This window comes from Lissotriton helveticus, chromosome 3_1, assembly GCF_964261635.1.
Source record: "Lissotriton helveticus chromosome 3_1, aLisHel1.1, whole genome shotgun sequence".
In the NCBI taxonomy this organism is placed as follows: domain Eukaryota; kingdom Metazoa; phylum Chordata; class Amphibia; order Caudata; family Salamandridae; genus Lissotriton; species Lissotriton helveticus.
In genome coordinates this window covers 1,605,625,045-1,605,697,133 of record NC_136061.1, presented here as the reverse complement: position 1 = coordinate 1,605,697,133, position 72,089 = coordinate 1,605,625,045, and positions in this window count along the sequence as shown.

Here is a 72,089-nt window from a genome sequence, read left to right as displayed (position 1 = left end):
TAATAGAGTGCCTTACACGGTAAAAGGCAAGCATACAGTCAACGAGTGATAGAAGAGGTCAATGGATATGGGATTCCACGAGGGTCAGTGGAAACGTTGTGTTCAGGAGCGGGGACTCGGAAATACCTGGCGATAACCATTCTGGTCTTGTCCCATGCTTGGGAAGTGAATCCAAAATGTTATCTTGAGGTAGCATGCAGAGGGCGAGAGGCGGGTCTATTACAAGTGTAACAGCGCAGGATAATTCCAGGTTCCCCACTTGATTGAACATGATATGTTACATACCGACTTGAACAATTACGTGGAACTGATTTGAGGGGGCACGACAGCAACAAGCGTCTGAGCAGGCCTTCATCAAACTGTATAAAACTACAAGCAACATGCCAGACGTTGACAACCCAAACCCTAGATAGAGTCAAATTAATGGATCTATAGAACTTCAACTTATTCTTTTGGCGCGCGAACCGCCATTCAAACAAAATGGAAATAAAATAAAATAAAATAATCTTTCTATCTTTCTATGACTATCAACTAATAAGTTGATAGTCATGATGTCCCTGTGATGGTACATGGTGGCCACACTGGCGGTTGTGGCATCGCCGTGAATATCGTGCATGATTAAGAAAAACAATTTTGGATACACAAATTGTAAACCGCTCTGATATCCTTAGAGATCAAGTTCGCGCTATATAAAACTTTACAAATAAATAAATAAATAAAATAATCTGCTCTCGAATGCAGTTGGTACCTTGCTCTTAGCAGCACCTTATCTAATCAGCCTCATGAATGCGGTTCGACACCCCTGCACCGACCTCCCCTCGCCGCCATCTCTCCTTACACCATGAATACGCCTCGTGCCGGGCGGCTTTGGTCCACATTCCGCGCAGCTCCGGTTGCACGGGGTTCAGTAAAAGGGCCATGAATAATGCACTTATGGGAGCAGCAGCGATGCAGGAGTCACCGTGGGAGCTCTTTGACCCTGGGCACATGGACTGGCGCCGGGCACCCATGTGCTGCTGGGCGAGAGGTGGCACAACAGAAGGTGTGCGCAGGGAAAGGGTTGGGAGGAAGGGAGGATGCAGAAGACAAATATATATGTACTCCTGCGCCGGAAACGGCACCACCCACATTATTTGGTGTATACCAAACACAAAACCAGCGTCACCAATTCTATGGGGTACTGGGCCAGTTCACCATTTTCAAGGGGGGACAGTGTTTCTTTGGCATAGATAGTAAACACTCAGCGCTGGTCACCCGTTTAATATTTGCTAAAAGCAAAATGATGGCGACCTGGGATTCCTGGCACCGGAGGGGTAATACAAACGTAACACTGAGCACTCACCCCCACCCTCCCCCCAACACACACATACACACCAGCAGATGCATTTGAGTTATTTTTGAGTTTTTTTATTCCCTCACTCCAACACAACAGATAGCGCTGGGAGCCCTGTGTCAGGTAGCCTAACCATGCACTTTACAATAGAATAGAGAACAGTTCGGACAGGGTCGCCTTCAGGGAGAGGTTGTAGTTGCCCATGTGACAATCCCGGCCCCCTGGTTTGAGGGAATATATGCGGGATAGAAAACGTGCTTTGAATAATTTCCTGAAACTCAGAGGCCATTGTGTCCGGGGGCCTTGGCGCTACAGAGGGACAGTGTGCCACAACTGCACTTAACCCAGAAAGCGCTATTTATTGATGGTCCCCATGAAAAGCATCAACTAGTCAATTCTGTCAACAGCCAACAGAGAGTTTCAATGAAGCTCTTCTAATAGAGGATTTCCAGTGCTAAGTCAGAGCGGCTTTGACTGTCCGTCACATAAGGCCCAGCACGACTAATTCAAAAAGCAAACAAGCAAGCACGCTTCGCGCCGCAGCAGGGGGAGGCACGCGTGCCTCGTGTCGCCGCAGGGGTGAGAAGGGGGGCCAGCACGATTCCCTTGCGGGAGCGACAATTGCTACCATATGGCGGCGCTAGCTCCCGCAAGGGAATCGCCACACGTGCACGCGTTGCCATTGAAGGCAAAGAAACGCGTGTACGTTTTAGCCTGAAAAAGGCAATCGATGGCTACAGGTCTCTTTCCTATGCAGCGCATGGGCACTGCGTAGGAAAGAGACCTAAAAATGGCTGTTACCTGCTGCCCAAGCCATTCTTATACCTTAGAAGGCCTCTATTAGTCCAAATTGTCACACTTGTAGGACTGTGATGGTTAGTTTTTGTGTTATTACTATTATTGGCAGCATGGCAGGGATATAGTGTGGCAATTATTTTTTTAACAAATTGAGTACTGCCCACTATTAGTATTCAATTTACAAGCCCTGGGTACTTGCAGCACCACTTTAATAGGGACTTAAAAGAAAATAAAAAATACTAATTGGGTGTAAGCTAAATCTATCATGTTTAAACGAGAGAGCACAAACACCTTACCAGTGGTTAGCAGTAGTAAAGTGTACAGAGCTGTATGGCCAACAGCCGTTTGGGGGAAGACCACCCTGTGGATGACAGGTTTAACGCTCACCCTTTTACTGCATTTATGAATTCTGAAAATTTGAGGTCCTGACACGGTTTCCATATGTATAATATCTGCCTGTGTCTGCAAATATCTGTGATTCTGTGATAAAGATAAGTCATGAACATATACACAACACACGTCCTGCATTTTTTAAGTATTCACCTAAATGCTCAAAACTTTGAATTTGGCTTCTATATTTCTGTGACTCTTTGGAATTGTTATACCACATTTTATCATGAGTTTTCTACTGGGATAGTTCCGATACAGTGAACACATTTGGCACATCTTTCTTAAAAATGTCAAAAAAGAATCTGAAGACCCCCTCCTTACAGGCAATCCCTCTGAAAACTGTAAATATCAAAATTGGCCAAATGCGAAAAACTGCAGCAATATGCAGGCTATTTGAAAAGAACCTAGCAACCAATATGTCATACCTACTAAAAAAATCTTCCTGTTACAAGTAGAATTTAGAGGAGCAGCATTTCAGTTATTCTGCTCTGCAAAAACGGTTTGGTCACTATTGTTAATACTTACATGTTTAATTGCTTACAACATAAATCAGTGACAAAATATGTTTAGAGATATATTTTGGTTGGCTATTATGACAGATACCTTGAGTTGCTACTTGGGTTGCAGCTAAAATATGAATTTGGTTATGCTTCTTCCATCTGAAAGGTGTTCAAACCATTCCTATGAACCATAAAGCACAAGGGCAGATCCTCAAGGACTTCTCGCCGAGTTAGCAGCACTCTATCGCAGCCAAATTCGTGATAAATGTATCGCCCTATTCACAAGCTGGTGCTACCAGCCGATATCACCAGTTTTCCTGCAAAAGCAGCCGCAAAAGACATCGCCACATATGACCCCGGCAACTAACGCTAATGAGATGCAGAGTATGCGTTCCAGTGCAAAAAGCAGCGAAAACACCACTTTGCAACATTCTCAACGACCATCCAGATTGGCGATAAGATCACAATACATGCGATAAGGTGCGTTAGCAGCAGGGATTTATCACCTGCTGGTGTAAAGTCGGACGAAAACCTGCACCATAAAAGAGAGCCCAGCCCAGAGCTACACCTGAAAGATAACAGATGCCATGGAGCTACTGATCATGCAGCTCGGAGCCCCACGAGGGCCACACCACCCACTGCCACCACCTCCAGTCACACCACCCCCCGGATCCCTGCCGCCACCCCAGTACTGCCACAGAGGCAGCGCAGACAAAGACAGCGGACCTTTAGAAAACACACCACCCTCACAGACTTAACACCAGAGGATGTCATTGCCCAATTCAGGCTCAAAAGGACAACCATCCTCTGCATTCTGAATATCATTGCCCACAGGCTGATGTACCAACACAGCGGACAACCAACATCCCTCCGCTGACAAAGCTGCTGGCTGTGCTGCATCTGTTGGCCTCTAGTACCTTCCAACCAATAACTGCCAGAGTCGGAGGAGTCTCACAGCCAGCACTATCAACGTTCCTCACATCTGTCTTGGATGCCATCATCAGCTTGGTACCTCAGCACCTTCACTTCCCCTACACTGCGCAGGAAGACCAAGCAAGCTGGAGACCAAGCAAGGCTTCTATGCCATAGCTGGCTTCCCGCACTTGTTGGGGGCAATTGACTGCACACATGTCCTACTTTTGCCCTCTGCTAACACTGCACACAATTACCAAAACAGAAAGCACGCACATTCTATTAATGTGCAGGCAATAGTGGAACACAGGGGACTCTTCACCAATGTTGTCGCCAACTACCCAGGCAGTGTGCATGATTCCTACATCTTCCGACAGTCCATCATCAACAAACGCTTTCAGGATGGCACCTACGGAAATGCATTGCTCGTTGGTGAGTACCAAATGAACACACCACACACCTAAATGCCACAACCATTCAACTCACAACTCTGGGAATGCTGAGGAAAATGAAATTTTGCCTAACCAAGATGCCCCCTGCGTGTACCCCATGTTACATGAATGTGCATGTCACCCATGCATATTTTCCCTTAAGTGGCCTGAACAAAGAGGCCTCTGCATTTACGTCCTGTTTTAGGATGCCAGTAATTAAGTCTCCCATGCAAGAAATATTAAGCTAACATGAAGGCCCATGTATTTACATTGTACACTTTTAAATAAATCACGATGAAACCTTTTTTTGTGGTTCAGCTGAGCCACTTTCTGAAATAAGGGTTTTTCATGACTCGAACTGCAATTACGTATCTCTGACCTCGCATGCTTCAAGCTCAGCCGAAAGAAACCCAGCGAGGTCTGCCAAGACAGTATATTTTGCTTAACAGTTATCTGCATGCCCGGTGAAAAGGGTAAACAGAACCCGTCTGCTGAGATAGGGCCCAGCTTTTCTGTCTCTGGTTAAATGAAATCACAGTGCTTGCATTTGCAAAAAGCTCACAGCCCCATGTAATGAACGAAGAAATATATGCCCTTTATGATTCTTAGTGATGCATTACCCTTTGCTTCAGATAATACATCCCGGACTCAAGATATCAGATAGTACCAGATGTGCTGGTCGCCTTGACACTAAAGATCTCTCTACTAGACTCTCCCCAGTTGCACGTCAATTGCACGTCATTACAAGTTGCACACAAGTAGGGCAAAGTTCCAGCTGGTCATGCAAACTCCTCCTCTGTGTACCACCCACCTATAACACCTACCTATCACCTACCTATGACTCATAAAGTGTACACCCTCATGTACGCCCACATGCTCTTATCTGCTTTCTTTCTCTGCTCTGCTTCGAGCGCTCCTATGTACAAGGAGAAAAACATATATATGTTGTTCATTGTTATTAAATGTTAGAAGACCCTTCCTGAACCTCAGTGGTGATGGAACAGATTCTCCCTAACTCGAGTTAATGGAATAAAGCCCTTTTAACTTGGACACCACGGACTCTCTGCCTCTCATTTGATACATGCTAATTGTTAATGCCTAGAAATTATGCCAGGGTAATATTTTATTTACCACATTATTTTGGCGCCCGAACAGGACTGTCCCTTTCCCCACACGCCGGCGACGTGGGTCCAGCCTTTTGCCCCCTTCCACAGCCATGACGGACTTTAAAGTGTACACGCCATCGGGATTTCCCGCTACTCCCTCAGGCCCAGGAGGAGGACTGACTGCGACCAGGCGTCCACACGAGGCGGTGAGGATCGCGGATCGTCTCAACCAGAGCCCAATCCGTGAGAGAGCAAGGTCCGAGGTCTCCAGAGGTCCACCTGTTCCGAGGCGCATGCGTAGAAGTCCGAGGCCTTCAAGTTTCAAGTTCTGCTTCCCGGTGAGTACCACTATGGGGAATGCATAAAGTTTCAAGACGGGTTCATTTTATATGAAAACGGTCAAGACGGGTCCACGTTATTCGTGGAAACGGTCAAGACGGATCCACGGTTAAACGTGGAAACGGTAAAGACGGGTTCACGTTATTCGTGAAAACGGTCAAGACGTGTCTCATTTTTGAGACCGGTATGGTTGTACTGTATTCCAGTGCATAAAGTTTCTCAAGTACATGTTTAGCTCTCTGTATCAGTTTAGGTTGTAACTGTTTTAGTGTTTAATATTTGTTTGTGTGTGAATGATTGTTGATCGTTTCAGTCTATTTTGTGAATATTGGTTTCAAACATGCCACTGTTTTCAAAGTTGCGTCAGATAGGGACCAGAAAAGGCATACTAGAAGAGTCAGTTAACATCCCGCCTAGAGACACACCTGGTCATTATATGTATAATAAGCATGGATTAGACGCCATTTTGTTTTGAATTGAATAAAGCAGATAGAACTAGACAAGCAGGGGAAAAAGCCAAAGAAAAAGAACTACAGGAGGAGGGGGAACGGGTCAAAACAGAACAGACTGATAGGGAAAGAAATGCCGTCGTTAATGGTATTTATCCCGTCCTGGCTGAAGAACTAGCTAGAGTGACCACCTCAGAGAGACCCAGTAGGTCGCGAACGCCACCACCTGTACCATTTAGAGTATGTAGAAAGATGCCGACAGCATCAGAGGCTTTTATTTCCTCCTATCTAGAAGAGCCCGCACCGGACTACGTTAATGCAGGTTTCCCTCCGCCCCCATCAGCAGATCAGCTCCAGCAACTTCAGCAGCAGCTAGTAAAAGATGACGTAGGTCCCGGGGCAGTGGGAGGGGTGCCTACTGTAGATGTAGCAATTCCACAGTGTATATATGATCCAGAACCAGGAAAGGGTTCAATGCTTGTGATTTCACTTAGGCTAAGACAAGCCGTTGCATATCTAGAGACATTACCAGACATGAAAGAACACCTAGATAAAATGTACCGTTTTATTAGAACGGGGGAGGGACCAGATAGTATAGCACAAGCCATGGCACAAAGAAAGGTAGGGGTTAAGAACCATATCCTACGTTTTATTATTAACTGCCTGATCAGGGAACAAGACGAAGGAGACGGAGATGTAAAACAAGGCTTGATAGAATGGAGCGAGCACATAGATGCCGGTAGACATGATAAACAGGGACAGATAGATGCCATGTGCAAGAAAATACGTAAGGAAATAATAGAGAGAAACAGAAAAGAGTCTGATGAGAATGGTGAGTTAACAACAGAAGAAGTAGATGAGCCAAAAGACAAAATGAATTATGTAGGAAAAGCGCGACGATTTGACAGACCCAAATGTCTTGACTACCATAAACAAGGGCCAGCTATAAAAGAAAGATATTCCCTTGAAAATCTGTTCCAAGCTACTGAACAAGCCCTGAAAAAACGGATAGGGAGTGAGAGACCTCCCACCTCACACGAAATTGAATTGGCCCGGTCAGCCACCCAGTGGGTGTCTAATTCTGATATATATAACAGTGATATAGTGGCTCAGACTTTCTTAAGCCTTCCACCGAACGAACAGCGTTTGGCTGGTATTTACATGGTCCAACACTTGATAACGTTGTATGAAAGTCAATATTCTGATCCTGGTCACTTGCATAAATTACTAGACGACATTTTACTAGACAGATGGTCAGGTTTAGGTACCGAATTAATTAATGTTATTCTGGATCAACGACATAAATACATAGATTCTCTGACTACATGTATGCCTCCAGTCTCACACCACGACAGACATAACTTACATATAGACAGACAGAACCCCCTACGAGAGGTACATCCCGTCAAAGACGCGGACAATGTGTTGCAACGGGTGTATGTTTACACCCCCTTAACAAAAATAGAAATCTTAGAAATGAAAAAGATGCTGCCTTGTCATGATAAAGACCCAGGGGGGTTTCACAGAGAATTAAAAGACATCCTCCGCATAGGAGATTATACGTACGATGACATTCTGAAGTTATTGAAAGTACTGTTACCTGCAGGGATTTATGAAAAGCTAAAGGAAAAAGACTGGGAAATAGGCGAGAAAAAGTTAAGCTGGGATGCACTGGAAACGGAAGAAAAAGGTAGGCTCCCAGGGGTTGGTCTTGGGGAAAAAGCTAGAGAACTGCCTGAACTCCTGATACAAGTTTTACCGAGATTATTGATTACGAAAAAGGAAGACTGGGATGCTATTTCAGCCTGTAAACAAAAGCAAGACGAGGACACAAGTGATTTCTATTCTAGATTTGAGAAATGTTTTACTATTAATAGTGGCCTTAAGCCAGGTAGTGAATCATATCCACATCTTTTTGTGAGCAAATTAGTAGAGAATTCCTTACCCCAGATCAAGAATAGAGTACTGAAGGTTGAGAGTACTTGGCAAGCAAACAGCCCTTCACAAATGTTACAGATGTTACAGTATCACCAGAACAGGATTAGAGAAGAGCAGGATCAGGAAAAGAGACGCATGAAAGAAACAAAAATGAAAGTGCTGGTTGCCCAGACGGTACCAGCAAATAAGAACAGAAATAACACGACACCTGTCAAAGGGAACTGTAATTATTGCAAACAACCAGGTCACTATGTAAATGAATGTACTGTCCTGAAACACAATATAGCTACAGGCAAGACAAAAGAACGACAGTACACTCCTAGACAGAATAGCACGCCACAGAACACGCAACAGGCAGTAGCGAATTATCCTCCACCACCGCCTGTTAATGCCACACCACAAATGTATCAGTACACACAGTCTGACTATCCAGAATATCAACAGTTCTCATGAAACAGCCTCGAGAGGGAAGTAGGCTTGCCCCTTATTGAGGTACCTGTAGATCAAGAGGGTCCTTATGTGCATAGTCGTGTATTAGGACAAGACAGAAAATTTCTGATTGACACAGGGGCGAGCAGGACTACCATCAGTCATGACGAGGTTCCAGGGGCACCTCTCTCAGGCTCACAGAATGTTTCCCTGGGATTTTCAGGAAAGCCTATTGTTAATGAAGTATCAAAACCAGTTTCCCTAGGGGTTGGTCCACTGTCACGTACCACTGACTTGCTACTTACTAAGTCATGTCCAGAAAACTTACTTGGTATGAAGACATTAAAAGACCTAGGAGCAGTTATCTGCTGCTCTCCAGAAGGAGTACGCCTGTTCTTACGTGATTTTAAGGGACATTATGTACTGACTGATTTTGACCACAGACTCAAGAATGTACCACAGACTCTATGGACACAAGGACCGACTGACGTGGGTTACATGGACATTACGCCACACCATGTCACACTCAAAGCAGGAGTAGTACTTCCACGTATTAGACAATACAAGTTACCACCTGACGCCGAAACAGCCTTATTGAAATTAGTTGACGAACTTATTGCACGAGGAGTAGTGGTAGAGACAGACTCGAATGTATGTAACTCGCCTGTCATTCCTATCCTTAAACGATCTGACCCTAGTGTACTGCCAGTGTACCGACTAATTATTGACCTACGAGAATTGAACAAATGTGTAGTACCACAATATCCAGTGGTGCCAGACATTTCTTCATTACTGACTGCCATTGATTCTGAGGCCACGTTCTTCACTGTCATAGACTTGAAGAATGCTTTCTTTAGTGTTCCCATCCATCCCGACAGCCAGTACCTGTTCGGATTTTCATTAAAAGGTCGTAGCTTTGTCTTTACAAGAGCTCCTCAAGGCTTTACAGAAAGCCCTAGTATTTACAGTCAAGCATTAAAAAGACAACTAGACAGTGTTCACATGCCTCCCAACACTGCCCTACTCCAGTACGTAGACGACATCCTGATTACTGCACGTTCAGAAAAAGAATGTGAAAATGCATCACTGACAGTCTTACATTTTCTGGCTGACAAGGGGCACAAGGTGTCCCCTTCCAAGCTGCAATTCTGTGAAAAGCAAGTGGTGTATCTTGGACACTTGCTTTCCAAAGAGGGGAGACAGCTAACACAAGACCGTATACAGCTCATTGCTAACCTTTCACAGCCCAAGACACAAAAGGAGGTTTGTGCATTTATTGGCCTTACTTCTTACTGTAGGCAATGGATTTCCCAGTATGCATATCTAGCCAAACCACTCATACAGTTAACTACACAGGAGGCAGCCACTCCGACTGTCCTCCCTTGGACACAAGAACACACCTTGGCATTTGAGGAGTTAAAAAGAGCATTATGTCAAGCGCCAGTTTTAGCGACTCCAAGTTACAGCAAACCTTTTATGCTTTTCGTAACTGAACGGGACGGAACAGCGTTATCTGTCCTCACACAAGATCAAGCAGGAAAACACAAGCCTTGCGCTTATTTTTCTAGTACACTAGATCCAGTGGCCCAGGCTCTGCCTGCATGCCTGAAATCAGTTGCAGCAACAGCCCTAGCCATAAGACAAAGTGACTCTATAGTGCTGGGACACCCTCTGACAGTACAGGTTCCACATGCAGTGGAGGTTCTCTTAAACAGGACACAGACACAACATTTGACTGTAGCGAGACTGACAGGATATGAACTGACATTATTTCAACCACACATAGAGATCAGACGTTGTAATATTCTGAATCCTGCAACACTTTTGCCCTCAAGTACAGTAAATGCACCACCACATGACTGTGTGGAAGTAATGAATATAGTGACGAAACCAAGACAAGATCTGACAGATATTGCACTCCCAGACCCAGACTTAACGCTCTATGTAGATGGATCATGCATGAGAACAAGTGCAGGAGAATTAGTAGCAGCCTATGCTGTGACCACTGCTACTAAAGTCATAGAGACACAGAAAATAGACACACTATCAGCACAAGCAGCAGAGCTCATCGCTCTGACACAAGCCTGCATAAGAGCTAAGCACTTGAAAGTAAACATTTATACTGACTCACAATATGCCTTTGGCGTAGTTTATGATTTCGGGGTACTTTGGAGGGAAAGAGGTTTCTTGACCTCCCATGGGTCCAAGATCCAGCACGGCCAGCTCATTCAAGCCCTGTTGGAAGCAATACATTTACCAACAGCCATTTCTATCCTGAAGTGCAAAGCTCACACCAAAGTTACAGACACCATTTCCCAGGGTAATGACCTGGCAGACCGAACAGCTAAACTTACAGCCCAGACAGCCCAGACACCAACAGACACGACAAGGACAGAGGTACCATTACTGACAACATGTATGACAGTCAGGGATCCCACTCAAGATGTACTCGACATACAGACACATGCCACTGCAGATGAGATAAAGAAATGGACTGAACAAGGAGGGGTCCAGACTGACCAAGGTTGGATGACTAAGGGAAAAGGCACATGGTTTCTCCCAGATTCTATGGTACAAGTAATCATAAATACAGCCCATAGTCCAGCACACTTAGGAGAAAAAGCAATGTTAGACAGCTTACAGAACATCTGGTTTAACAAGCACATGCGTGCAGCAGCGAAGCAGAAAGTACGAACATGTATGATCTGTTGTCAGTTCAATCCAGGTAAAGGCATTCCAGTGGAACAAGGCGGATTTCATCCTCCTGACCACCCTTTTGAGGTCGTCCAGATGGATTATATCCAAATGACCAGATGTAGAGGTTACAAATATGTCTTGGTAATTGTGTGTGCACTATCTAGATGGACAGAAGCATATCCAGTTCCAGATTATACTGCTGTGACAACAGCCAGATAATTAGTGCGCGAGTACTTCCCCAGGTATGGATTACCTCGGGTCGTATATTCTGATAACGGTCAGCCATTCTCCTCTGAATTAATGAAACAAGTGTCTCTTCTGTTAGGATATACTTGGAAATTCCATTGTGTAAGACAGCCAGAAGCAGCAGGCCTTGTAGAAAGACATAATCAGACAATTAAAACGAAATTGGCAAAAATATGTGCAGAAAAAGGCGTGGATTGGATGGTAGCCTTACCGGTTGCCCTCTTTTACATGCGTATGGTAGCTCATACCAGAACAGGCCTATCTCCGTACGAAGTGGTTTTCGGTAGACCACCAAATATGTGGGGTACGCCTATGCCTAAAAGAATTACTGATGTTGACTGTAACATGCTGACAGATTACCTGGCTTCCTTGATGTCTGCACTACTCTCTTGTCGTTCACAGGTTGCTGCCGCCTTCCCTGACAACACCCAGGTCAAGGAACACGCCATTGTCCCTGGTGATTTCATTCTTGTGAGGAACTTTGACCGATCAAGCCCCCTTGAGCCACGTTGGAAGACGCCGAAGTTGGTGCTACTAACCACGAGGACAGCAGTGAAGGTGGAGGGACGCAAGGGGTGGATTCATCTTCAGCATTGCAAAAAGTACATTGGAAAATTTGGAACTTTGATAGACAATAAAGAAAATACAAACTTTGCGCCGCCTTTGCTAGAAAAGACTCCACAGCAGGAGTATAAATCTAAGTTAAGATCTAGTAAGTCAGACGTAGTTTAATTGTCTAAGTCCACTCGGTGGTGAATCGGTTAGACTAAGATTTCTGACATGTATAAGATCACATACGAGAATAGTAAGAAAAGAAACATGAGAGAAAAATACTGCAAGTTATTACGCAGTAGATGTATAGTTAATTTGATCATTCTTTTTATTCTGTGCATTGATATCATCTGTGTCAGTTTATTACTACATGTTTTCTTTCCTATTTCCCCACATATACACTCTTCCAGTAACAGCACCATAGAGCATACATTTAGCCAACTGCCACCTTATCAAAAGGTAAAGGGAGTTCTGCCCTTCTATCCTCTACCGTTCTCACACAATGGTTCATGTGGAGCATGGTTTGCCTTAATGACCTCAATAGATAGAAAGTACATAGCTTATCCAGATGGCTGGATATATGGAAACCTGAATATAGTAATGAATGAAGCATGCTTTCCAGACAAAGACGGATTCCCCCAAAGGAAGGGAACCGATCTAGAGAATGAAGAGTACGAGCAGGGAAATGCATCAGTTAATTTTATAATGTCAAATGTGCAGCCCAAGCAAAATACAGGTCCACCGTTTATTTCAGTTCTACCAGCAAAAGGTGATTTATGTGTTAATAAGAAAGGCTCAGTACATATGGGACACAGCGAGTGTAAAGTTGTAGTAGTGTGTGTTTAATGATGAAGGACTTTCTTCTTTCAAAACATCACGCCATACCTATTTCATTTGCGGTCAGACAGCCTATGTACATCTGCCCTTAGACTGGGGTGGGACTTGTTATATAGCATTCTTATTACCACCTGTATTCTTGGCCCCATCCCATTATCATAGAGATTCACGACTGGAACATGTTAGAGTGAAGAGAGAGACAGATGCCTCAGGGATTGATCAGACTGAAACAGCATGGGAGCAATATACAGATTTCAACAAAGGATTCTTTTTCTTCATAGGTCCCGTCCAAAACAGTAAACTGATATGCAGCGATAACAAGGCTCCACAAGATTGCTCAAGGCATACATCAAGACCCAGGCACATGGACTTGGTCCAGTTGGCTCTGGGGTGTGATATCTGCTTGGGGATGGAAAGTGTTGTTCTTCCTAGGAATGATCCTACTCCTGATATTTGGTTGCTGTCACTGTCTGCAGTGTGGCCCGGCCATTTGCGGCCTGTGTGTAACTGCCTGTATTCCACATCCAAGTATACAAAGGGTTAAGGACTAAGCATGGGCGTAAAATCCGCTCCGCTCGCGGATTTTTCGGATTTTCGGCAAATCCGCAATCCGCGAACGCTCGCGAATTTGTCGAAAATCCGTGAATCCGCTCGCGGCGGATTTTTTGCTTGGTTGCGGCGCGCGGCGTGGTGCACGGCGTTCACTTTCCGTCATTTTAGCGTTTGCCGAGTTGTTTTTCTTTGCGAGTGACGCGCCATTTTAGATCTTGCTGCGTGTTCCCGCGGGAGTTTGTCGCCCGCGAATACGTACTCGCGGCTTGCCACCTTGCACAGCACACCTCGCGAGAGTTCGCAATTGCGAACATGTAGTTGCGGCGGAAAGGAACAATCTCGCACTTGCGAAATAGAGATTTTGCAATTTCGCACAAGAAAATCACCAGCAAACAGGATAAACCTTCAGAAAATTATGATTTTTATCAGAATCACTCCTCAGGTTGACATTTGCATGGCCTTTTTTTTTGCAAGGAGTCCATTTTGGGGGGGGGGGGAGGAAGGAAGTGCCCCACAGTCTCCAACTTCCTGTTCCTGTCCAGCAGGCTCCTCCCAGTGCTTTGTCCATCTCCTGGTCACTTTCATTTGGATCTGGAGCTGGAAGGATTACTTTTTGTGGGTGCTGCTGGATATTTGGATTTGAGGCCTTTTTGACTGTCTTTGGATCACTTTTGGATTAGAAATCAACTTTCACAAGTAAGTTTGTTTGGGGCATTACAGTTGCTGCAAGTACAATTTTGGAACTTTTTCAGAAAATTAAATAAATTATATTGTGGGTAGCCACAGTATCCAGTAGGACCAGGGTTGGTTATGGGTGCATGATACAACTGTTTTGTTGAATTTAAACACCATTGAGGCCATGGATGGGCTGGGATTGTGCAGATTTTATTGTTTTTTGTCGTTTTTTTGGGCCTGCTGGTGTGGCCCTTTGCCCAGGGGTGGTGAGTGTTGCATGGGCCTAGTCTTTCTGTGGGGTGTCTTCTTGAATTTAAACATAATTGAGGCCATGGATGGGCTGGGATTGTGCTTATTTTATTGTTTTTTGTCGTTTTTGGGGGGCTGCTGGTGTGGCCTTTTGCTTGCCCAGGGGTGGTGGTGGTGCATGGACTGAGTGTGCCTGTGGTGTTGTCTCACTCTCTTTGATGTAAACATCATGGATGGCATTGGATTGTGGTGATTTCTGGCTGTTTTTCTGTTTTTTGGGGGTGTACTGTTGATGTGGTCTGGCCATGTGGGTGGTGGTGGTGGCCATCTTGAGTGCTGGCTGGTACAGGCAACATGTGCTTGGGGTGTAAGGGGGCCATTTTGAGGAGAGGCAGTGTCTGAGGCCTGCACTTATTTTGCCTACTTTTCATCCCTTATGCCCAGGGGTAGTGAGTGTTGCATGGGCCTAGTGTTTCTGTGGGGTGTCTTCTTGAATTTAAACATAATTGAGGCCATGGATGGGCTGGGATTGTGCTTATTTTATTGTTTTTTGTCGTTTTTGGGGGGCTGCTGGTGTGGCCTTTTGCTTGCCCAGGGGTGGTGGTGGTGCATGGACTGAGTGTGCCTGTGGTGTTGTCTCACTCTCTTTGATGTAAACATCATGGATGGCATTGGATTGTGGTGATTTCTGGCTGTTTTTCTGTTTTTTGGGGGTGTACTGTTGATGTGGACTGGCCATGTGGGTGGTGGTGGTGGCCATCTTGAGTGCTGGCTGGTACAGGCAACATGTGCTTGGGGTGTAAGGGGGCCATTTTGAGGAGAGGCAGTGTCTGAGGCCTGCACTTATTTTGCCTACTTTTCATCCCTTATGCCCAGGGGTAGTGAGTGTTGCATGGGCCTAGTGTTTCTGTGGGGTGTCTTCTTGAATTTAAACATAATTGAGGCCATGGATGGGCTGGGATTGTGCTTATTTTATTGTTTTTTGTCGTTTTTGGGGGGCTGCTGGTGTGGCCTTTTGCTTGCCCAGGGGTGGTGGTGGTGCATGGACTGAGTGTGCCTGTGGTGTTGTCTCACTCTCTTTGATGTAAACATCATGGATGGCATTGGATTGTGGTGATTTCTGGCTGTTTTTCTGTTTTTTGGGGGTGTACTGTTGATGTGGACTGGCCATGTGGGTGGTGGTGGTGGCCATCTTGAGTGCTGGCTGGTACAGGCAACATGTGCTTGGGGTGTAAGGGGGCCATTTTGAGGAGAGGCAGTGTCTGAGGCCTGCACTTATTTTGCCTACTTTTCATCCCTTATGCCCAGGGGTAGTGAGTGTTGCATGTGCCTAGTGTTTCTGAGGGGTGTCTTCTTGAATTTAAACACCATTGAGGCCATGGATGGGCTGGGATTGTGCAGATTTTATTGTTTTTTGTCGTTTTTTTGGGCCTGCTGGTGTGGCCCTTTGCCCAGGGGTGGTGAGTGTTGCATGGGCCTAGTCTTTCTGTGGGGTGTCTTCTTGAATTTAAACACCATTGAGGCCATGGATGGGCTGGGATTGTGCAGATTTTATTGTTTTTTGTCGTTTTTTTGGGCCTGCTGGTGTGGCCCTTTGCCCAGGGGTGGTGAGTGTTGCATGGGCCTAGTCTTTCTGTGGGGTGTCTTCTTGAATTTAAACATAATTGAGGCCATGGATGGGCTGGGATTGTGCTTATTTTATTGTTTTTTGTCGTTTTTGGGGGGCTGCTGGTGTGGCCTTTTGCTTGCCCAGGGGTGGTGGTGGTGCATGGACTGAGTGTGCCTGTGGTGTTGTCTCACTCTTTTTGATGTAAACATCATGGATGGCATTGGATTGTGGTGATTTCTGGCTGTTTTTCTGTTTTTTGGGGGTGTACTGTTGATGTGGACTGGCCATGTGGGTGGTGGTGGTGGCCATCTTGAGTGCTGGCTGGTACAGGCAGCAACATGTGCTTGGGGTGTAAGGGGGCCATTTTGAGGAGAGGCAGTGTCTGAGGCCTGCACTTATTTTGCCTACTTTTCATCCCTTATGCCCAGGGGTAGTGAGTGTTGCATGGGCCTAGTGTTTCTGAGGGGTGTCTTCTTGAATTTAAACACCATTGAGGCCATGGATGGGCTGGGATTGTGCAGATTTTATTGTTTTTTGTCGTTTTTTTGGGCCTGCTGGTGTGGCCCTTTGCCCAGGGGTGGTGAGTGTTGCATGGGCCTAGTCTTTCTGTGGGGTGTCTTCTTGAATTTAAACATAATTGAGGCCATGGATGGGCTGGGATTGTGCTTATTTTATTGTTTTTTGTCGTTTTTGGGGGGCTGCTGGTGTGGCCTTTTGCTTGCCCAGGGGTGGTGGTGGTGCATGGACTGAGTGTGCCTGTGGTGTTGTCTCACTCTTTTTGATGTAAACATCATGGATGGCATTGGATTGTGGTGATTTCTGGCTGTTTTTCTGTTTTTTGGGGGTGTACTGTTGATGTGGACTGGCCATGTGGGTGGTGGTGGTGGCCATCTTGAGTGCTGGCTGGTACAGGCAGCAACATGTGCTTGGGGTGTAAGGGGGCCATTTTGAGGAGAGGCAGTGTCTGAGGCCTGCACTTATTTTGCCTACTTTTCATCCCTTATGCCCAGGGGTAGTGAGTGTTGCATACTTGCATGTCCCTAGTCTTTCTGTGGGGTGTCTTCAATGTAAACATCATGGATGGCATGGGATTGTGCTCATTTTTCTGTGTTTTGTCGATTTTTTGGGGTGTATAACTGAACTGATGTTCCTCTGTCTTCCATTGCTTTTAGGTGCACAAGAAGACTCAATAGAACCACCAGTGCCAGGAAGAAGTCCTGCAGCGGTGTGTGCAGCATAACGTCACGCGACGTCACGTCTGGACACAGAACCCTCTGCAACTCGTGCAACTGCTGCCTGCTGACCTGCTCTGAAGAAGATGGCCCCAAAAAAAGTAACCCGTAGCTCCTCTAGCAAGAAAGGTGCCAGTAAGGAGCAGAAGAAGCAAGTTACCAAGGACACTGGTGTGCCGCCCGCCCCTTTTTTTGTGAGTAAAAAAAAAAGTATGCCTGCAGCAGCTGCAGCGGGATCTGCTGGGGACCAAGCTGGCAGCAGCACCCCCGCTCCATTGGGCTCAGTGCCACCACCACCACCACGCCAACTTAAGTCCAAGCCCTTGAGTGCTGCAGAGGCAGCCAGTATACTTCTTCAATCACCATCGACCAGTGATGTTGGCTCATCGCAAGAAAGCAGCAGCAATGTCCCTCAATCAACACAGGTTGTTGTAGCTCATCTGACGAGTGTTGAACAACCACAGCGGCAACAACAATCACATGTGCAAGTACAAGCCCAAGTACATGTGGAAGGAGAGGCAGCGCAAGGAGATGCGCATGCAGAGGTGCATGGAGGGTCACAACAAGTGCCCACAATAGTTGTTCCTCCCGAAGTAGGGGCACATCAGGAAATCGACAATCAAGGCGAGGTATCATTTGAGGAAGCCACTCCTCCTGATGATCCTTCATTGTCTTCCACAACCCTAGCAAGGAAGAGATCAAGGGTGGTGTCTACATCCTCTTCAAGCACACCTCCTTCTGATGATACGGATCAAACTTGGGAACCAGCACCACAGCCGTCTGAGAGTGAGGCACACCATGATCCAACAAAGGTACTTAAGCGTAAAAGGAAGCTCGTCCAAAGTCTCAGACTTATGGAGTGTGATGAGGCTCAACAAGAAGTGGCGGATACTGCTGCTGATGAAGACTCTGCCAACGACGACCCAGTCATCATAAAGGTCACTGCAGCCCCAGCGGGCATGCAGCAAACAGACATTTTGACCCTAGCCCGAAGAGCTGCTGAGCGTGATGATGATGATGATGTTGTCGATGAGGAGGCAGTGGAAACACCACAATCATTGGAGTTAAGTAGTACACCAACTCGTCCCGCTTCCATATTTCTTTCTGGCAAGAAGAGACCTCCGTCAACCTCGACCTTAATTAGTGGCGGTGAAAGTGCAAAACGTACAAAAGTTGGGCAATCCAGATCCTCCACTTCATCTGGCATTAGCTTCATGACCACCACCACCAGTATCGCCGCCTCCTCCATGTCCCACAGACACTTCAAGTCCCCCGTTTGGGACTTCTTTACTGTTTGTCCAAAAAATCCAAAGTTTGCCATTTGTACCATTTGTAAGCAAGCAGTTAGTCGTGGTAAGCCAGGTACCAACTATGGTACCGGAGGCCAGAGAGGTCATCTTAGGAGACAGCACACTGTCAAATGGTTTGCGCACCTAGATGCGATCAAGAAAGGCCAAATTCAAGGAAACGTTGATGTTTCATCTGATGATGACGAGCAGGAAGAAGACGTGTCAAACACTTCCCTTACACCCAGTACCCCTGTCAGCAGCACACCCAATGTGAGGCACACTAAGAGTGTTGGAGCGAGTGAGACACCAACGCACAAAAGTTCACCAGCGAGCAAAATTGGGTCAACGAAGTCATTATCAGCCCGTAAATGCTTGGTCCAGGGCAACATTAGAACAATGCTTACTTCAGACGTGCCATATGAACGCAACCACCCACTGACGCGTCTGTATAACACTAAGCTGGCTAAAATGCTAGCTGTGGACCTTCTACCTTTTTCTTTTGTAGAAGCGGTAGGTTTTCTTGAATTAGTTGCAACGCTCTGCCCTAAATGGAAGGTTCCGAGCCGGTTCTATTTTGCCAGAGTTGCGGTTCCAGCACTACATGAAGATGTGCTGCAGGCGATTGGGGCAGCTTTGCAGAAGAGTGCTGTTCACACAATACATCTGACAACAGACATGTGGACCAGTGGCCCAGGCGATGATTACATGTGCATCACTGCACACTGGGTCTCTTTTTCAGGTGTTATAGCAAAGCTAAACGCAGGTGTTGACCCGGACCAAGTTTTCAAAGCTGCTCGGAAACATGCAACACTAGCCATGTTTGCCTTGGAGAAAAGTCACACAGCAGAAAACCTTTTGGAAGAGTTTGACAAAAAGGTGTTGTCAATGCTATCCCCCCTAAAACGCAAGATTGGTTATGTTTCCACGGATAATGGCGCCAATGTAGTTAAGGCCATGTCACAGGGTCACCATGTTAGAGTGCCGTGTTTGGCGCACTGTATCAACCTGGTAGTTCAAAAATTCTTGAGTGATAAAGAGAGTCCAGCGTTCGAGGTAATGGCCACCTGCCGCAAAATGTGCAACCATTTCAGCCATTCTTTTAAGGCCCGGAAGCATCTGCGGAGACTGCTACTTCAACGTGGAATGCCAGTGAAAGCACTCATCCAGGAGGTGGCAACACGTTGGAACTCAACCTTCTACATGCTTGAGCGTCTGCATGAGCAGTATACGGTACTCGATCACTATTTCTTGACAGAGGCTACATCTCAGAAGGAGGACCTGCGGATGAGTAAGGCGCAATGGGCCATAGTTAAAAGCCTGACAGACATGCTTCGTCCTTTTGAGTTCTTCACGCGTGCAGTCAGCCAGGAGGACTGTAATTTGGGAAAAGCTATCCCATTGTTGTGCATACTGGAGCACCAACTGATGGCGGTTTCTTCTGAGTTTGAAAAAGATGAAAAAAAAAAAAACCATTTCATTTTGTCTGAGAAATTATTACATCGCCTACGTGGTGATGAACGTCTTAAAAACATCAACTCAGATCAGCATTACATTTGTGCTACTATTCTGGATCCACGCTACAAAAAGGCGCTGGCAGACAACGCATTCTTTCCTTTCGCTGATGCAGATGTTCAAAAGTACAAACATTGGTTAGCCTGGTCAGCCAAGAGGTTTGAAAAAGAACGGCAGGTTATTGAAGGAGAAGCCAGTACATCAGCATCAGCATCAGCAGGCCATCCGCAGTCACAAGAATCCACTTCTGCACCTGTGGCTGGGGCACAAGTGACCTCTCAGCCGTTAAAGACACCGGCAACTGGATCATCTGCACCACACACAATGACAACACTAACAGTGGCTGGGGAGGAGGATTGGCTAAGTTTGATGGGGTATGGTTCTCTAAAAAATGTCACAGGCACAGCAAAAAGTAAGCAAAGTGGAGGAACAGTTGATGACCTTGAGTCGATGGTGCAGGACTATCTGAATGACTCAACAGTGGTCTTTCTTAATGAGGAGCCATTGCAGTATTGGCATGGCAAAAAACAATTGTGGCCACAGCTCTACAACCTGGCTATAAACTATTTGTCTTGCCCACTCGCAAGTGTGTCTTCTGAACGTGTTTTCAGTGCTGCTGGTGGCATTGTAACTGCCAAACGGAGCCGCCTATCGCCCAAAAATGTGGAGCGGCTGACAATGATCAAGATGAATCAGCACCTCATACCACCAGATTACAAAGTGCGAGAAAGCACGCCACATGAAGACGATGAGGACAGCAACGTAGATGAGGGGATTTTTTCTCTGTTCGGTGCCACTGACCTCATCCAGCCTGAATTCGCAGAGTATGATGACGAAATCTTGTTCTTATTCCCTGACACCGAGCCCTGAAAATGAGACAATCAATCAAGAACTTTCTTTTTCGTCCTTATTCACTTTTATTCCTGTGTGCTTTGTGTCTCTCTTTCTTTGTTTTGCACAGTTAATTTAATTCAAACTTTAATCACCTAATCCCAAAAAGAAGACCATCATCAGTACTGTCTTCACTTGTTTGCTTATTGATTTGAAGGTGCCGCAGTCTACATTCCTCAGGTTCACAAGTTCTGAAGAACATGCTCCTCTATCCTCCTCCTCCAGACTGCGATTTCCCTCCAAGCAGAGTGCTGGATTACGCACAATGAAGAAAGACTCAGCACTTGTGGGGGTGTTGTACTTCTTTGCGGGTGAGTTGACGGTTTTGGGCCCATTGCTGTGAAGCTCTAATAATGGACAAAAGTGTTTTGGACCAAATATGAGGTGAAAATTTCTTGCCGTTTTTGCTGACTTGCTTGCCTTTGAGGTGCTCTTTGGCGGGGTTCCGGGGGTTTGTGTGTAATTTTTGGTGTCTGTCGAAGCACTGCTGCGACAGTCTAATCTTGATTGCATTTGCTTTTCAGGAAATCCGTGGTGGAAAACAGGAGTTATGATGATTGATGATGACCTAGCTGCACAGCGCGTTACTTTGGACCGAAGGCCGAGAGATATTGTAAGTATGAGATTTAGCTTTTTCGCTGTTTGGGGGTGTTGTCGGGTGTTTTTTTGCGGGTGGGTTGGCGCCGGCGGGTCTTGCCTGGGGCATTCCTGGGAAGGTCTAATACCGGATACAAGTGTTTTGGACAAAATCCATAAGGAACAGCCTTTTTTTTGCCATTTCTTCAGACATCTTGCTCAATGTAGCATTTTGGGGGGCTTCCTGCTGTTCGTGGGTGGGTTGCGGCCGGGGTCTCTGTCGAAGCACTGCTGCGACAGTCTAATCTTGATTGCATTTGCTTTTCAGGAAATCCGTGGTGGAAAACAGGAGTTATGATGATTGATGATGATGACGACCTAGCTGCACAGCGCCGCGTTTGGACCGAAGGCCGAGAGACATTGTAAGTATGAGATTTAGCTTTTTCGCTGTTTGGTGGTGTTGTGTCGCGTGTTTTTTTGCGGGTGGGTTGACGCCGGCGGGTCTTGCCTGGGGCTTTCCTGGGAAGGTCTAATACCGGATACAAGTGTTTTGGACAAAATCCATAAGGAACAGCCTTTTTTTTGCCATTTCTTCAGACATCTTGCTCAATGTAGCATTTTGGGGGGCTTCCTGCTGTTCGTGGGTGGGTTGCGGCCGGGGTCTCTGTCGAAGCACTGCTGCGACAGTCTAATCTTGATTGCATTTGCTTTTCAGGAAATCCGTGGTGGAAAACAGGAGTTATGATGATTGATGATGATGACGACCTAGCTGCACAGCGCCGCGTTTGGACCGAAGGCCGAGAGACATTGTAAGTATGAGATTTAGCTTTTTCGCTGTTTGGTGGTGTTGTGTCGGGTGTTTTTTTGCGGGTGGGTTGGCGGGTCTTGCCTGGGGCATTCCTGGGAAGGTCTAATACCGGCTAGAAGTTAGTTGGACAAAATCCATAAGGAAACACCAGTTTTGGCACTTTGTAAGTTAGGGTTCGTTAGGGTTAGCCCTAGCAGCAGGATTGCATGTGTTTAGGGGGGTTCTATTGCAACGCGGTTCTGTTGTTGTAGAGCACTGTTGGAGCGATGCTGGCTATGGATACTTTTGCTTGCAGGCAAGTGGTTTGAATACAATCCACGGTCTGTATTTGGGTCTACTGTTACTTTCAAAGTACGTTTTGTAACCATTTTTCTGCTAGGCATCATCAAAGTGTGACTTTTTGAACCACACAGCGTACATACCTTTTATTTATTTATCAGTGGTATTGTAATAGCACTTCCTGTTTTCCGTTCAATAATTACAGGCCGGGTTTCAGTCAACATCCGCCAGGCAGGCAGTGGACAGGGTGTCTCTTCTGTCAGTGGTCACCACCACATTGATGGACGAAGCGTCAGCTGGAATGGAGGAGTGCCGCCAATAAGAGGAATTGTTTGCTGCATGCAACTTACTTACCAATTTCAACAGGACAACTCCAACAACATACGCAATACAGATACAGTATCCATTGTTGTCTTTTATTCTATGAGTGTGACTGCATGTGCTTACCTTTACTTTGTAACCAAAGATTGTCTGTAAACTCTGTATCTTCAATTATTGTTTGTCCATGCTCTGCTTTTTTTTTCTTCTCTCAACAAAACCTACCCAAAAAGAAACCCCCATTCCCATCCATTTTACAAACCCTAACCCTCTTCCCCCGGGCTGTGTTGTTTTGCTTGATGTCTGACTAAAATGACATCAATAATTCCACACACTTGCTGGGGAGGATAAGGTGATAGCAGCAACAGGCTGGTGAAGGAATACGAGGATATCTTCTAGACTTACTCAGCTTCAGTACTATATCTTCTAGTAGTAGTAGCCAATGTCAAATAAATTCAACGCAAGTACTAGTTATACTTGCAATACTTTACCATTTGTTAGGCTACATTATGGCACTGTTCTAGTGTACTGTCACCTGCTATTTTCTCGATCGTACCGTAACCGTTGTAATGCTACAGTAAGGAGTACAAACAAGGTTTCGTTTTCTTTTTTTCCATAGGCATGCAACTGCCACTGTGTCACACCACTAGTAACACCGCAATGAGGAAATGTCACCCGCCCAGGAATGACAACGTTAATCCCCATTTCACCTGGAGCCAGCCCTGGGCCTAGCCCTAATTTCTAACACAAATTACAGGTAAGATAAGCGTTTGGTGGGAGGTAGTATAATGGAGTATTATTTCGGAGTAGACAAGAGTTTGACGGTTGTACTACTAAAGTCCTACGACTGTTCAGGAAAACAAAGTTACTGTTACACCCCCGCCCCCCACCCACCAGACTGAAAAGCAGTAAAAAACAGGTATGGTCAGATAAAGTAGTTGAAAAATATATTTATTTATCCCTAACAAAATAATCTCCCTCACCCACCCTAACCCCAACGATTGTCTCTGAAACGTCCCAAAACGATCCCAACTCCCAAATCCCACCCCCCAAAAGTCTATAAAAAAAGGGCAAGGGACACTCCACTACTGGAGGGTGCTGGTGCTGGTGCATGATGCGGCATGGGCATCATACTCCTTGCGGAGGGTGGCAAGCTCGGAGCGGAGGCCCTTAACCAAGGTCTTATACCTCAGGACCTCCTGCTCCAGGTTGGACATGCGGACTCGGAGGCGGTGTTGGCGTTCCTTGCAGCTCCTGTGGGGGGCAGCTGGTGTTTCCGGTGCTTGGCGGTGGCGGTCGGCTTTCTTAGCCCGGCTCGGTCCCGCTGGTTTAGTCACGGAGGAGGATGCAGTCGAAGATGTTGCCCCGCTCGACTGCGTGTCCTCCTCCTCCTCCAGGGCCACCAGCCGCCGATACTCGGCGACTGTGGCCTCCAGCCTCCGTTGCCGGGCCAATCTAGCCTGCTCCCTCCTTGTTGTTGATTTGGAAGAAGGAGCAACTATATGAAGAAAGAAAGACATAGTCTGTAACCAATGCTCCTTATTAATAACACAAAGTGATTGAGCCGAAAGTTGGGTCACAGAGTACAAGTAGCAAATTGAAAGCACAGTACATAACTATTGAGGACAGTATCTATGTAACCCTCCCACTTCTGCATCCTTGCTCTAACAGTAGTGGTAGTTTAATGAACTAATTCTACGACCACTATGGACTTCCATTACAGTCGACTATGACAGTACACCAGTCTTATTCTTCTTCTTCTCTCTTGTTTAGGGAAATGGGTACGTTATCTTATGCAAGCCGGCAGAATGACATGGACACAGCACAGTGAAGTTGCACCCGAGAAAAAAAGTTGCACACCATGATGATGGAGACAGACTTGCGTTACTGTACCGGTCCAGTACATGCAGGTGGTGAAGCTATTACTTTTCTATTACGGGTGGCACTGAGAATACTCTGTTACAAGGGCTACTGCTTAATTAATTTACCTTTCACCCTACAGTGCAAATGAGTACTAGAAAAGGAAACTGAAGAAGCTAACTAATTTGATTATCTATCACTTCACATGGGACGTATTTAATGACAGATGAGATGACTTTAGGTGCTTTGCTTAATATTGAGTGAACACAGTGATACACCCACACATGAATGACGTACTACAAGTAAACTAAAGTTATTAAGAGAGGTACGGAGTGTCCACCGTAATAACCAGATATATGCTGTGAATGCAAACGCAATACAAAGTACTGCTACTATTCATGGAAGTATTGGACACATTTACAATTTCTTTTCCTTGCCTTCCCTGCACTGGGACGGACGTGCGGGTGCGGTGGTACATGCTCTTCAAGGTAACACTTACTTCACCTGGCGACCATCTACTCTCTCTAGATACACATTTGCTATGTAAGAGTCAGAGAATACCATGCTCCAGGCATCCATTCATTCAAAGTATACGCACACATACAGTTTCTGTTTCACCCACCCAGGCTGCTGTCCTTCCACCCATCCTTGCTTCATCATTGACCCAGCCATGCACCATACCATATTCTTTCCTTCCCAGCCACCTCTGGGTCCAAGCAAACACATATCGTTCTTCTTTGCCAGCCATCATACAAGTTCGCGTCCCACTTACTTACACCCTTCTTTCGCTTTTCGTTCATCCCATCCATCACGTTCGTCTAAGAACTTATTGGGATTCTTCTCACCAAAAACTTCACAGCTAAGTCGAAGTACATTTCGAGGAGGCTACTACCTGGTTGATTTGTAATTGTAATACACCCGTGCAGAAAGCACACTATGCAGTCTTCAATCTCAATAAGTAAGGAATATATAGCTTACCTGTTTCCGCCACCACCGTTTGATCCCCCACAGGAACGGCCACCAGCTCTTCTACCGCCGCATCCTCCCCAGAGGCCTCCGAGTCCAAGTCCAACACATCAGCCACCTCCGCGCTGGCCCCGTCACCAGATGTTACACCTACAAAGTACATTTAAGAAAGTTAGAATACACCACTCACTACTATATAATATTTGGTCTAGGAGAAATGTTAAAAAAACAGAATACAATGTAATAATTTGTGACTGTCTACTCCATAGTAAAAATGTCCCATTTTCCAGGGAAGGCTGTTGTCTTGCTGCACTTTTATGCACAACTGATGAATGCTTGCTTTTGATTTTTAACACGCACCACTTTTTCTCCTAACAGACAGAAGCTTGACTCCTGAGTCCTAAGAACACGACCAGGATCAAGTTCAAAGTAGGTGAGAGTTCGGCTCGACCACAAGAAATGTGTCCAATTAATCGTCAGCACTAACCACTTTTCCGTTTACAGTTAAATAGTTTTATGACAAAGTAGATTTCAATAAATGTGTTTACTTTTAATAAAGCTTTTACACTTAAATAGACTCTGTGGTTTTTGTTCCTCTAGACTAGAGTGGATGAGCTAAAGGTTTTGGAATTTTTGCAAGCATGAGTGCCTCTGACACTTCTTGACTGTGCTGTGACTCCGTACTACTCTCTTGTCCTGCGTACGATAATCTAGAGATCATTGGGGATCTATAATCGGTGACTTCGGGAGCTGAATGACTCTGCCACACTATCTAGTCAGTAAGGAGACAGTGCATAGAGGTATTGCTGAATATAATGGGAGTCCAATGGAATTGCCAAATGTCCAATCTTAGTTAGCTACACAGACAGACTAATAAAAATAGTCTAGTAATACCACAGGGAGTCATCATATTCGAGGCAGGATAAGAATTTATATTCAGTCTACAAGAAGATCAAAGACGATTTAGAAAAAATCGAATGAGGAACGCTAGGAAAAAATAGGTACTGTTTAGTAAAATGTAAACTTACTGGGGCCAGCAAAGGAGCCCTCGCCTGCCCGATCCTGGCCTGCATCCTCAGCACCCTCCTCCTGTGTCCTCTTGCCCTTGGGGGGAGCTGATGTACAACATGAAAGAAAGAAAAACCATAAAACATGGATGAGATTTTTCAACCAAATCAAACATTTCAAAAGAACAATAACAACATATTTTGGAAAAATAGCAAATAGATAGACAACTATTCCACGGGATCTATCTCATGTGGTATACTACGTTATTCGTATTGCCTGATTTGCGGAACGTTGACTTAGAAAGTTCCTATGTAACTCAATAAACAGACTACTAAAGAGGTTTGCCTAGGCCTGGCACTGCAGGCAGTAGTGCACAACACGTGACAGACAAAGTCCATCCTGCTTGCAGATCAGTGAATACTCAAACTATCAATCCACCCGCCACCACCGCCACTATTTCTTCTGATAGCCATGTGACTGTCTAAAGGAAGGACACTGGACTTCAGTCTGTTGGGGCTGATTTATAAGTCCCTTGCGGAAGTTGCGGCTGATTTTCCTCCATTGTTGCGTGCCTTTTCTGACGCAGCGGCAGAACAAAAGACTCGCCATGGTGTTGGTGCGGCGTATATATTAAAAAAAAAACACATATGGGCATATGGGCGATGCATCACGTTGTAAAGCCCTGCGCCATCAGGGGGCGTTCCGGCGCAAGGGAGGGCGTACCTGCGCAGGAACGAATCCTAAAAGTGGCTGAGGGAAATCTACAAGATGTCAATCAGTCATTTTTATGACAATGATGCATGACTCAAACCCTGCGCGCTTGAAGCCGACGTACGGCTTGATGCAGCATTGGGGAGATAGGGTACCCCAGAGCATTGCTGGAGCTGCGCCATCGTTGGCACGCAACTCCAGCAATGCGCTGCCTTTACGGCACAGATGCGTAAGGCTTCTGTGACGTTTTGGGCCAATGGGTGGTGGTGGCATGGCACACAATTACTGCCGCATCCCTGCTACTTTGCAGGGATGCGCCGGTAATTGAAAATATGACCCTTACTGTCTAGCATTACGCAGTTCTTTTCTTTACAGTACACTGATACATAATTTCTCAGGCCAATGAAATGCTTCTGAACACAACATACAAAACAAAGAAGCATAGTAGCAAGCAAGGCTACTGAGAAGGAGAGCAGTGCACCTGAAAATGAAATGCATAGAAGATTTTGAAATATAATTTACCTCAATGTAATCGGCAGCATTATTGCTCTTGGTAAAGAACAAAGATTTGCAAATAACAGAGCCGGATAAAACAGAGTAGTAAATGTACTACTACTACTACTCACCAAGCCCGGGGACCTCTACGCCGAGCGCGTCCAGCAAGTCCCGCTCCCGGTCCATGACATCGGTCCAGCGGTGGGTGGCCTGGTTATACGTGCGCCGGACCCCAGAGATCTTGTACATGGCCCGGCACACCTTCTCCCACCGCTGGCGGCGCTCCCGGATGCCATAGCCGGTCGCGATCTTGCCGCCTCCCAGGATCGTCTTGGGGAGGCGGCGCTGGACATGGAAGATCAGTGCCGCCACTTCCTCCGCGCTAAAGATCTCCCTCGGGACCACTTGCTCCCCCCTTAAACGCCCGCACGGGAGCCGGGCACGGGGTGCGGGACCCTTCCCCTTCTCAGGGTGCTTCCCGGCTCCCTTTACCATGGTCTGGGCAGAAATAAACTTAAATGATAAAGAAGAAATAGAATAGTGAAGAAGAAAATAAAAGAGTTTAAAAAAGTAGTTTAAAAGTAACTAAAAGCTGCAGAAAACACAAAAATATAGAGCTAGAAAAATAGAGGGTTAGATAATAAGTAAAATTAGATCAAAAAAACTTCAAACAAGCAAAGGATGGCAGAGATTGAGAGAGGATAGAGAAAGCATGCCCAGAACCATAGCAATGAATGAGAAACAAGATGGCCGCGCCCGTTCACGACCGCGTGGGTAAGTTCGCGCGAGATTTTCCTTGCGAGTACGCGCGAACTTGTACTCGCGAGCAGCACACTTTGCGAGATTACACATAGCGGGCGGAAACGGAATTACGTCACGCCAACAAGATGGCCGCGCCCGTGTACGACCGATAGGGTAACTTGGCAAACGAATAGCTAGAAGCGCCTCGCGAACACGCGCAAGATCACGCGAACATACACGTCGCAACAAAAACAATTTTGTATTCGCACGTATTCGCGGCTTCCGAAATCGATCTCGCACGGATTCGCGCCCCAAATAACGCGCGAAATTGCAAAAAAAACGATTTTAGCTAAAATGAAAGCAATGAGCAGGTGCAAAAGTTCAAACTTAACATTAGTAACATTCAAGGTAGTGCTTCCTGATGGGCCCCTCCAGAGTTTGCAACAATTCTATGACCCTGCTATGACCCAAACAGCAGGCTCATAGAATAGCACCATAAAGGTCCTGTAAAAAAAAAAAATCACTGCAACAAATAGCAAATTACAGATAAGGAAGGAAGCAGGTGCCAGCCAGACTGGAACTTTCAAAATTACTGACACATTAATGAAACACAAATTAATTGATGGCAGTTGAAGAAGGGCAGGTGTGCTAGCTTTTTTCAACCACCATAATCTACAGTAATAAATAAACCTAATAGGTGCCTGTGAGGATGTACTAGAGGGTGGCATGGGTGTCCCAGAGGGTGGCAGTGGTGAAACAGAGGGTGCTGTGAACCTGTGATGATAAACCAGACGTAGAAACAACATAGTCGCGGCCGTTGCAAGCCGAAAAGTAAGTTCGCAATTGCGAACTTGTCCCAAAATCGGCGCGAACACGCGCCAACACAAAAAACGGAAAAATCCGCAAGTCCGCTAGAGTTCGCGGATTGCGAATCCGTAAATACGCAAGTTCGCGGATTGCCAATCCGCAAAATCCGCCCATGCTTATTAAGGACGAACAAATGATGCTGTATGATCAACTATACGGTCTCATGAATATAGATGTATCCTGAAGGGTTACGTAGGGGACAAGGAGGGAATGAGGAAAATGAAATTTTGCCTAACCAAGATGCCCCCTGCGTGTACCCCATGCTACATGCATGTGCATGTCACCCATGCATATTTTCCCTTAAGTGGCCTGAACAAAGAGGCCTCTGCATTTACGTCCTGTTTTAGGATGCCAGTAATTAAGTCTCCCATGCAAGAAATATTAAGCTAACATGAAGGCCCATGTATTTACATTGTACACTTTTAAATAAATCACGATGAAACCTTTTTTTGTGGTTCAGCTGAGCCACTTTCTGAAATAAGGGTTTTTCATGACTCGAACTGCAATCACGTATCTCTGACCTCGCATGCTTCAAGCTCAGCCGAAAGAAACCCAGCGAGGTCTGCCAAGACAGTATATTTTGCTTAACAGTTATCTGCATGCCCGGTGAAAAGGGTAAACAGTACCCGTCTGCTGAGATAGGGCCCAGCTTTTCTGTCTCTGGTTAAATGAAATCACAGTGCTTGCATTTACAAAAAGCTCACAGCCCCATGTAATGAACGAAGAAATATATGCCCTTTATGATTCTTAGTGATGCATTACCCTTTGCTTCAGATAATACATCCCGGACTCAAGATATCAGATAGTACCAGATGTGCTGGTCGCCTTGACACTAAAGATCTCTCTACTAGACTCTCCTCCCAGTTGCACGTCAATTGCACGTCATGACAAGTTGCACACAAGTAGGGCAAAGTTCCAGCTGGTCATGCAAACTCCTCCTCTGTGTACCACCCACCTATAACACCTACCTATCACCTACCTATGACTCATAAAGTGTACACCCTCATGTACGCCCACATGCTCTTATCTGCTTTCTTTCTCTGCTCTGCCTCGAGCGCTCCTATGTACAAGGAGAAAAACATATATATGTTGTTCATTGTTATTAAATGTTAGAAGACCCTTCCTGAACCTCAGTGGTGATGGAACAGATTCTCCCTAACTCGAGTTAATGGAATAAAGCCCTTTTAACTTGGACACCACGGACTCTCTGCCTCTCATTTGATACATGCTAATTGTTATTGCCTAGAAATTATGCCAGGGTAATATTTTATTTACCACAATGCACATGTTACAAACTCACATACAACATGCCAAACAGCATGCCCACCTATCAGACACGACAGCACAACTTACTGTGGTAACCTGGGCTAGCCATGTACATAAGCCATAAGAGAGGTGGGAACTAGGCATGTGCGAAGGAGGCAGGTGACCCATGAATGAGAATGTACACAATGGCAAGTGTGGCATGGATGTGCTGGCAAGACTGCAATATGCAGACCACAGACATATCCATGTCGAAATACACTGCTGGTGTTTGGAGTGTAGTGGACAGTGGATGCAACCATGTTACCTCAGCCAGTGGTGCCTGCAATCCTGTACTGTATGCCTGCTGCACCCCAGGCCGCTGGGCCCCAGACCCGTTTTGCCCACCCACGCACCCAGGCCTCACTGCTCACCTGCCGACACCAGCGTGTGTCAAAGAGGGCCCACCACATGCCGGTACAAGCTGTAAGCCCTAGGCCCGCAACCGTGGCAGCCTCCTTAGACCATCACGGCCTCCCCGACACAGGCCCCCAGCACTCCTTTCTCGTTGACGTACTCCACCGCTTTCTCCGGCCTACACTGCGGTCTAGTATGTCACACATTTGGAACTGAGTCTTGATATCATGATGGCCGAGTTCATATGTCAATGGCAGCATTTATATCACTATTCTCCCTTTGCTGTGGTGCCACCAACTCTGTGTATAGCATTCCAACGACACTCGTCTGTGGTCCCTTGCTGACTGCTGCCTTCGGCCTACACTGCAGTCAAGTACGTCACACATTTGGAACTGAGTCTTGATTTATTTATGGCAGAGTTTATATCATTGTACGCAAGGAGAGGAGTAAGAGGAAGAAGCAGTTCAATCCGGAGGAAAAACGAATCATCGTTACGGAGGTGTTTGAACACTATCAACAACTGCTCTGGTGCCACTAAGTCTGGGAATCGCAAGCCAACGATGCCTCCGGCCTGTACTGTGGTTGAGTAGGTCAGATATTTGGAACTGAGTCTTGATTTATTTATGGCAGAGTTTATATCATTGTACAGGCCTCATCACAGACTGCATCACCTTTCAGCTCTGGTGCCACAAAATTCATGGACACTCTCTGGTTGTACTTTGGTGGCGTTGAGTATATGGCCTGGGGGTGTTCATCATCATGTAGCTGATACTGACTTGGTGTAAAGAATGAGACTGTAGCATTAATCTCCTCCCTATTGCCTATTTCTGCTTGGTTCTACCCTTTGCATCATGCCCTGGAAGAACACCTTCGACTGTCCCCTGAAACACTCCATGACATTCACCTTCGACATCGATTAGGACCCGCTCAGCTCTCGTGGAACTACGTCAGTGCACCGCAAGTCACCATTCTGTGGCGGTGTGCCCTTGCCGGATACAGTGCATCCAGGGCCACTAACTCTGTGCAGCTCAAGTAATGGACCCCTGCTGTCTGAACTTTGATCTTCTGATTGTCTGATCCCTGTTGTAGTTGTTGCCAGCACCAACCACTCCCTGAGTGCTGGCTTACACTCACCTCCCACCCATCCAGCACAGGTGTCATTGGAAATGTGACCCTGGCAATAAAAGGGGCCGGGCGCAAATGCCCATAGCCAGTTCCGCAAAGTATCTAATTGGTCATTATGTATGCATGAGGGACCCGGGCCCTACCACATAACATTGTGCTCTGTACAGCAGACGCAACCATGTCCGTCAGGTGGGGTGGACCTGGGACATGTAGCTATGTCGTATCCCCCTGCAAGCAAACGCGGAGTGGACTGGCGTACAACAGTCAAGCGTATCGGTGTGGTTCATCAACCTCTGGCTCTTAGCATGGTTAAGTTTTGGCCTTGCCAAGGAAGTAACTAATGCATTTGTCTCTGTTGTAATGTTGGCGCCACCCGTCACGCAATGGATAATGTTGCAATGTAGCATGCCCCCGGAGTGCGGGCTAGGCCGAAGGGGGTAAATGAGGGAGCGCAAGCCCGTACGGGGTCAGGGATCATACATGCCAACTGTTGTGTGTGTACCTATTACCACAGCAGAAGCCAAAGGTCTACCCCCAACCGCATCGCGAGTTCAGCCAGTCATATTCTCTACATCTGTGTCTGCCCTATCCTTACCACAGGCCTACACACAGGTAGCTGTCCACCTTCAACGCATAACATCACAGTGTCATTGTCAGGCTTGTGGACATGTGCAGACAGGCATGACAATGGTGTGCCATAGGAGTGCAAGTGATGCAACCGAGCTGCGGCAGTAGTAAATAGGGACGAGAGAAGAAAGAGCAGTAGTGAGGCTACGTCATACACATTGATGCCGCTCCTTTGCTACAAGCCATACATGTCAAACAGGAATCACTCAGTCACACATATCACATACTAATGAACCAGTGAACCTGCCAACACATCATGCAGAACCAACCATTGACTCATGTCTCTCTGCACTGTCACAGGTGATCAAGGATAGGCACTCTGCCCTTGGATGATGACACCCCTCCAAGTCCCGAACACACAGGCCTGTACAATGCGGTCCACAAACGCATCAGGATCATTGTGGAATACACATTTGGTGTGTTGAAGTTACATTTCAGGTGCCTGTACATCACAGGTGGAAGGCTTCTGTACAGCCCAGACATTGTGTGCAAGATGATTGTTGCATGTTGTGTGCTGCACAACATATGTGTACATACCAATGCCGCATGGATACAAGTGCCAGATGCACCGGACGATGAGGCAGGTGGCTCACACCCCACTGCAGCCGCAGCAGGAATAGCCCGTAGGAACCCCATCATTGACAATTTCTTCACATGAGCACGTCACATTGTCACAGTCCTTAACAATCATGGTACAGTACAAAATGCACACAGGCACAGCATGTGCAAATAAATTCATTGCGACACACTTTCCCTGTGTGCATGTCACTCCTCTGTACAAGCACATCACTCTGACAAGGGTAAGTGTAACATGTAGTGCTAATAATGTCATATTTTATAAATTGATGGTGGGTGTGTTACCTCTGTACAGAGAGGCTGTTTAAGGTGTCACATATTCGAAATGCCATTTTTGTGTGTCACAGGTAGTACGGAATCCCACTCATCAGTTCAGCCAGCTGCTTCTGGTGGTCTAACACACAGCGTTCTTTGGTGAGGTGCTGGAAGCCAAACGTGGCCGTGGGTTCTTCCTGCTGTGTGGTCTGTGCAGGGGGTGGGCTCACCTCGATGGTGCTGGGCTGCCCTGCTACTGGAGGTGGAGTGCGGAGGTTGTCGATGAACTGTTGCAGTTTGTCGTAATCATTGTCCTGGGGGTCGTCTCTGTCATCACTAACGTGATGTAGGGTCTGCTCTGCAGGAGGTGTTGATTGTCCCTCTGTGCAATGTGAAGGGGAGATGCAGTTTCACAGTGTGTTCCATGTATGTTGACGAATTGGTGAAGTTTACATACAGGCTGCATGACAATTTACATTGTGACAGTTTGTGAGGAGATGCTTATTTGATGCGGGACAGGGGACATTTGTACTACATCACAGATGTGAGGTTGTAATCGTACGTGGTCATCTCACAGTTTATTTTCTCTGCTTTTCTGGTGCATTTTCCTGCATGACGCGTGGGAATTGCAGGCCTGTCGCTGGTTATCACTGATTTTTTGTATCACGGTTGGGGACATTGTCACATTTTTCGCGCTCGTGTTTCGCAGTTTTTTAGGCGTCGCGTTAATTTTAACGTGGTCATTTGGCGCGTTATTGTGAGACTATCGTATGGTACCGCCATGTTGAGAATTCCACGTTAACACAGCGTTATTTTCCCGCAATAGACTGCGATGTTGAAAGTTGCGTTAAGCCAATTTTGCGATAATTATCACACGTTCTTGAGAATATCCCTCACAATTTGTGGGACAATTAGTGAACTTGCATATTGTTTACTTCAGCTCTCTGTAAAAATGCTCACATCAAACCCCACAGAAGATGCCAATGTGTATTCTGCGTCAATTGTGATATTACTTTAAAAAATTTGAATCTTGTTACAATCATATTTTACAGTCAAATGATCATCCTTCTCTGCTCCTATCTTATTGAGCAAATATTATTTCTTAGCCCAGGAGGCACAAGAAAGTGCTCTGGAAAATCCATCGATTGTGCCACCAAATTCTCTATCCAGCTCTTGGTTCACCGTGAAGGAGACAGTCACATCTCCAGTCTTACCAAACAGACCCACAGGCTGCTCAGTGTTCTCTCGGAGGTATTCAACTGAAATGCCATCTGCTGTACTGACAGTGAAAGATACCACCATTTGAGATCTTAAGCCAGACATAACATTGATACTGTCGGAGCCCCATCAAAAACAATCCACTACAAATCAAGCTGCTCAGATTAACCCGTTTGCTGCAGCCGTGATTTCGCGGCAGTGCGGCACTTCCCCAAAATGGGCGGGGCCGCGTCGGGCGTTGGACGTGCGCAGCACAACCAAGGTAGTGCTTGCGACGTCCAACGGCCGACGGCAGCACTTAAGGGGTTAAAGTGAATCTCCAGTCCCAAATTAAATTAAGGAATTGCTAACCCTGCTTTTCCCCCTAGGAGCCTCCCAGTGTTGCCACGAATTCCACTCCACTAAAATCTTTAATTTAGTTAAAACTCGATGAGCCAAGTCCTTGTTCTTCGTATGTCAGGGTAGTGCAACAGCCTTATGGTGCTAAATAGTGACAGTGTGTCAGTGCTGGGGAGGGGAGGGATGAAGAAAACACCATTCTTATTTGTTTGGAGCGTCGAAAATCCTGGCACTCTTTGTGTGTAGAGGTGGTGTTGAAATGTGAAAAGAAATACACTGAGTGCTGCTCTGAGACATTAAAATATGTTTCACAGGGATCAATTGATAACTTAATCACATTACTATAGCATAATGTTCTTTTATCACCTAGTATCCTCATCTGCTCATGGCACTCTTTCTAGCTCATGATCTTTTAATTCCCAAGCAGTAATATTCATTATGTAAATGCAATCATAATTGTTAACATCAATTGTTCAAAGAAAATCAGACCCGTAGCCTCATCACCATTTCCACCATTCCACTTATTGACAACTCTTTTTTCCAATCTAGAACATATTATCAAGGCAGGCGATATGAGATTATCGCCCTATTAGCAAGCTGTCACTAACAGCAGTTAGCATCAGCCAGCGGTTTGGGGCCCGCTTTGCATGTCAGCGATATTTATCGCTAATGACAAGCAAAGTGGGCTTACTCAACCAGTTAGCGACTGAAAGCAGTCGCTAACATCGCTATCGCCTATTATAAAGACAAGAAAATTCGCGCTAAGCGCGAATATAGCTGAAAAATAACGCCTGCTCCGACCAGTTCTTAGCCTGTATATCCAATGGGAGGTGGATATTCAGGCTAAGTCCCTATTAGCGATAATGCCTGAATATCACTGGATTTCCAGCAATATTCACGCATTTCGCAGCTATCGCCGGATATCTTATAGCTTTGGAGATAAACGTTGCTAATAGCACGTTATCTCTGCCATAAAATCTGGAGATGCGCGGCGATAAAAAAAATGTTGCTAAGCTGATTTAGCGATAAATATCACTAGTTGTTTATAATATGCTCCCTAGATTGTTACACAAATCAGTAAAAACTGTACAGAGGGTGCAACACGACCAAACTCTCAGTTCATTCACTCCCAAACTATGGTCTCATGACCAACCCTTCATTCAAATGTCTACATTGTGTTTATTATTTGAGATCACCCTAGGTATTGTTTAGATTAAGAGGTTTCATTTTTTAGTTTACTTTTCTTTGAAAAAATAGCAGCTATTCCAATTGTTTCATAGAAAGATCCTAGAAAGATTTTTGAAAATGGAGATTCCTGCCTTCTTTTACCCAGAGGCCATTCACTGATTTTGGAATCCTTGAACAATATATCTTCTTAGGAACCCTATCATCATTATGTATGTCATTATCCTAGGTTGTGTCACCTTCATTGTCTTAGATAGATATATGCTTACCCGAATAAACTCACTCAGATATCTGTTCAATGGGGTCCTGGAGGGTTCTATACTTATGTCTGTGATGTCCGACTTATACAATGGGAAACCTTCCTGCCCTTAAATGTGTCTCCTACTCCCAGTATGAGGATAATAGACAATTACATTTCATAAGACCATCCAGTGTCTTAAGTTGTTCCTTGACAATATTTAGCACTGGATGGCCACAATCTTATAAAGAAATTTCCCAAAACTGATTTGAAGTTCTCCCCTGGGGGTGGGCACCAGCAAACATGGTTGTCCAACAAGATCTTCGGTCTTCTTTGTCTGCCAGCACCAAGTCACAGGCTTCCTAAAAATGTTTAATTCTCATTTGAGAGCCATGTGATGGAAAATATCCAGACAGCTTGAAACCAACTTCACCACCTCAACAGAATTAATGTTTTCATGCTCCCAACAAGCTTTCCTTCAGTGTCGAAGCCATCGTGCCGCACATCGAGAGTGCTTATGCTCATCAAATTATTCTTACTAATACCCCTAAAATAACCCTGCTTGCTGTACTCCTACTGGACATCTGTTAAAATTAATGTAAATACATCACTTTCTTTTTAAACGGCTCACTAACACACCCACCCAGCTTGCACCAAATTCAAGTTCTACAATGCAGTCGACAAAAAAATGTTTTACCCACAAGAAAGACTATACTGCATAGAAGCTACATGATCTTGAGTGGTCTACTCATATACCGCAGCTCACGCCTCACAAAGCTTGGCATCTGGAAACCCCTGGAGGAATGAAAACAGATGCACACCTCTTTTGCCTATGCACAAGCCTGTGCAATTAGGTTACTGCTTCATCTTATTTTGTCCAATTGCTCTGCAACGCTTCTGGGAAGATTTAAAATACCACCTCTTTATAATATTCCTGTCAACTCGACTATTGCCTTGGGCCACCGGGTTATTCTTCCTCCACTGCACACCCAAAATAAATATACTGTATATGGGTTCCCTTTTACTAGCCACCCAAGCCTAGGACATATCTACCATACGCTATGTGAAGTCTGACACTGCCCTGCTCTCTCGCCCAGGATCAAGTCTGCTCGCCAAATCAATAAATGTAAATATTCCAAAATGTACATTGAAATATGAAATCTAAAACTTGAACGGTAAACATTTAGGAGCTTATTTACAAGCCCCTTGTGCCACTTTTGCGTAATTTTTAACATGGGAAAAATGACGCAAAAGTGGCATGAGGGCCTTGTAAATAAGCCCCATAGAGTCTCATTTATGAGGCCCCTTGCGCTGCAGGAACTTCACTTTTTGTAATGTTCTATGTCGCAGGAGCCTTGTCTATATTTACGAGGCTGCACTAAGCCCCTTTTTTTGGCTTAATGCTGCCTCGTAAATATCGTTCTCTTTAATGCAGTTTTCTGCAATAAAGGGGCATTTCATGGGTGTTCCTGGAGGCGTTCCCAGCAACAGCCTTGGCTTTTTGACACTGCCCCAGATTTATGAGAAATGTGAGGCAGGGCCAAAAACGTACACTTCCTCAGGGAAGGTGTAAAGGAGGAACAACAAAGAGAAATATCTTTATTTCTCCTCATTTTTCTTTTTTCGTATGAAAAAGTCTCTTGGGATTGTTTTTGCGCAGGAAGGTTTCCCTTCCTGCACAAACATAATCATCCCTGCAATATAGGCAGCCCAATATAGGCAGCCTTGCACCATGGTACAAAGGTGCCTGGTTGGCACACTGCAGTCCATTGTGCGCTGACAAAGGGGAAAAGGACATGAATTCTCTGTATCTGTTAGATACAGTTCATTCCTGCCCTTTTCTTTTGCTGTACTGCAGCGCAGCGCAGTAGGAAGGCCCGCAGCGCTGCCCTATGGCAAAACTTTATAAATGAGGCCCAAAAGATTTTGCAGAGTCGAGGACTCTTCAGTGTCCTTTGAATAAAATGCAGCCGCGGTCGGTAGTGTGAGTACCTGCCGGGTGGCGATGTGGGGAGGGGGAGGGGCAGAGTGGGGGGTAGTAAACTATGGATTACGGAGGTTTACAGATAAGTAAACATATAAATAAATCAAACACATTTCGTTGCGCGCACTGCATCGCATTTGGGGTTGCAGTGCGCGAAACGAAATTCGTTTTTATTTATTTATAGGTTTACTTACCTGTAAACCTCCGTAATCCATAGTTTACTACCCCCCGCCCTTCCCCTCCCCCTCCCCATGTCACCGCCCGGCAGGTACTCCCACTGCCAACCGCGGCTGTTAAAATGTATTCAACGGCTAAAATCATTCCATACCTGTTGGGCCTCTGACTTGACATTGCTGGGCTCGTGCCAGATGCAGTCGGCTCACAAAATTCCAGCCCATTCATCTATACCACAGCAGAGCATCCTTGAAAGTGACTGTAACAATCCATATTTGATGCTGTGACAGAGTACAGGCAGCACATTAAAAATGACAAATTAAGCCCATCACGGTGAATAGTTGTCTCCGTCGAGCGCTCTTTCTCTGATGCTGGGCCGCTAAATTCATTTTCATGCTTCCCCATGCTCGACAATAGTGCTGCTCCCTGAGGGCGGTGGCCACGATTCAAGCGGTGAAGATTTGTTAGCCAGGAAAAGGCACAATTACGACACCGCTGCATCCAGCCCACCTGGGTGGGAACATGGCTGACCACAAAAAGGCAGACAGTCATGGAATCGGCGATAAATGAGGAAGGTTGCATAGAGCATGGCATCTGTTTTATCATTCATTTTTATTGAATCATTACTTCCACTGCTCCATTTAGGTATTAGTATGTGTTGCAGAGAACACATAACTGAATACATTTTACAGTACACAATGTAGGATGTTATTCATGCTTTGGAGAAGTGGGAATGCTGCTGTAAAATGGAGGCAGTACCAGGCCGTTCAACCCCCTTGACTGCCAATTTGAGGTTAGGGTACTGCCAGTCTGGGCCGTCAAAAAACGGTAAATCAAGTAGGCTGCTTTCCATAGGGCTGCTACATCAGTGCATTAGAAAACCAACTCTATTTAAGGTGAACCTTGCAGCTCTTATTTTTCCCCACAGCATCCTCTATGCCTGGTACCCAAAGAATAGCAGTCCCAGATAGGAACAAGAATTAATGGCTGTTACACACATGGAGGAAACTCCCTACACATGAGGGCTTTGCAGAAATAAACCACCCCTTTGTGGTTTTCCAGCAAAACCAAAATAAGGCCAACTGTCACCATTAAATGGTGGCCGACTTGCATTACAATTTTGACAAAAGTACCATAGCCATGTCATTAGTGACTCTTTCATCAAACCAGTACCCTTTATCATGAAAGGATGTTGCTATAATGAGGGCGGTTGTAGTGTTTGGCTACACGCCAGGGGTCACACTAAACACGGCACACAGGTCAGTAGGGTATATCTCTTTATTCTTATCTTGTACAGCGGATGATCGCACGTCCATCCTGGTCGCTCGCCCTGGTCACTCTGCCGTCCCCCGCCACCTTGACCGGATGTGGTGTCCGGTGACCTGTCCCCGTCCTCTAGGACCCACAGGGTCCTAGCGCTATGCTGTGGGGTGGTCACGACACCTCCCCCCTTGTTACAAGCAAATGTTCATGATGTGTTTTCACAATGCTGTTGCTCCTTACTGATCATGCTCACTTAGAGAGTGGTGGAGAGGTAATGGAGAGAGAGAGAGAGAGAGAGAGAGAGAGAGAGAGAGAGAGAGAGAGAGAGAGAGAGAGAGAGAGAGAGAGAGAGAGACTTGTCAGCCTACATCTCTTCAATTAGTCTCTGCGTTTTTTTGCATGTTCTTCTTGGTCTTGTTTCTCCGTCGTTTCTTTGTCCTCCGTCTTCCTCCTTCAAGGCTGCTGCTGGTGGTGCTGCCATATCTTCTTCTTCCGTCTTCAGCTCCTTGAAGTGTGAACTGTTCCTTGTAATTCGTTGTTGGTCGGAGGCTGCCATGATTATTGATCCCTTCACTTTCGTTACTGTCAGTGGTTCGCTGGAGAATGGGCTGGCGGACTTTCGTTGTTGTTTCGTTGTTGTTTCTGTCGCACCACTACCTGGTCTCCTTCGTTCAGTTTTGGTTCAGTTGCATGTCTCCGTTGATCCGCATGCGCTTTCATTTTCCTTTTTGCTTCCTGATCTCTCCTTGCAATGTCGCTTCTGTCTGCACTCTGTTTTGCTTCCATTTGTGGAAGGCTTGTTTTGCTCGAACGTCCTAGTACCAGTTCAGCCGGGCACCGACCTGTGGAGCTGTGAGGGGTATTCCTGTAGTCCCTCAGCACCTGGCACAGTGCCTGCCCAGTAGATATTTGTGTCAACTTTGCTCTTTGGATGGCTTTCTTGATAGTCCCCATAAAACGTTCTGCCATCCCATTGGCCAGCAGGTAGTTTCCAGTCTCCAGAGGTCCAGAGAAATCCGCCGCTAGCTCTGTCCATACTGCTTTTGGCAGTTCCGACATTTGTAGTGGTGCTGGTTTTGATGGTGGTCCCGTCACTTGACAGACGTGGCAGCGTGTTACTGCTTCTTCTACCATGCCATCAAGTCCTGGGAACCACACCTTTTCCCTCAGCATCTTCTTTGTAGCTACAATGCCTCGGTGGGACTCATGGGCCAGTTCAACTGTTCGCTTTCTCAGTCTATAGGGTATTACTATCCGTGCTCCTCTCATCAGGATGCCATTCTCTGTTTCTGATAGTTCTTCATTTATTTTTTTGAACGCTAGTAGTTCTTCTTTGATTACCCCTTCTTCTGTCGGACTGTTATTATTTATGTGTCTCCATCTTTGTTGTCTCACCACGTTTCGGATTGCTTGCATTGTGGGATCTCTCTTTGTTTCTTGCTCTAGCTCTGCTATTGTTATTGACGTCGGAGTGTTTTGCTTGAGGATGAATTGAGGTACTCTTCTGCCATGGTCGTGGTGTCCTCTTTGTGGGGCAACGGGTGTCGTGACATGTAGTCTGCTGGATTGTGTTCTTTTCCGGGTTTGTGAACTATTTTAAAGTTGTAGTCCATCAACCGGATTCCCCACTATTCTATCCGGGGCGGTATCTTGGCACTCGGGTTGCCATAGATTGTTATTAGCGCCTGGTGGTCAGTTACTATCGTGAAAGGCTTCCCATAGATACACATGTGGTAGTGCTCACAGGCCCACACAACCGCCAGACTCTCTTTTTCCGGTTGAGAGTATGCTCTCTCAACGTCCGACAAACTTTTGCTCCCACAGGCCACAACACATCTTGGTGATTCCTTTCCTTGTTTGTGTTGTGCCAGTATCGCACCCAAAGCCACTGGGCTGGCATCCACAGTCAGGTCTGTGCATAAACTCGGGTCAAAGTACGCCAGGTGATCTACAGCTGTCACTGTCGCCCTTATCTCTTCGAAAGCCTTGCTGCATTCTGTGGTCCATACAAACGTTTGTCCCTGCTTGGTCAACTCTCGCAGTGGCATACTCACTGTCGAAAATCTTTGATGTACGGCGCACAATAGCTGGCAGGACCGAGAAAGGATCGTACTTCAGCTACGTCACTGGGCTGTTTTGCCTTTTCCAGGGTGTCTACCTTGCTGCGATCTGGCCTCATTCCTTTTTTCGAGAAGATGTGCCCGAAAAACACCAATTCTTCCCTTCCTAATTCACATTTTTTTTCGTTTAATGTTAGTCCGACTTCCTCTAGTTGTGAACAAACTTCTCTCAGTGCTCTGTCGTGTTCCTCATCTGACTTGCCGAACACTAGAATGTCGTCACTATAGTTGAGGCTGTTCTTGATTGGTCTAATTATTTGCCTGATTGTCTCTTGGAAAATTTCAGCGGCTGAGGATATTCCGAAACTCAACCGCTTGTAGCGGAACAGGCCTAGGTGTGTCGAGAATGTTGTTATGTATCTCGACTGTGGATCAAGTTCTAACTGATGGTATCCATTGCACAGGTCCAGCTTGGAGAATCGTCTCGTTCCCGTCAGGCAGCTAATCATGTCATCCAGATGTGGCCCGGGATGTCGTTCTCTCTCGATGGCTGTGTTCGGGATCCTCATGTCAACACATATTCTGATCTGTGAGGTGTCCTTCTTTGGTACGGCTACTATCGGTAATACCCATGGTGTTGGTCCTTCAGCCGGCTCAATGATGTCTTGATCCAGCAATGACTCTATCTCTTCTTCCACTTGCGGTTGTAGGTGTATCGGTACACGTCTATGATGCTGAGCAACAGGCCTGACTGCTTCGTTGATGTGCAGTGTGATCTGTCGCCCTTTTAGTTTTCCTAGTCCTTTTGTTAACTTTGGATACTCTCTTAGGATGTTTCCCTCGTCGGACATGTGATTCGTCATCTCCAATAGACCCATTACTTGCGCCGTGACGTTGCTTAGTAAACATGGTGCTGGAATGTCCCCTATTAGCACGTGAATCTCCTCCGTGATCGTTCTGTTCTTATATGTCAAAGTGTCTGTAAATTTTCCCTGATTTGTTACTGGTCTTTTCGCACCCAAGTGAACACTTGTACTCTGGATGGTTGTAGGGGTGGTTTCCTCTTCATTTTCTCATATTCCGTGGCGCACATTATGTTGCACGTGGCGCCACTGTCTAGTACAAATTTCGCTTGGTGAGGCCCTGCATCTATGGTCACTGACTCTGTTTTCTGTATAGTCTTCTTGTCTACCAGCCGTATGCTGTCTTCACTTTTTTCTTCAGCTGTGGACATGACGTATAGCCGCTCTACCTTTTCTTCTGCTTCTTCTTCCTCTCCTGACTCTAGCGAAGAGCTCCTTGTTGTTGATTCCATGTGCCGTACATGCCTGTTCGTCATCATTCGTAGTCTCCCTGGTCTACCTCTTTCATTTTTGAACTGCATGCCTTGGCACATGCTGGCAAAATGATTGCTTCTATTGCATTTTCGCCATGTTTGACCGAATGCTGGGCATGCACCTCGGTGTGGAAATTCCAGCCCGCATCTGTAGCACTGTGATCCTTGTTGTTTCTTTGTCAGTTGTTCATTTGACCCCTTTTTCCAGTGTCCTGATCGACCATTGTCTGTTATTCTGTGAACTTGTTCAACCCGTCGTTCCATTTGTCTTGCATGTGTCATCGCTCGTGCTTCTGCTCTTGCCAGTTCCAGGATCTTTTTGAGTGCAGTCGGCTCTTTTAGTATTCTTGTGCGAAAGCCAGTGTCTCGACATCCTTCTATTAATCTTAGGCGGATGGCCTGCTCATTGTCATATTTCTTGAACTCACAGTGGGTGACTAGTTTTCGTAGCCTGGTTGCGAAATCATCTAGTGACTCATCAGGCTGTTGAAATGCTATGTTGAAACTGTACCTTTCAAAGTTAATGTTTCTCTGGGGGTCAAATTTGTTCATCAGGCACTTGATCAGTCCTTTGCATGTGCTTGTTTTGCTTGTCGGTAGAGTTACTAAAAGGTCATCTACCTCATCTCCCACCAGGTTTAGTTTAGGAACAGTCCTAGTTTTTTGGCTTCTACCACATCTGTGGCATCCATGTACCTCTCAAACTTAGTGATCCACTTTTCCCATCTTATTCCCACCTGTGTCTCCGATACGCTAAATGGGAGTGGCCTGCGATACTGTGCGCTTGGTCTTGGCTCCGCCATGTCCTTTTTCTCTTTATTTATGTTTTATTTGTCTTTCCTTTCATTATTTCCACTTTTGTGCTCCTTGTTTCCTCTTTCCTTTCTGTTTGTATTTTGTTCTTTTATTCTCCTTTATTTCCTTCTGTTTCTTATTTTTCTTTTATTGTTTGTTCCTTTATTCTCTATTTTCTTATTTCTTTACTTTACTGCAATATTTGGCTCTTTTTCGCCTTATTTCCTGCTTTATTCGCTTCCTTTTCACTTAATCTGCTCTCTTTTCGATTCTTGCCTGGCCTTAAAATGGCCGCTCTGCTGTTCTCTTTGCTGATTGGCTGTTTCTGCCTGATTTAAAGATGGCCGCCGAGACTCTCGCGAGAGCTCGTGCCAGTTCCTTTCAATTCACACGCTTAATCCTAGCGCTTACCGCGTTTAGACGGATCTTCCTCGGTTGCAGTCGGGGTGGGCTCCCGTGTCGGTGCTTCCTTCTGCTTCTTTCTTTTTTTTTTTTCTTCCTGCACATCCAGGGTGGGCACCTGGTTATTTCTTGATGGTATTCGATGAAGACACGCGTCGATTTACGCGTCGATTCGTCTCGTAGCCTTCGTCGCCAGTTGTAGTGTTTGGCTACACGCCAGGGGTCACACTAAACACGGCACACAGGTCAGTAGGGTATATATCTTTATTCTTATCTTATACAGCGGATGATCGCACGTCCATCCTGGTCGCTCGCCCTGGTCACTCTGCCCTCCCCCGCCCCCGTGACCGGATGTGGTGTCCGGTGACCTGTCCCCGTCCTCTAGGACCCACAGGGTCCTAGCGCTATGCTGTCGGGTCACGACAGCGGTCCACCACTGAGCTGGCAGAAATGTAGCGTTTGGCTGAACCAGTGGAATTGCAGCCAACACGCCATGCTCTAAATTACCACCACAGCATGCTTGCCGTAGGTTTTTAATGAGTGACAGGTATTTGTGGACTATCACACAGGCCTAGACGCAGTCGTACATCTTTGGCGCACCAAATCCACACATGTAAGAGGCAGTATTTAGAGGAGCGCAGGAAGGCTTTCCAAAAAACAGTGTGGGATTCTAATGTTTCTCTGTTAGATTCCTGTACTGCTTGTGTTATGGAAAATTTTACTTTGCTGCGCTCTTGGTAATGTAGTGGTCGGTATGTTTTGATACTGTCAAAGGTCTATTCTGCTACACCTGGTTCTAATTGGCTGTGGCTGGGGTACACTATAGATGTTGCCATTAAAGTTCTTTCTCCGTGTTCCTGTGTGGTGGTTCTTCATAAAGTGTTCCTGTGTGGTGAACGCTTCATAAAGTGTTCCTGTGTGGTAAACGCTTCATAAAGTGTTCTTGTGTGGTGAACGCTTCATAAAGTGTTCTTATGTGGTGAATGCTTCATAAAGTGTTCCTGTGTGAGGAACACTTCATAAAGTGTTCCTGTGTGGGTAACACTTCATAAAGTGTTCCTGTGTGTTGGACGCTTCATAAAGTGTTCCTGTGTGGTGGACACTTCATAAAGTGTTCCTGTGTGGTGAACGCTTCATAAAGTGTTCCTGTTTTTCCAGGTGTATTGAGAGCTGTAGGAGAGATCTCTACAATATTTCCAATTAGGACCACATCACAAATTCCCTGGATTTAGGTGTGGGGACACAGGAGTCCGGAATCTTGAACTGGGGCTTCTCTGAATGGACCAGAGCAGTATCCCACTGTAGGGCTATGACTCCAGGCCATGATTAATGAGGATCGTGGAGGGAGAAACAAAGGTAGCTCACATCGAAGAGCTTGTTGTATTTGCTAGCCTTTCAAAGGAGATCATTAAAGCTTGTTCAACTTGCTTCTTTCATCTACGCCTATTCCATAAGATTTTATCAGTATTACTGATGGACCAACATAAAGCAGTTATTGAGGCAGTAGTCTTATCTAGATTAGACTATTTCACCTCCTTGTACATGGATCTACCTTCTACACTCATGAATGGATTACAGCTTGTGCAACGTGGTGCCACTAGCCTACTGTTTTAATATATCCCAGCACCATTCAATAGGAACTCACCTGTGTGCTTTACATTGGCTCTCGGTTCGGAAAAGTCTTCAAAGCATTAAGCATTTGTCACAAAACTTTAACACTGAATGTTCCAGTTGGCATTAACTCACATATTAGGTCTACCACCCTTTGTGAACGTTTCACTCTTTTCAAGATCCTTTCTTTTGGTGCCCAGGTTTAAAAAATCTCAGATCAGAGGATTTTTTTTTTAACCATTCCGCTCAACCTTGGAATGAATTCCTGCTGAAAAAAAATCCGCAATGAATCCAATTACTTAAGTTTCAGGAAAAACAATAAAACACGTCTCTTTAATTAGAATATATTACAGCCTGCTTTCTGCCAGCATCACCTCACCCTGACTGGATATTATTTGCACTTTAGAAATCCACCATTCATTCATTCTTCAAATTGCACTCAATGTAGAATTACACGAATTATCAATAGAACTGAGTGACGGATTTAAAGATGGAGTATGAGTGATGTATTAAATTACAGGGAAAGCACTCTGTACCGTAATTAATAGCGGTGTTGTGACCATCGCTGCTGTAGATCCTCTTAACATCTTACCATCAGCATTACTTATATTGAATTTGTTTATGACCTTTTAAACAATCCCTGTACATTTTACAGTAATAGAAACATCACAACACAAAATATCCAAACGGCATCAAGACAGATGTCCATCCTCCTACTTTAGGGTATATAAGGCAATCTTGGAATATCGCATATAAGTCTGGGAAATCAATGTGCTGTGAGATTGGCCTACAAGGTTGCATAGTTAAAATAGATTGGAGAAAAAGATTCTTGTGGCAAAGGTGCAATAACAATAACTTGCCCGCAGGCTGAGGAAAGAGTGCAGTGCATCAGTGCTGATAAGGTGACAGAATGGCATTACATTTCAGAGGAAAGTTCAGATGGTGTTGGCCCTGCAACCAACACATCCGAGGAATTATGTCTTACTAATGGGCAGCTGAAAGTGGAAACTTAGCACTATGCATGGCATAGAGTTTCCATGCAACAGATGCTGTACTACTAAAAGTGTCACCAAGCACAATCTGTTTTTGCACATGTTTTTGAGGTCTCAGGTTATTTAGAAATCACAGAAGAGGTTGGAATTGTTTCCACCAGCCCTTCTGTAGTCATCACGGAATTTGTTGAAAATTAGAGATCACACAATGTCCAAGGGAAATGTGCTCATTTACATGTGGCATGTTTTCATGCAAGTGGGGGAGTCCTTTAACATGTATGCATGCTCTTTAGTTCTGCAGCCCATGCACAAATAGGCTGAGTATCTCTTCAATCCAGTGTTTAACTGTGTATGGAGAGTGTATGTGTAACCTGGGTTTGCCTGTGGTTTTGTGTGTGATCATGAGTGCTTTCATGCAGAGAATGTTCTAGTGCCAACCAGAGCTGAAGCAATTTGTGAAGTAATCAGTAATCATGGAGTGTTGGGGGGCTGATAATGAGTGGATACATTTGTTGTGTGTCCGATGAGATTTAGGCCTTGACACCCGAGGCTTAGAATCATCACCAAGGAGAGTACGAGACAAAGAGCAACGTTTATAATTTTTATAATGAATTTGTGCAGATCAACCCCAAGTTACATACCCCTCCCTCACCAGGCTGATTCTAAAAACTGTCCCAAACTCTCAGGGGCAGATTTACAAGAAAGTGACATATCTGTAGAGATGCGTCACTTTCCCTGCTCCACCCTGAGAAACCCTTGAGGCCACCATGGATGCGCCATATTTACAATACAGCGCACCATGGCGCAAGGATTGACAGATGCGTCAGAAATTCTGACGCATCTGTTGGGACAAAAGTCACGCATTGCTGGATTTGTGTTGCAAGCATGATGAAACTCCAGCAATGCATTTTGAGGCCCAGTCCCACCTCACTACGTCACTCCTTATGACTGCTTCAAGCAGGCGTAAGGTTTTGACGTAGTGGCGTCCTAGAAGTTACTTTCCTGCGTGGGAACTCCCAACCAGCATACAATATACCTGACGCAGGTATAATGTGACACAGGTCTTTACAACATGATGCATCTCCCTAGATGCGTCAAGCTGTAAATTGGCCACCGTTTTTTACTCCACCTCTGCGTCACAAAAGTGAAGAAACGGTGGTGCAAAAGTGTCACAAGGGGCTAGCACATCTGCCCCTCAGTGAGGTAAGTGCTGTTAGCAGATGGCGTCATTACCTCATTGCTCTGCTGCACATTGTGAGGTGGGCACTTTAGTCATAGTTGAACCATTAAAATATAGTCTGCAATGAAAGCAGCTTAACAGTGATTTACATTTGAGCTTACAAATATTAAAATAAAAGGAAGGGGATTAGAAAAAGAAAGACAGAAATCCCACAGGAAGAGGTTAACAGAACTTATGAATTGTGTTACAAACTATGCTAAAATCCTAAAATGCATACCAATGTGAAAAGGTTCAGAGAACGATTGCCTGAGTGTAAGCGGAGGTTTAGTTAAAGCTTCCTATAAACTAATGGTGGCGCAAGGGATCATGAACTGCGTGACACCTTGCCCACTGTTCATCTTTTCACTCTGCAAGAATTTGAAATCATAATATACATTTAGGGGCAGATTTACAAGCTCCTTGTGCCACCAGTACATCACTTTTCTTGACGTACTGGTGGCGTATGGGGCTCCTCCATATTTACAAGGACAGGAAAAGCCACCCTGCGTGACTTTTCCTCTCCTTGTAAATACGGTCCCTTCACACGCAGCACTTTGCGTTGAAGGGGCGTTCCATGGGTTTTGCTGTGGGTGTTCTAAAGCAACACTCATGGAACAAGACACATCTCCAGATTTACAAGAAATCGTAAATCTGGACATGCAACTGAATGCTATGCCACCCTAGAGGTGGCGTAGCGAGGCGCAACGAGGAGAAATGTTTTCATTTCTCCTCGTTTTTTCCTCTTTCAATGTGTGCTGCATTCTACAGCACGCATTGAAAAAGGAAAATGCCTGTAGTGATTGTTTTTGTGCAGGAAAGTTCCCCTTCCTGCACAAAAACAATTTCCTCACAACGCAGGCATCCTTGTACCATGGTGCAAGGGTGACTGCACCAGCGCATGGCTGCAGTATGTGCACCAGTGCAGGGGGAACCACTGAGAGGCGATATATTCTTGTAAATATGTCACATCCCTGTGCTTTAGAAGTGCCACAGTGTGGCGTAGCCAAAGGGCTTGCGGTGCCACGCTGCTGCACTTCCTTGTAGATCTGTCCCTTTACTGATTAAGGACACGAAAAGCTGAAAGTGCACTTTGCACATGTTAGACGCAGTGACACATGAAACTGAGACAAGTTGTGTAGAAGCATCTTAAAAGCGTGCTTTCAAATGCAAGACAGAAAAAACATACATACAAAGCAGTATTAATATATATAGACTAGTTGCCCTATTTCTTATTAACATGTTGTTTATTAATGTGTACTGATGAAATGGTGCTTTCAATAAAGTGGCCTAGTTTTTTTAATTTCTTCTGTTAGAATACATCATTTAGGAAAGTCAGTGAAAAAATGTGTAGAAACTAGGTATGATCTTGAAATGTCTCATAATATTACTAGAGATTCTATAGTTTATGAAAAGTGAAAAATGAATTTTTTAGTGTGAATTTAGATAATTATATTCTTGTATGAAAAACAAGACGAGGTGGCTACAACAAGTACAGGCATAGCCTCACAAACAAGAAGCAAGAGGGGCACCAGGAAATGTAGGACATTGATGAACTGACAATCATTAATTTAACACCAAGGAAACTGTCAAAAATTGAGGAATCAACATTGAAAAAAGGACTTACGTTTTGCCCCACACAAAGGTATGTATATACTAAATGACGGATTGACCTTTTTCTGTTCACACAAAAATTAAAATTGTTCAAATTTTACAAAATAAAAGGTTCATCTATCCTATCACAAATACAAACTTCAGAAAGCATGGTATCGTGGACGGATGAATTAAGCGGTGAAGACTTAAATTTACTGCAGATATTGGCAGATGATGAATCTGATAGAGCGCGCAGGTCATGAATTTACCATACTCACCTGGGCCCATAATCAATAATTTATAATTTAATCAGGTAACCTTCGCTCTACTACCAGTTATTTTACCTACTAGGGGCCAGATGTAGGAGCCAAAATACCGGTCGGTAACGGCCGAATTCGGACGTTACCGACCGGTATTTGGGTTTTCAGATGTAGGGGCATATATTTTACAGAATCGGTAAATTTACCGAATCGGTAAATTTACCGATTCTGTAAAATACAGAATCGGTATTTTTACCGATTCGGAATATCCAAATGTAGGTGGCACTCCTGAGAGTGCCACAGGCCTTACAGATTCGGTATTTTACCACCCAATCCAATTGGGTGGTAAAATACCGAATCCAGGTGTGCATGCACATGTGTGCATGCACACCTAGCCATGTGACAGACAGACATGCCCTTAGGGCATGTCTGTGTGCCACATGGCTCACATGCCCATCTTTGTGGTGCTAGAGGGTGTCAAAGTGACACCCCCTGCACCCTTGCTGGAATCGGTATTTACCGAATCGGTAAATACTGATTCGGTAATGCCCATTGATTCCTATGGGCTTCAATGCCCATAGGAATCAATGGGCATTACCGAATCGGTATTTACCGATTCGGTAAATACCGATTTTTACAGATTCGGTAATTCAATTACCGAATTTTCCTACATCTCACACCTTCATATTTACTGATTCATAAATACCGAATCGGTAAACTTCGGTATTTATGAATCTGTAAATACGAATTACCTACATCTGGCCCTAGGTCCTATACCATTGACTTACCAATCTTTGTCTCTGGTACCTGTAAACCTATTGGATCAGGGTGTTAGCATAAATAGGAGAAAAAATACTTTTGCACTCATATAATAACCACAGACTCGGGAAGTTTTAAACTCTTTATCTAAATTTCTTAAATGGTCATGATCCACAAATTAAACATGATTAGACTCTCAATAATGAAGATCAGAATCAAAATGAAACTATGCAGAAAATGTATTAAACTAATTTCAATCATTTAGTAAAGGGAAGGTAAAGAAAAGGGAACATAAAATATCACCAAAACGTTTAAGCATTTAACAAAAGGGAAGGGAAAAAGGGAAAGTGTCAAACTTTAGCAATAGGAAGGGTAAAGAGAAGGAACATAATATGCAAGGACTATTATCAAATATGTAACATTTAGGGAGGGGAAATGAAGGAAGCAAACTATGACAAACCCACACAAATTTATATTTACCTAGGAATGGTGTGAAGAACTAACCCTGGCCACAGGTCAGTTTAAAGGACAAAACCCTGAAAGTTGCAGTCACCATTAGGCTTGTAGGTGCAGATCAGAAACAGGACAGGTAAAACCAGATTTGGATCAGGACCAGACCACCAAAGGTTAAGACCAGCACCCGCAGTTCAGTTGCAACGCCTGCGCTACTACCTCTCTGCAGCTAATAGTCAGAACACCGATTGGGTTATTGATTTCACTGACAAAATGCTTCGCCCTCACCTCAGCTTCCAGGACCCCGATGATTGGGTCAGCGAATCTTCTGACAGAGTGCTCCGCAGCACTTCTGCTCTCGATCACCTATTGAGTGCGTTGGGTCAGTGACAGGTCAGCTATTCGGACAAGTCGGACAATTTCTCTAGCAAAACCTACGCTAGTTATACTATTTTCCAGGTCAGTGTACCACCCCCCAAATGTTGCAAGTGTAAGGATTCCCAATTTTGATTGGACAGGAAATTGAGGAGAGGTCATCACACCATACCAAAATGAAACTTTTACCGTCTCATATTTAAATTTTTGTTCCCGCCCATCAAATTTAGGTTCTCATGACGTCTTTATTCCATCCAACAATGAAAGTTCTATTGGTAAATACATTGTTATAACATTGTATAAATGAGCTTCCTTCGACAGGGGTAAAAGTTAGTCTTCCCAGGCAAATCTTGGATGAAACTGTTCTTTGGCAATCATTCAATGTCATGACTTGATGGATTTCAAACTCTAGTGTGCAGACTCAAAAGTTTCAATATGGAGTTCAGCGTCAGGCATCAGGCCCAAAATAATGCGCATGAAAAAAAATAAAAAAGAAACAGCTTGAGAACACAGAATAAAAGAATGCACTGTATACCATGTATCTCTACTCTATACCCATTATTTTATATATAACTACAGCATTAGGATTAAACAGAACGAACAGCTTGGCAAAAGCAGCAGTGCAAGCTTCGTGCATGTGAAAACATGGAGCAGCCATATTATTACTAGTGCGCAGAAGGAAAAAGATTCCCTTCAAAGCATAGAGTACGTCATGTCACGTGAGTATGACAGACGCATGCGCAGTAGAAACCCTCGCGTAGCAGCAGCCATCTTAGATGCAAGCGGATTATGGTTAGTAAAACACTTAAGCAAGCTTCTCTCGGACACCCAGTGTTTATGTAAAATGCGGTTTTAGTAAAAACAAGCATATTGATTAGTGTTTTTTAACGTTATTCGAGGTTCACGAATACAAGCAAGTCGCTTCACGTGCGAATCCTTGCTCCATCAAATCTATCTCAGAAACGCAATAGGTAGCCATGATAGAAAGTTTTGGGATTCATCAAAAAAGGAGGAAATCTGGGCTAAAACCAAAATCTAAATTTATTCTCAACATGGCATTTGACACAATTGATGCTTTTGAAGCAGCAGTGCCTCTTGCATTACAACTGAGGATGAAAAAATCAAAGAACACAGGAGTGAACTGTCTAAAATCTAATTTCTCAGAGGAACAGAGAAAGGCGTTTAAGAGAATCCAGGAAGATACTGATATATGCAAACCATCAGACAAGGGAGACAACATTGTCCTATTGACTAGAGAATACTACATTATGGAAGCACTACGGCAATTATCAGACACCAACAACTATGCTAAAATTACGAAGGAAAGGTACATGGAGAGTATCAACAACTATCATGCACTGATATTGAAGTGGTCCACTAGCGGAATGCTTGACAATGATGAAATATTCTTTCTGAATTGTGAACATCCTATTTTACCAACATTTTACCACCTGCCAAAAATTCACAAGCATGCAAGCAAGCCGGCGGGTCGCCCAATAATATTATCTATTGGGAGCCTAACAGAGCATTTGTCTCAATTTGTGGACATTTTCCTTGCCCCTCTTGTAAAGACATTGTCATGACATGTCCAAGATTCCATGGATTTCATTAGAATCATCTCCAACATCAACTGGGAACCGGACATGTTGTTGATAATTCTGGACATAACTTATCTATACACAAGTATAGACCACACTCATGGCATTAAGGCAGTTGAATATTTTTTAAAGGGCAGATCATTACATCTAGCTGAACACAACATAATACTAACTGACTTTGTGAAATTTTGCCTCCGTAATAAAAATGTTTACTTCCAGCAACAATTGTATATACAATTGAAAGGTACAGCCATGGGAAACTGCTTCACCCCCAGCTACGTAAAGGTTTTCGTGGGCTTGTGGGAGAAGCAGGTGGCCTAGGCTGATGATTACCAAAAACGGGTTTGCTGTATAGCAGGGTGGCACCGCTATATAGATGATCTATTTATATTGTGGAAAGGATCTAAGCAGGAGGCAGAGGAATATATAGCTATTTTGAATGATAATGAGGTAAATCTTCACTTCAGTGGAGAGATATGTGCCACAGAAGTGAATTTTCTAAATTTGAAGGTATTTATAGAAGAAGGGACCGTTTGCACTTCCCTCTATCATAAACCGACAGCGGGAAATTCGATTTTAGAGGCCAGTAGTAGTCATCCGGCACCTCTGATCATAAGTATACCCTATGGGGAATTTTTGAGATTAAAAGGGACCTGTACAAGGCAAGTGGATTTTGAAAAGTCCGTCAGAAGCCTCGCAGAGATTTTGGAAGAGAGGATACTCGGAAGACATGGTACTATCAGCCCTAGAAAGAGTTGAAAAGATCCCTAGGAAACTATTACTAAAGAACCAGAGAAAAAAGTGTGGGAATCCTAACAAACCAGAATTTTGTTTAATTATGATCTTTACAGATGAGACCCAAGACATTTCTAGAATCATTAAAAGTAATTGGCACATCTTGAAAACTGATCAAGTAATAGGAAAGGAACTTTCTACCTATCCTTTAATTACGTATAGGAGGTGCAGATCATTAAGAGATCATCTAGTCCAGAGCCATTTGTATAATAATAAAAATAATCCCCACTTAAGTGATCTTACTGTCTTCTTTCCTTGCACTAGGTGTAAGGCATGCAAAAACAACCGAAAGACATTGACTTTTAAGGTTCCAGGTCTATTCAAAGAGAGAAAAATCAATAAGTTGCTCACCTGTAATAGTTCATACTGTGTATACTGTCTCTCCTGCCCATGCAACCTGCTATATATAGGGAGTGCCATACATCCCACAAAAAATCGCATCCTTGAACATGCCTGAGCCACTGAGAAAAAATGTTGCTGATTCACATTCCAGGAATAGAAATCTCCTATGATTTTTCTATATTGACCATGTGCCTCCCAATGTAAGAGAGGGGAACAGAGAACTCTGTTTATGGAGGCTAGAGTCAAGATATGTTATTGACCTGCAGACGAGGGCCCCGGGGGTCTGAATGCGGAAGAGGAGTTGGCTATTCATGTGGGCTGAAATCTTTCTCAAGTTTTAGCTTCAATTGAGTCCCCATGACAGAGTATTTAGTTTATCTGCAATACAGGTATATAATGCCCTTGCCAAAGATCTGGGGTTTTCTTCTCACCTTAAAAGATTTGCCAGTATAGAGTGACACAATGCTCATCCAGAGCTTTATCAGCACAGTAGCTGAGCTGTGACAGGGATACTGTTAGCTCATTCAGAGTGTAATAAGGTCACAGTACTGTAACAATTATAGAACTCTATCTGTGCATCTGATAGACCTGAATTGTTAATTATTTTTTGACATTATATGTATGTATACATCAACAATTTCTGCCCTGATTAATTGCATTTAATTTGTTGAGCGTTACTAATTTTAAAAGATTGACCTCATGCACTTGTGTATTTAAAACAAGATGATTGGAAAGTAAACTCATTTCCGGAAAGTGTTGTAATCAATTTGAAAGATTAAAATTATTGAATCTTGCTATTCTTTATTTATGCAAAGCCAACTCACGTAATAATGGCGTCTGTTGTCAGTCGCCAAGGTCGACTTTTACAAGCCGCTTTTCATTTCTATATTATATGCATTTGCGCATGTGGGAGAACAAGTTAAAATGGTGTGTAATACTGGTTCACAATCACTGTTCCCAGGAAGGTGCGCGCCTGGGAGGCCGCGCACGTCTGTTCTCCCGAGCGCGCAGTGCTGTGTGTGAAGCACGCACACACAGCACATCCCGGAACAGTCACTCAAAACCAACCTCACACTGGAGGAACCAGGAGCACTTCGCCCCCTCCCCCCTCATGTGTGTCTGCCCGGGATGAGACCGCTTCCCGAGCCTCACCCGAGTACTTTACAGGTCTTTCAAAGCCTCATTAACAAGATTGCTTTTTATTAGGCTTTGATGCCCCACCCCCGGCTTTAGAGCCCCTGCAGCGCCACTCTGCCTTTTGCTTGTAGAATCAGCCCCCCAGCCCCCACCAGCCCCCCACCATGGAGACAAATAAAAGACACATAAAATGCGTTTGTGGACGAAGTGGGGCAGTGTAGACGTCATTCTAAATGTTAGTCAGTACTTCCAAGCACTTCAAGGCGTAAGAAAGAGGTAAGGTGACATTCCTCAAAGAGCACAAATGTCCCTTATTTTCAACTTTATAACTGGTAAACGCCGAAAACGTTGATGGGGCATTAAGTCAGTATTCGCATTCACCTTTTAAAGGCAAAACTTTTTGACTTTTAGCAATACTTTTTTATAAAAGTATTCGCCGCATCAGGTCTCGGGGAAAGGTAAAAACATTAAATGAAAAATATGTTGTCAAATTCTTTGGTTAATTAAAATGAAAGGAAGACTGCAATTTTGTTCAGAAAGCTAAACGCTCAACCTTTGAGGTGTTCTGCAGGTCATGAGTTTGATTCTCGGAAAGGCCAGCTCCGCCTTTCATCCTTCTAAGGGTGACAAACCAATTCTTATTTACAGTGGTTAGAAATGACAGAAGTACAGCATGAAGCACTGTATTAAAAGTTCCAATTATCATACACAAGAGATACGAGCGGGGCAGTTGATCAATGATAGCCTGAATGCCGAGCTTCTTAATCCGCATCAAAGGTTGCCAAGTCAAACGCTACCAGCAACGTGTGCTTTGTGCGCCAGCTCTGTGTAGTCTGTGTGCCTGAATGGCAGAGAACGGAGTGGGCGGGATCGATGGGGAACAACATGCACATTATTTTTGTTAATTTCACAAAAACAGTCTCCATACCTTTTGATTAAAAAAAGACTTAATGAAGGTTGATGGCGACCTTGGGGTGCCTCCGGGCTAAAGGGAAAGGCACAGGTGCCTTGTGCTGTGAAACTGAGGGCTACAGAAAGCTGGAATGCACACATGCAATCTCACCATGGTGCCTGCTACCTGAAAGAAATGTAAATGCAATTGTTTCAAGGCTGATTGATATCTATTATAGGCTTTAATTGATGGAGTCATATGAAACTTCACGGTGACAAAGATTTTTTTATTTTTGAGGGATGTTGTAAGGGAGGTCTGGGGTGCGTCCTTTTAATGGACATGTCTAATAAATATTCGCACTAGGTAAGTCTGATTGATACTACTGAATATATATTTTTAAAGCACTTGTTTTGTCTTTGTCACTAAATGTTCTTGGACATTTTACAGCAGCTTATCTACCTGCAATACGATTGTAAAGCAATGGCTTATATAGTCTCACTGCTTTTTGTCACAGACTGGGGCCTCGTAGCACTGTAAATTCACAAATCACTATTCCCCACTGCACCAACCATGGATTCAGTTCTGTGACTGATTATACGCACACACATATGCAGTGTTCTCTTTAATCAATTGAGATTTCATAATGTAAAGTATTTATTTTTCATTTAAGGTGTTTGCGTTATTTTTTATGCAGCTATGTTAAAATGAAAGACGAGCTCATTAGTTCCAGATTATTTTGTTATTTTTAGCCACCTCTTTGACCTCATCCCCACACCCACTGACCACGCCCCCATTGCACTCAGGATCACAGTTCTCAAAGTGTTTTTATCCACTTCAAGCGTTGTTCATGGGTGGCTGTTTGCACTGTTTTTGGAGGTCTGGTGTCATCTTTGAAACAAGTAGACATCACCACCCCTTGCTGCAAGATAAAGGAGCAAGAAATAAAAAACAAAACAACTTTGATTGACCGACCACGGGTTGAAAGAAAACACATTTGAATACCATGGAAGAGTAGCAGTTTCTCATGTATACATATCTATCAGGTTTGAAACATTTATTTTTAGAATGTGTGAATTCTCCACTGGAATAAATGATTTAAAGATTCATGCATCAAAGCTACTTGTATCACCATCTCAGAGGGTGCATTCTTGCTCCTGCCATGCTCCCTACCTGTACGCTTGCACACATTTTTCCCAATTATAAAACAGCAGTGCTGTTTTAAAGCGTAACGTGTGTCAGTTGCATATGTTGCAGAAGTTGAATATTTACTCATTCTTTTACTGTGGTGCACCCCACACTGCCCTACTCCTTCCTAGTCTGTGAGGGGCGCCTCTTTTCATACCTCAATCCTCCTCTGTCACTAGCAGATGACATTACCCGGTACTCTGCCCACCCCCACAGCTTCCCTCCCCTTGCCTTATCTGACTCTAGTGGAAGTGAGTTGAGGTGAGCTTCATGAGGGAGCCCTTTCGGCCCATACCTTTCGCCAGTGCTTAATTTGGGCTGGTGGTTTCCGGTGCTCTGCGCTGGCAGGTAATCATCAACGCTGGTGCTTTTCATGAGCACCAGAACACATTAATTTATGGTAGGCACAGGTAGATGAAATGATTTGCCCAGAATCACAGGATATTGAGCCAACGCCAACACTCAAACCTCGTTCCCCAGCTACATAGTCGGCAGTTCTGGCAGTACACCACATCCTCGCCCTACTATCATGGTTTTGCTTTAGGCAGCACTAACTGGAGAAATGGGTTGGTGCAAGCTGTCTCCTGACGAGAGCCCCGGCACATATTTCTTTTACAAATTAACCACTACCTTACACCCAGCAGTTAAAAGCTCTGCACTGACTGTTTGCCTAGTCTGAGTGGTTTTGTTTGGAACAAGTAGTCTTAGGTCATGGGCAATGTTACCAGGAAGGTGGGCACCTGGGCGGCCGTGCACCTCTGTTCTCCCGAGCGCGCAGTGCTGTGTGTGAAGCGCACGCACACAGCACATCCCGGAACAGTCACTCAAAACCGACCTCACATTGGAGGAACCAGGCGCACTTGGCCCCCCCCCCGTCATGTGTGTCAGCCCGGGATGAGACAGCTTCCCGAGCCGCACCAGTCTACGTCACAGGTCTTTTAAAGACCTTTTGCTTGTTAATGAGGCTTTGATGCCCCCCCCCCTTTAGAGCCCCTGCAGCACCACTCTGCCTTTTGCTTGCAAGTACATTAGTCCCTGGGTGGGTGGAGGAGGAATAAGGTTGGTTTATGGTGAGCGGCACTGTTTTTACACCATTTCAAGCCTGTAATGCATGGCTACTTCAAAACCAAACACAAGTTAACCTCTTCAGCACACAGTGATGTTGTGCAGAATAATCCCTTGCTGGTGCCTCATTAGTTTACTAGATCACGAGGGTCCTGGCGACAGGATGGTCAGTGGTTGACAGCAGTCGACTATGTTCTCATAAACACCCTCCCTCGATCCTTCCACACAAGCGGCTTCTCAATCAGCTCCTCACAGCTGTATAAATAATACATGATAGGAAAATTAACCCTGGCAGCTGAGCCGGCACACTGCTAGCCAGACAGCAGCCTACTGGCTACTCAGAAACAGGTAGGACTTGAGAGACATGAAGTAATCTCTGCTTAGTCACTCACCCTGCAGCTAAATGCGTTCATTGGAGCTCTGCTGTGTCCTTCTGAAAACCACGCAGTGTGTATTGTTTCTACAATCTGGGTGCTCTCTCTAGTGGTCAATGTAAAATGCATCCAAAACATCATAGGCATAGAAAAGGGGTAGACACCGCTAAACTCAGCTACGCAGAGGTTGGCAGAGTTTTTGTTGAAACGTAGAGTGGCAACACTCTGCTGGCAGGGCAGAGTTTAGGGTTTGTCCCTGGGCACTTTATTGTGTAACTATCTCCACATGCTGGCCCATCTGTTGTGTTCAGCGAGGGACCTCCCCGAAGCGGCTCTCGCAGTCTCCGTGGACCCACACAGCGCAGTGTTAATGTGCCTGCTACAAAAAATATGTGCCATGCAGATCACAGAACTGAGTGTGAGTAAACTAGGAGTAGCGCTATTAAAAAATGAAATGTTTATCAGAAAGGTGCTATAGAGAGATGAGGTGCATTGTTGGTGAGTGGTGGTGAATGAATTCATGGAGTAGGAGAAAATGGGGGAGGGTGCACCACTGTTGCACAGTGTGTGACCAGTGTTAGAGCCAGCCTTGGCTGGGAGTGTTAGACCCTCCTGAAGTTTGGGTCTAGTTGCTCCCCTAATCACAGCATCCGTCATGGGCTGCATTTAAAATGAGTTCTTTCAAAAGGCAAACTATCAGCCCTGCATTTAGAAAAGAAATGCAGCAAGTTTTATATAGTGCTAACTCAACCCAAAGGTATTGGAGCACTTTACATGATTTATTTAATTATTTGTATTCATGGGGAGATTAATTGATTTGCATAGAATCACAGGATGTTAATCTGATCCGAGACTCAAAACCCATCTCCTAAGTCGGCAGCTCGAGCATTAAGCCACAACCTCTACCACAAGAGCAGAAGCATTTTCAATATTATATACAACTTTATGCCACAAACAACCGTTGACAACGCTAATAGTCCTGGCTTTTTGTAGGTGTAATGCTACTTGTATTAAATATCTGGATGTAATGACAGAAGAAGTAAAATATCAGTCGGGTGGCACACTATGCTAAGCTCAGATTTTTAGCTTATTGATTTTAAGCTACACCCTTAATTGCATCAGTCACGCCCCTTTGAGACACACCCAGTTTTTTCATCCCACTTAAAGCCCTGGTCTACAAGGGTGGTTGGGTTGTTGGCGCACATAGCCTTGACTGCAGCGCACAGAGACCTTACTCTGCCACACACAGAGGACAAATAGTAGAGGGAACATTGTTCACAATATATGGCCGAGGAAGGCGTCACAATCCCTTGTGATTAAGAATGTAAACCTACATCCGTAAGTGCGGTGCCTTCTTTTCCGTTGGAGGGGACGTTTGAGCGGAATTTAATTCTTGGTTCCGCCTCCACGTAACAAACCGCACCTGTTCCGGAGTGTTGACCGCGCATTCTGGTGGAATTGGAGCTTTAACTTATATGAATAGTGAGAAAATTGTGGTAGTAGGGTATTTCTAATATTAGCTATTTGCATGTAATAATGTCTGGTGAATGTTCTACATATTCCCTATTGGAAATGATTTATTGCATTATATTTGATATTGATTTAGAGTTTGTGTCATTTAAAATGTGTAATGGCAAATTAAGGGCTCTTTCGCAAATACTTTATCTCTAATGCTGACCTTCCCCATGACCTAATACAATAGTCCATTTACAATTAGTGAAATGTTGCTTTATTTGTTCTGTACATATATATTTTTTTACATTCCTGAATGTTTCTTCAATGTTCCCAGTCAAATATTACTGTGGGAACAAGATTTCAGCTGTTGCTATTTATTTATTTATTTAAGATGGATACTTTGTATTTCTTTTTCGCCGATGTTAGGCCTATTGCACTTTTAAATCTAGTATTTCTCATGATTCGCATGGGAAAGCATCACAACGTTGGAAGTGTCCTAGGTGACATTATAGAAAAAGTTAGCGCAGCAGCGTTTGCACTCAATAATCTAGTAATCAGATGTATCTAAGTTCATCTATTTGAATTATTTTACATTGCGTGCAACAGATAAGGAGGCCCTGCTAAGACCTTTGTTCTGAAAGTGGAAAAAAATTCCTGGACACTGCCCAGGATGCTGATGCACTGCGCAATTCACTCTGTGCGAGTGTACTTCTTAACTTAATGGTAGAGTTCGTTATGTTGAACGCTAATTTGCTTCAAATTTACATAGTAATCATACATTTATGTACATTTCAAAAGAAAAGAACTTCATTAAGTAGATCAATGGTTCATAGGAGGATTTATTCTTGTACTCATGATGTTGTTGTCAATTCACAAATTCACGAGTTATCACGGCGGTGTTGCTTTAAACATCCCAATGCATTTCGGGCTATAAACAATGCCCTTCGTCAGGGGAATCTACAAAACAATACAGTTTATAATGAATATCTAGTGGCGACATTATATACAGCTCTTCACAAAGAGGGAACAGGAATAAGTGAATAGAAAAACCTTTTAAGCCAATATGACGTGCCCAAATACTACGTAAGTGTTGGTGAAGGGAAAAGCAGCCATGCACTCCAACCTTTCGTGAAAGTAAACGAGTTAAAAACCAAGCCGTGTCTGAAATCGTGCTCAAGTGGTGCGCAACGTGCAAAAACGTGACTAACAGATGCTTACTCAGACTCGCCGGTAACGTTTACTGTTGGACCGGTGTCGTTCAATGTTTCACTTAACGTGCGTTCAGAAGTCTATTGAAAACAAAACGATGTCTGATTGATATGGATCAAGATATGGGTTAAAGCAATGAAAGGGTGTTAGCCCGTGAACGACGAGTGTAAATTAAAGTTTACCGTGTGATATCCGCGATACCGCGCCTGAAAGAAACACAATGCGCATGATAATTAAAGACCACGTCTAACTGCCGTCGTCTCGTCACTGTGATTCGAGTGGGGGTTAGGAGGAAACTTACCAAGTGGGAGTTCTCAGGCACTTTACAGCGTGCTCTGTGTTGCGGGTGAGGTTGAAGTGTAAAGGGAAGTGGCAGTATTTCTCTGTAGTCTCTGAAAATTATTTTTGTTTTCTAAATTATGTTCCGTTTTTCGATGACCTGATTAATGTCTGCTTGTCTGGTATTTTACCTTACGCTGTTTATCATCACCAGTAATTTCGCAATTGTTCCTAACCTGCTGTGCAACTTTTTCACCTTCGTTAAACTTCCCCCTTCCAATATGGCGCGCACCAAACACAGTCCTCTTTCGATGGGCACTCTTATTAACTAAGCGAGGCACTTCCCTTTACACTTCAACCTCACCCGCAACACAGAGCACGCTGTGAAGCGCCCGAGAACTCCCACTTGGTAAGTTTCCTCCTAACCCCCACTCGAATCACAGTGACGAGACGACGGCAGTTAGACGTGGTCTTTAATTATCATGCGCATTGTGTTTCTTTCAGGCGCGGTATCGCGGATATCACACGGTAAACTTTAATTTACACTCGTCGTTCACGGGCTAACACCCTTTCATTGCTTTAACCCATATCTTGATCCATATCAATCAGACATCGTTTTGTTTTCAATAGACTTCTGAACGCACGTTAAGTGAAACATTGAACGACACCGGTCCAACAGTAAACGTTACCGGCGAGTCTGAGTAAGCATCTGTTAGTCACGTTTTTGCACGTTGCGCACCACTTGAGCACGATTTCAGACACGGCTTGGTTTTTAACTCGTTTACTTTCACGAAAGGTTGGAGTGCATGGCTGCTTTTCCCTTCACCAACACTTACGTAGTATTTGGGCACGTCATATTGGCTTAAAAGGTTTTTCTATTCACTTATTCCTGTTCCCTCTTTGTGAAGAGCTGTATATAATGTCGCCACTAGATATTCATTATAAACTGTATTGTTTTGTAGATTCCCCTGACGAAGGGCATTGTTTATAGCCCGAAATGCATTGGGATGTTTAAAGCAACACCGCCGTGATAACTCGTGAATTTGTGAATTGACAACAACATCATGAGTACAAGAATAAATCCTCCTATGAACCATTGATCTACTTAATGAAGTTCTTTTCTTTTGAAATGTACATAAATGTATGATTACTATGTAAATTTGAAGCAAATTAGCGTTCAACATAACGAACTCTACCATTAAGTTAAGAAGTACACTCGCACAGAGTGAATTGCGCAGTGCATCAGCATCCTGGGCAGTGTCCAGGATTTTTTTTCCACTAGGTGACATTATGACATTCTGAGCATGTGATAGTCTTTCGATAGTGGTGTGATGCTACATCACGGTAACCTTGTTAGAGATTTATAAAAGAAGAAACTCCAACGGAGCGGTATCGCCATACTTTTTCTTTTCCCCTTTCAAGAGGATGCTATGCTGATCGATTTGTGATGATTACTAAGAATTATCCTTTTATTTTTGACTGCCTTGCTGATGCTACAGTCAGTAGCTAAAACCTTCTTAGCTGAACCATTCCAATATAATTTTCCTTATTTTCTTCTGTTTTATGCTGAGGTACTCACCTTTAATTTAATGGACTTTAAATTTAAACCCTTGACCCTTCCTCGTAGGATTTGAACTGTTAGACAAATTAACTAGGGCTGGGCGTTGTTTGCGAAGTAGCGCTACGCGAAGCTACGCAAAGTGCACTTCGCACTACGCGAGCTACGCGTAGCACTACGCGAACTGCGTAGTAGCCTGTTTGCACTGTGCAAGATGCCGTTTTCAATTATTGCAGAGTGCGGACAAGCATCCGGCACTGTGCAATCATTGAAAACGGCATCTTGCACAGTGCGAGCTGTAGTTTTCTGCCGCTCGAGTAGATTTTTACTCGAGCGGCAAGTTTCTCAACGCAGACTCGTAGTTACTCATCGCGAGAGGTGATGAGCATACGCGACCACTCGCAATGAGAAACCTGACCTCCCCCGTTAAGAATCTTGCTGGTAGGTTTATTTTCCACGCTCGTGAGCGGCAACTTGATGTTGCTGATCGCGAACGAAGAAAAAGTCTCTCCGGGATGTCATTTTGCTTGCTCGCGGTTGTCAACTTGACGTTGAGGATCGCGAGCAAGCAAAAAATGACCGCGGCACTACACTACGCTAAGCGACGCGTGTTTGCACTGTGCTACGTGCAATTCGCATAGTGCGAAGTAGCGGAAACTTCACAAACTACGCGAGAGTAGCGTAGTGCTTTGCCCAGGCCTAAAATTAACTATCCTTCTGCTTTAATGGTAGTGGGGCTCTGCAACTCTTTAAACTGATTTTTATAATAGCCATCAGATAAAGCGTTATCTAAATGTTTGGTGCTTTAATGCAAGCTGTGATATTCTTAACTGAAATTCTCAAAAAATTCCTATCAATTTCAAATCTGTAATACAGTAACCAAGTTAATCTAATACCTGCCTGAGTCTATTATTGAGTCCTGTTGTTGTTTTTTAATTGTGCTATGTTACCAATGATTTATATGAAATGTAGGGGGAATCAGTTAGTCCTGTCAGAACATAAAGTATTACTTTTCTTGTTTTATGTTGCTATTTGAGCTTTTCGCCTGCATAATTCTAGCCCGACTTAACTTCTTCAGGGGAGTGGGTATTCCCATTGCTATTACTTTTCTACTGCAGCAACAAATGGTGGATGGAAGGCTGAATAATACAAACATTATTCCCCAGTCAAGAGATTTGGGCTAAGTCCATCATTCTTTTGCGCACTACGCCACCCCAGTTTGGACCCAGCCATATGCAAATCAGTTATGAACCTGCTCTTCATACGGCTGGGTTTAAACTGGAATGGCATGGGGAGCAAAAAAACTATGGATTTAAGCCCAGATCTCTGTACTGGGTTGAATGTTTGACATTGTTCAACATTCTGTCCATCAGCTTTTTTAATATTCTTTATTTCTATAGCATGGCCTTGAGAGTGGTGTATTTAAATCTGATCTCAAATTTGTGAGTTAGCTGTCAATTAATGGCCCTAACTGAACAGCTAATGTGGTGGTTTAGCTACCCTAATTTCCACCCCTCCTATCAGCGGAGAAAGATTCATCAGAGGATCATTGCCTCTGTGGTAAATGGAAAAGCTGTATATTGTTTATTCCTAAAGGGCCCGGTACGGTAAGAGAAGTAAAAGTGTATGGTAAAAATGTTACCACGCTTACGGTGCCACAATCTCATCACTATCAGTTGGCGTTTTTGACTTGCTGAAAAGGTAGATTGGTGAACAAGGAATGAATCTTTTTTCCAGCCTTGGAATTTGGTAGGCTTTGAAGTTCTTGCAATGAGCTTTGCAGTAGAAGAATTTTCTAAAAGGGAATTACAAAATTAGGGCATTCTTTTTACCAAGCAACAGGACATTGCTAAGCTATGCAAAGTTGTATTGCAGTTTTTTGCCCATGATATGAATAGAAATGGTCCTTTTTTTCAGGGGTCGTGGCCTACGTATTTCATGTGTGTAGTTGTGGCAGCATGCCTGAAAACACATATGGTAGTGGCCTTTTCTGGATTTCCCAGTTTTTACAGACAAATAACAGAGAAAGTGGTGTCTAAGAAGTTATGCATATAATACAGAGTGAATCAAACCTATTTCATTATCATCTGAGGTCTCGACTTTAAATGAGTGGTGTTCAGCTACGATTCTTGAGGGATGCAAACATGACCATTTATAGGATAACCACGCCTATCGAATTTGTTCATGAATAAAATTCCCTTTAAGGAAATTGATCTTGTATAGATATCATGTATTCCATTAATTTATTTTCAACACCCCTGCTCTAAATGGTAGCAGTCAAGTGCTTGCAATGTGCTTTACTCAGTAACAATAGTGATCAAACCAATACCCCTTGCTCCGAAGTTACTATACTTTCCATGTTAACAGCAGTGGTATATTAAGGGCCATATGTATCAACCATTTTTGTGTTCGCAAACACGTATATTCGCAGAATTGGCCCGTTTGCGAATGCAAAACAGTCTTTTTACATTTATCAAACTCTATTTTGCGATTCGGTGACCTATTACTGAATGGCACAATGGGTAAGCTAATCTCTATTTGGAAAGGATGTTTTTAGGGCGTCCCTTCCAAATAACAAATTGCTGCTGTACATATGATTGTTTTGTGACCGTGAATGCCAATGGGAAGGGGTCCCCCGGGACTTCTTCCCCTTTGGGAATGGTGGTGAAAATGTTTTTAAGAGCAGGCAGTGGTCCCAGGACTGGAATCATTATTTGAACAATCTCTATGATAGCAGGAGGCTAGACGAGAATCTTGGAAAAATGATTACGGTTGGGGAAGAAATAGAGGTGCATTTCTCTTCTCAAAAGATTAAAAAACATCCAATCCTTAACACAGACAAAAGCAGCAGGGTCAGACAACCTAAGAGCAATTATACTAAAACATAATGTGGATTGGTGGGCTAGCTTTTTAAATGTCACCTTCCGAAATGTCTTAACCTCTTGGATTTTCCGGAAAAGTTGGATATGGGCAACAGTCAGACCAATGTATAAAAAGAAGGATGTCACACAGGCCAAGAATTATCATGTGATTAGCTTGTTGGGTGTGGGGGAGAAAGTATTCTCAAAGATATTGCAAGACATAATGAAGGCCTGGGTAGAGCAGAATAACTTTATCCCGATAGAGCACGGTGGCTTTAAAGAGGGCCACTCAACAATAGATCATTGCCTTAGTCTATGGGCAATGGCAAAAAAGGCAATCAAATTAAGAGGTAGATTGTTCTGCTGTTTTGTCAATTTCCGAGCCGCCTTTGATGTGGTCAATCATAAGCTATTGTGGAATATGTTGGGGTGGCTTGGAATCAATAAAGCGGTACTCTCACTAATTCAGGAAATTAACTTGCAGAACTGGGCCAGGGTAATCTTAGACACCCTTGAAACGCTATCAAAGAAAATACAGATAAAGGATGGACTACGCCAGGGCTGCATTCTGGCCTGACTACTATTCTCATAGTTACTGCCCGACCTACCAAATTCGTTACGAAATGCTGGTGGTTTAAGACCTAAGAAGGGGGGACCCACATCCTATGTCTTCTATATGCTGATGATTTAGTGATTATGAACATGACAGAATTGAGTTTGCAAAAGAAATTGGACATCTTTTATGATTTTTGTTTACAGAAATGCCTTACGGTGAATTTAGAAAAGAGTAAAATAATGGTGCTGGGGAAAGGAAAGGGGAACCTTTAATTGGCAATCCGTAACGGTCAAAGTTGAAATGTTGGACAAATATAAATATTTGGGTATGTGGCTCGATACCAAATTAAATTGGAGGGACCATATAGTATCACTAAAAGCAAAGGCACTTTCCTCAAGTATGGGGCCTCATACAATTCAAGCGGAAATATGGAGGCCCATCTCTGCGGCCAATTCTATCAGCTTTTAATGCAATGGTCCGCCCATAAATTCCACTACGGAGTAGAGGTTCTTTCTTTAGGCTGTTCATTGGATTGAAATCTTCTGGAGTCCCCGTATGTATACAGAAATGTACACTTTACTTCTATCTTATTCTTCCCATAACTTGTCATGAATTAAGACCGATTTGATATAGAGTTGCACTGCTCCCATTGTAAGCTTTATTGGGTTTCTATTGTGCTTTGTATTGTTCTCATGGTTGCAGTATTTGCATTATTTGTATTTTTAACTGTATGTTTTTACTGTTGTTGCCTTTTATGGCTATAGTAGCCGAATTAAGTATATAAAGATGAGACATAGCGTGGTCCTGGGGCTCACAAACTAACAATGCCACAGAGATGTGCAAGACTACACTTATCCCATGTGTCCCTGTTGACGCTTCCTGAGATTCCTGAAAGTCATAAGGCCCTGTCCATAGCCCTGGTTTGCAGCCAAGACCTTCATCCAGCCTCCCATCCATCCAATCACTGCTGTTCACAGTCTTTGGCAATGGAAAGCCAGGGTCCATTGCAGAGCCTACCCTATGCCCAGGCCGGGCTGAATGCCCAACCCTCCAGGTGATTAACCCCCTGCAGCGCATGGCCTTCAACTGATTAGAGTAGAAGTGGGCCAGAGGGCCTGGTCAGAATTCAATCTCTGCATTCAACCTTCCATAGAGCCGCAACGCCCCGTGCACGACTTTCAGCCATACAAGCAGGGGCTGTAGGCAGGTTATGGGTTGTATGTAGGGCACGGTCTGCAAAAAGGTCCAGTTCTCAACTTACAATCCAACCTGTCCCTGCTGTGCCTACGCCTTAGCCAGACTCTGCACCCAGCCCACCAGAAGGCCAATTCCTGTTTTACACAGCCTTTGCTCAGCATCAAGACCTGGCGCCCACTTTTTCCTATAGAGGGCTTGTCTCAGGGCATAGCTGGAGGTCCAATCATATGAATCTGGCCTATGATACTGCAGGTGTGCGCAGTGGTGTTTGGCTGCACCAAGCCCCATAACAAGCCAAATCCCAAACCAACCAGCTGCAGACAGCCTTTGCACATGTGAATCAAGCTAAGGGCACTGGGCCTAACTGTAGGCAATGAGTACCAGGATGTGCCCACACAAGATGAGCTACAGCCAGGCCCTGCATCCCAGAACTTTGCATTATCCAAAGCCTGAAAATCCAGACCGATGAGTATTTCAATAATTCCTGTTTTTTTATTTAGGAGGGGAGAACGTGCCCCTGTAGGACCAACCCACATTGTGTCAGGGGAGTTCTTGTTCTCTCAACCCCTAAATACCTTCTCTGAATTCGGAGCCTGATATTCTGTCACGGGCACAATGACATGTATCAGTCGCTGCCAGCTATTCATATTGCCAGAATCCTCGGATGCTCTCCTCAATGATTGAAGTGGCAAAGGTTCCTTTGTCAGATCAGATTTGTTTATTTAAGAATCTGATATTTGAACAATCTGCTGAGAAATGGCCAAGATATACAACTGATTAGCCCTTCATAGCTCATATGAAAATAGTTTAATGCAAATATGTCAATAACGGATTTACTCAAAACACAACACTGCTCAATTGTGACCAAATTCTTGTTTCACACAAAATTTGGTATAGATACATTATGCATCGTTTGCAGTAGCAGTGGGTCAACATTCCTAAAGGGGCTTATATGGGTAACGCACCTTTCCCATAATTTACCCCATCTTTAACCCATCTGCAAAAAAGAAGTGCTTTGATTGCACAAAATACAATGGAATAAAAACAACATTTCACAGGGAACCATGAAATAGTGCACATTACATAGTAATTACATCATAGTGACAACCTCTGTATACATTCACCATTGCCCGTTGTTTAATATATAAAGCAAAATCAGAACATTCAAATTGCAAATAGGGCCCATTTTAGCTGAAAATCACTAAAGAAACTTAAAACACATTTGAGCTTAGGCAGTGGTTATTGTACAGAAAAGAAAAAGCACAGAATTTCACTGATTGTTTCAGTAACCCTTTCAGAGTGTGAAAAAAGCATTGGTTTGAGGAAATTTCACAAAAATAAGCAAGTAATATAAAAAGCATTAATAACTGTAATAGGTTTATCTTCTGTGATTAATAATAAGCATATTTTTGTTGTAAGTTGTAGTCGGTAGGTTAACTTAGCTAATGCATGGGAAAGACAGAGCTGCCAACTTTGGAACTGGAGAACCAGGTTTGAGTCTCGGCATTGGCTCAGCATCCGGTGATCCTTGGCAAATTAAGAAATCCCCTGTGTGTAATAGAAAAACGATCAGCAGCCCACGCTATTGTGTAATATGTAAAAAAAATAGTGCCGGGGTTGAAACACTAGGGAGTAGGGTGGGAAACACAGTAGAGCGCGGGAGAGGGTGATGGAAGAAACAGGGTGGGTTAGAAATACAGGAAAGCAAGAGAGGTGGGGTTTAGAAACAAAGGAAAGTGGGAGGGTGTGTTTTTAAAAAAAAGAGATCAGGGGAGGGTGGTGTTAAAGGAGAGAGCTTAAAAAGTTAAAAAAATGAAAGAATACCTGCAGGAGCCTGCTTTGGAAGGACTCTGGCCACCGGAAGCAGTACTTAGTCCAGACTCCATTGCAGGACGAAGACTGGAAGACAAAGGCCAGGAGGAGGTGCTGACCAATAGTAAGCAAGGAAACAAGTGACGTGGGCGCCAGCCAGTGGGAAGTAAAAGTAAGGAATGGGCAGGCTCTAAGCCCCTTTAAAGATATTTCTTTTGACGCAAGAGATTTTTGCAAGCACAGCGCAATTGCTGTGCAGGCGAAACCTAAAAAAGAGGACTCATTTGGCTGGAGCAATAAAGTAGACCTAGTTTGGGCAGCAACAAATAATTGATGTAGTAAATCTGTCAAAGTGCTCCTAATGAAGGTAGTCTGCACAGAAAAAAGAATGGACTCAGCCAGAATGGTGAAAGGAGGAGAAGGACACACATACCACTTTTAAGCGGTATATAACACTTCCTCGTCCACCCTTGCTTGCTACAACAAACTCACCCTGAATACAGTGCTGTTAGAGAACAGTCCAGAAAGTACATACTTGAGTGTCTGCACTACAAAGGAAACAACTTTCTCGAGCTGCCGTTGCAAATGAGTGCCCAAAATGTACTCTAATGTTAATACAATTCAAAGTCACCACAGTAAATATAACTCAAAGCAACCCTTGCACCAAAAAAAAAAGAAATAGTGTGCTTACCGGGTGCGAGTCGCCCTCCCATAAAAGACATGAAACAAGTTGTTGTCGTTCACCGCGTAGTCTTTTATTGAAACTTCCAGCAGTGTCATTAATCCTTTATTCATCTTGGATTATTAATCCTTTATTCATCTTGATTATATATAAAAATAAATCTCAAAGTTGTACATTGTCATTATAATTACAACCCACTCTCCAAGGGGCCTTTTGCTTAACCTTCGGGCTGTGCCAGCAGGCCACACCCAAGATAGCCTGCTCTCCTTAAGTTGACCGCCCTCCGGTCAACAGAGCCGCAGGTAAATAATGCGCCTCAATGAGACAACCATACTGGGGTATACCCCCTTCGATGTTATAAACATAAACCAAGGCATCTTGGGTAGGGGAGGAGAGGTCAAGGACCACCAGCAGGTCAGTCCCCCCTCTCCCGCCAGCCCAGAGCCCCACAATGACTGCTTGCCCTTTTCAAGGGGCAGCCAGTCCATACCAAAAAGGAAGTCCACAGCCTTTTCTTGCCTGGGACCCCGCCATGCTCCTCCTTGTTGCAGGGATGGGTGGGCGGGTAATTCTTTTGCTGGTCTGCTGCCGCCGGAGCTGTTGGGAGAAGACAAAGAGGGTTAGTTGTGCCTCCCCCGAGGTTTTATACCCTCGGGGGAGGGAAGGTCGACCCTGCCTTCGTGACGACTCTGAGCTCCCGTGATAGGCTCACTTGGACATGCTTTACTGGCTCCTCCCTGTCCTGTTGCTGCCTCGAGGACATCACAACTGGCTCCCGACCCGGATGCCCTCTAAGGGCGCCACGCCCCTAGGAGCGGGTGGCGCCGTCATAGTGTGCTTACCGGGTGCGAGTCGCCCTCCCATAAAAGACATGAAACAAGTTGTTGTCGTTCACCGCGTAGTCTTTTATTGAAACTTCCAGCAGTGTCATTAATCCTTTCTTCATCTTGGATTATTAATCCTTTATTCATCTTGATTATATATATAAATAAATCTCAAAGT